This window comes from Cervus canadensis, chromosome 8, assembly GCF_019320065.1.
Source record: "Cervus canadensis isolate Bull #8, Minnesota chromosome 8, ASM1932006v1, whole genome shotgun sequence".
NCBI classification, from domain to species: domain Eukaryota; kingdom Metazoa; phylum Chordata; class Mammalia; order Artiodactyla; family Cervidae; genus Cervus; species Cervus canadensis.
Window position 1 is genome coordinate 58,150,988 of NC_057393.1, and position 70,942 is coordinate 58,221,929.

Consider the following 70,942-nt stretch of genomic DNA (forward strand, 5'->3'; position numbering starts at 1 on the left):
AGAGTGCTGAGGGCACTCCGTCTGGCAATCCGGGCTCTTTGGCTGGGAGTCTTCCACTAGGCATGAGCTGGAGACAAGGAGGAAATGACAGTAAAGCCAGGAGCAGTTGCTTGCTACAGACAGATTACACTGGCCCAAAAGATCTGTATCAATGTTTACCCAAACCTAGGGGCCCAAGTGTTTCCATAGCCCATCACCCATCTGAGGGTGCCCCTACCTGCACTGTGGGCCCAGAGCCCAACCTGAGGGTTGTGGTGAGGATTCATCCCTTTGGCATACACTTACCAAGAGCACCTGGACCTTACTGGGGCTACAGTGGCCATCAGCCCTTGTCCTTACCGCACAGGCTCCCAGGCCAGAAAGCAGCTGACAAGCTCAACACCAGAGCAAAGGGAGATGAGAGTCAGAACAACAATTCTTGAACAGTCTAGAAACAGGAGTGCAGACTGGAGGCTAGCACCTAAGGAAAGGAAGGGCATCAAGAAAGTCTGCCCTGGAGATCCTGATGGGGCCTGAGTCTGCTCCCCTTAAGCCAAGGAAACCACAGCCTTCTGCATCTAATTCAAGTGGTTTCTCAGTGACCTCACCTCTCCTCTTTTCTCTACAGGGAAGGTGCATCAACTTCACCTTAGTGAATCCCCACTGTGCGCAAATGCTCTGCGGATCAAACATCTGCCTTCAACCCAGCCAGGAGTGCTTCCCCCTCAATGTCAACTGCTCAGATCATCAATATCCCCCACCCATATGCCCTCAGCCACCCTCCAGGATGCTACCGCTAATCCCTCCCACTGCCCGGAAGCTTTGCAGAAGTAGTATGTCACTCCCACCTCCATAACCCAACATCTAAGCACCAAAACCCAACATTGTTAAGAGCCCTTTGTGTACTGTAGCGGACATATATATTGTGTTTTGGTTTACAGTCAAAAGGAGTTGGAATTTGTTGCTGATCAGCAAGACAGTTTATTTGGTGAGCAACTTCTCATACGACTCCACTGTATGAGAAGTATCTATCTATATTGGTCCTGCCAGGACAAAGCACCCTAGTATCCTGTGAATGTAGACATGATCAGTCCAATTCCCCACAGTCAGTTCTTCATCTGTTACCAAGGGCTAGAATGTATGCAGTTTTAGTCAAATTCTGCTCTTTGAAAATAGCCCAAAATATCTTCGAAGTATGAATACAATCCTGCCTCCACCACTCACTGGCTGCTACTTAATCTTTTGGCCAAGTTACATAATCTCCCTGTGCTTTGAATCCTTCATTGAAAAGATGGAGATAATGGTATCTCCTCTACAGGATGCCTTGAGGATGACAGTAACTACTGCAATGTAGTCAGCACAGGGCCAAGTCCCTGGTAAAGATTCAGGTGCTCAGTAGTTAATGTCATCCCTTTGTGCCCTGAGAGACAAGAGGATGATGAATTCAGAGATGTAAGAAGTGTCTAGTGAAGTCAGGAGAGTCAGAGATAGAGGACTACCTGACTGGCCTTTTTAGCTCTGGACAACAGGGTATGGGATTGACACACATGATCATTCTCTAAGGAGGCTGCTGACCATACATGGGTTCACATTCCAGGTCCATCACCCACATAGCCTCCCAAATATGCCATCAGAAAATGTCTTGGCACCTACTAACTCCTGCAGAAATGCTAGTGCCCTTCCTATACCCTTAATATTTCTCATAAAGGAAACCCTTGATTCCTACCTTCCCAGTCTTTCAAATCTACTCCTCTGCTGGTAGAGCCAGACCTCACAATCTTTCAGATTCATTTCCCTACAGACTTTGAATACCTAACCAAGTTTTCCTTTGACACTAATGTGCTTCAGGACTATTCATAGGCAAGAGTCTATTGTGAAAATCCCAGAACACAACATGAGACTAAAGCATCAGCCTGAACCAGGGTCTGAGCAGGAAAGAGGAGATATCTTACTCAAATGTTCACATATCCATAGAGCAAATCAGGGATCACGGAGATCAGGAAAACATGACATGACACAAGGAAATGAATAAAGCTCTGATAACTGACCCTAAAGAAATGGAGATCTGTAAACTGTCTAATAATCCCACAACTAACATCATACTCCATGGTGAAAAGCTGAAAGCATTTCCTCTAAAATCAGCAGCAAGACCAAGATGCCCATTCTAACCACTTTTATTTACCATATTATTGGAAATCCTAGCCACAGCAGTCAGACAAGAAAAAGAAATAAAAGGAATTCAAGTTGGAAAGGAAGAAAAACTGTCACTGTTGGCAGATGATTCTATACTGTACATAGAGATCCTAAAGATGCCACCAAACACTACTAGAGTCCATCATCAATGAAGTCAGTAAAGTTGCAGGATATAAAAATACTGAATGTTGCATTTCTACATACTAACAGCAAACTACAAGAGAAATTAAGGAAATAACTCCATTATAATTGCATAAAAAAGAATAAAATACCTAGAAATACACCTGTTTATGGAGGTGAAAGACCTGTACTCAGAAAAGTATAAGACTCTGATGAAAGAAACTGAAGGTAATACAAATAGATAGAAAGATGCATTGCATTCATGAATTGGAGGAATTGCATGTATGCATGCTAAGTCGCTTCAGTCATATCCAACTCTTTGCAACCCTATGGACCCTAGGTAGCCTGGCAAGCTCCTCTGTCCATTGGATTCTCTAGGCAAGAATACTGGAGTGAGTTGCCATGCCCTCCTCCAGAGAATCTTCCAGACCCAGGGATCGAACTGGCATCTCTCACATCTCTTGTATTGTCAAGCAGGTTCTTTACACTAGCACCATCTGGGAAGCCCACTGGAGGAATTAATCCTATGAAAATTACCATACTGCCCAAGGAAATCTACAGACTCAGTGCAATAGTTATCAAATACCAATAGCATTTTTCAAAGAATGAGAAAAAGTAATTTAAAAACTCTTGGAAACATAAAAGATCCCAACTAGCCAAAACAAACTTGAGAAAGAATAGAGCTGAAAGGGTCATGTTCTCTGACTTCGGACTATACTACAAAGCTATAATAAAACTTGATAGCATTTTGCTAAGTGAAATTAAAAAAACAAAAAGATAAATATTGTGTGATCTCACTTGTGTGTGGGATCCTAAAAAAAATAAAACCTCATAAAAGAGATTATATTTGTGATTACTGTAAGTGAGAAGTTGGTAGGGGAGGAATTGAAAGAAGTTGTTTAAAAGGTGCAAACTTTCAGTTATAAGAAAATAGTACTTGGGATGTAATTTATAACATGATAACCACCGTTAACACTACTATATGGTATATTTGAAATTTGTTAAGACAATAGATTCTAAGAATTCTTTTCACAGGAAAAAATATTCTCTTTTTCTATTTTTTGTATCTAGATGAGATGATGTATGTTAACTAACGTTACTGTAGTAAGCATTTCACAATATATGTAAGTCAAACTACAATGCTGCATATTTTAATTGTTTATAATGTATACGTTAATTACATCTCAATAAAACTGGGAGAAAAAAGAATCTCAACTAATAAATACAAAATGAATAATAAAATTATAAATCACCATTTTACCTGCTGTATAGTGCAAGGAACTCTACTGAATACAATACTCTATACGGGAAAAGAATCTAAAAAAACAAGTGGATATATATACATGTATAGCCGATGCACTTTGTTGTGCATCTGAAACTAACACAACATTTTAAATCAACTATACTCCAATAAAATTTTTTTAAAAAGAAGTCACCATTTTGAAACCCTTAATGAAATAAATACTTATCAGGAGACACTTAAGCCATTAGCTGGAATGTTATTGGGGGATTTAACCATGAATTAAAACATTGTTGAGAGAAATTTAATTGTGGGAACAGACAGGAAAACTTTATCCCATTGACCAATCTCAGTATCAGTAAAAATACAACTATCAAGTATCATGTGTCTCCTGGTGTGATGCAAAAGGAATAAAATCAACAACAACAGTTAACCTGAATCTCACCAAGCTTCACACACTAACCATTAGCTTATAGGAAATTTATGATAGAATAAAAAGTTATTATGAGGCTATAGTGAAACAACCAAATTTAAAATATGGAAAAATTGTACAAAAATGACTCTGTTTTTTAACATAAGTAGAGTGAAATAAAAGGAGGTCAAACTGAAAAAAAAAAATGGGTGAGTATAGTAGTAAATAAGCAAATTTCTTCAGGATAGCAATAGTTTAAAAACTCTATATTAAAAATGCCATTCCAATAGTATCAAAAATATAGTATATATCAGGAAGGCACTTGACAAAAATGGTCAAAACATTCATAGAGAAATTTATAGGGAAGGTACTAAAAACAGCCCAAGTAAATGAAGACATTGCCTTCTTCACTGATAGGAGTCCAGACCGCAGATTCAAATCCCTCAAAATATTTGCAGTTATTGTAATAAAAGATTAGAGGGTTTGGGGGAGAAGGAAGACATGTTCTACTTCTAAAGTTTACTTGAGTGAATGGTTTTGTTATCTAAACAAGTCTCCCTGCCTTACACAGAGTGAAACCAAACAATACCAAAATGCCAGAGTTTAGAGCAGAGAAATGTTTATTGCAAGGAGACAGGTGACTCATGCCTTAAAAAACTCAAATTCCTCGAAAGCTTTCAGCAAAAACCCTTTGATAGAAAAGGTGAAGCAGGAGTGTGGTTAGTTGTTGCAAACTTCTTGGTGTCTGATCTTTTGTTCCTAAGGTCAGGTCACAGTTAGGTCACAAGACTATAAGCCTCACCAAAATAAATGTCATTCTCCATTCTGACAAGAAAGGGAAGGGGAGGCATTTAATTCTGCCTCCTTGCCTCCTTCTCACTTGTAACACTTAATGAATCCCATAAGCAAAGCGACATCATTACCCCTCATTTTACTTGTTAAAGGTCTCAAGACTCGATTTTTATCCTCTGAGGTCCAAGCCCTGGCTAAGAGGAGGGTTTCTGTGCCTGGGCTTGTTACCCTGCCCAGGATATTCATCTAGTACCCAGTCTGGATCTTCCCACCAGTGTCCAGGTCTGGCTGAGGAAGCAGATTCTCAGCTAGTGATGCCCTCAGAACCAGGTCTCTAGACCCTGATCAGCTGTCATCATTGAGGGAGCCAGGAACCCAGGACCCTGCTGGCCCTCAGGCTCATCAGGCCACCCAAAATGGGGGACTGCGACCCATGGATACTGTTGCCATCACTACTAGGTCATGGAGGTGGGATGCAGGAGGGGTCAGCCGCTGCTTCGAAGCCTGGGTCTGGTCAGTGGGCGTGATGAGGTCTCAGGAAGTCTGCAGCACACAGCTCTCAGCCTATTGCCAGACCTCCAGCTCACTTACTGGCCTGAGACCAGAGAGGCTGGAGGGCCCCGAGGAGAGGGCCACGATCCACTTTTCACCGAACTCTCTGTCTTAAAGGCCTCTGGGCAGCTGACTAAGGGTCTCATTCTAACCATCTCATACTAATGGTCAGACACTAATGGCTGTGAACCCAACCCCACTCCATTACAGTTTTTGCATGTTTTTCCATGGAGCAGAGACAAGCCATCCTCACTCAGCCCTTTCTGAATTTCTGATCCACAGAACTGTTAGCATAACAAAATAGTTTTTGTTTTGTCATTCAGCTTGGGGTGGTTTTTATACAAAATGGATAACTGGCATGTCCCTTATTTACAAGGGACTTTGACATCTTTGCAAGAATTTAATTTATTTCCCTTCTATATCATTCCATCTGCTGGGTCACATGAATGACCGCTGTAACATTCCCAGTTCCTAGACGACATCATGATGGTGATGTCTTTATCTAAGCCACCTCTGCTCTGCCCTCTTTCAGGACAAGGTAGGATAAAAAAGGCAGGATATCTCCAGGATTTTCACAGCTCCTAGAGAGGATTTAGGGTAAGGGACAAATAGAGGCCTCATCTTACTGCCCCTCCAAAGATCCCCTGACTCCCCCCTGGGATTGTCCACAGGCAGGACGCTGAGCAGAGCCGCAGGTCACAAAGTCACCATGCCAACCTTCCTGTCCCTCATAAGGGTCATCACAGGGAATTCTGCCCCCTGGGGCGGGGGAAGGGCCATCCCCCAAAGCCAGCCATCTTCACCTCTTCGCCCTCAGGGCAGGTACCAGACAAGGCTCACACGGCACTTTTGTGAAAGGGCTGGAGGGGCCAAAGGCCCTAGGAACGCAGAGAGGTGGTGGAGGCTACCATCTGAGGTGGCCTTGAGTTGCCAGCATCCAGTGAGGCCGTAGGGGCAGCCGAAATAAATGGAGAGCTGGAGGCCTGGCATGCCGGGGCCCACGCTCTTTCTGCTACTGGTGTTGCCACCTCCGCTGCTGAGCTTGGGGAGCTTCCAGCACAGTGGTCCAGGCTGGAAAGACCTCCACCACCTTGGTTTGGACTGGGGGAAGCTCTATCGCCACCTCATCCAGAACTCGGAAAGCTTCCAGCACCTCCAGGGCCCCCGCACCTGGCACCGGAAAGGCCGGTCAGGAGAAGACAAGAATTCCTGCCAGAGCTCATTTGATCTCTACTTCATCTTGGACATGTGAGTGGCCCTTCTGCCCTTGCCAATGCCACTGGGTGGTGCTGTCTCAGATGTCAATATGGGCAGGATTTGGCTTAAATGGATGCCAGCTTCTCTGAGGGGAAAGGGCAGAGTAGCCTTGATCAGACCCAAGCAACAGACCTCTGTGGCCTCCTTGTCCTGAATCAGAAGGAATGCCCTAGGCCTTTGTCTCCTGGGACTTTTTCTTTGGGACATTAAAAAGGCCACCATAGGCTTCTGGATGGCTCTCAGCTTGGCCTGGATCTGTGACCTTCATGCCCCTTAAACAGCTGGAGGGACAAGTGATTACTAAGAGCTGTCTTCTCAGCATGTGGGAGATCACTTAGGGTTTGGGGTGGTGTTTATGTTTTTGTTTTGTTTTTAACCAAATAACCTCTATTTTTCTGCGACCCAGAGAGATTGCTGTGTCATCTGTTAGGCATTCTTATAGTGTCAGTGCTTAGAAAGCTCTTTGCTTTGCTGGTTCTAAATGTTTTGCTTCTTTCTTTGAGCAATTTAGAGACCCACATTACAGTTTGTGTGCACTTTTTGAACAGTTTGGTCTGTCTGCATGTGTCCTTGGGAAAACTGGGCCTCTCATCAAGTACCTTCTGACCCTCAAGGAAGGAAATCACAGGGTGGATCCTCAGACTGGAAAGACTGCCTTGGTTCCATTTTCATCTCCTCTATGGGGCTGAGGATAAATTTTATTTATTTAGTATTAACAATGGTATGACTCCCAGTACCAAGGAAAGCACTTTATGGTCCCTAAAATCTTTTACTGTACATCTGTCATCCTCAAAGCAATCCTGGAATATAAAACAGGGAAAGTATTTACATATTCAGCCTTCTGGAAAGTGGTGCAAGCTCCCAGAGATTGGGTGAAGTATCCCAGAGGCTGGTGGGGGTGACAGGACTCAAACTTCTTGTGTTGCCCTCATTCCAGCATTCCAGGTTGTACTTCCTCTGATTCTTCTTATTCTCCATGGAGACTGATGATTGAGGGGATGGGTGACCCAGCTCACCAGCTTCTAAGCAAAGGCAGCAGAGATGAAAAGAGATGTTTTCTCCTCACAGTCCAGTGGAGGGACTGCTAAGACACCCTGGGGCACGTCTTGTCTGATTGCCCAGGGTGTGGTAGTAATTCCCCTTTGGGGCTTTGGGGTTGGAGATGGTTGGACATTGTAGGGGGATGACAGCCTCTTTGGGTCATCTTTCCAGAGAGTGGCAGTGAGTCCAAAGGGTCCTCTCAGCTGCCATTCTGTTTCAGCGCCCCTGACCACAGCCCTGCTCTCTGCAGTCAAGCCCAGTGTGGGCACAACAGAGCCCCCAGACGGATGGGGAAGGGCTCTGGACACAGGTGGGTCACATGAAATAATAATAATTAGACACTTAATAGGTTTCCAAGATGTGCTGAACACTAAAACGCCCAACAGCTTGTGGGACGATGTTCTATTTCTCTATCTTAAGTTATGAAACAGGTTGAGAGTACTAAATGGTTTACTCAATGTCAATCAAAGTTAGTTTGCTGCAAAGCATTAAGCAGTGAGGGGATGTTCCCCTTTCTTCTCTTCCAAGGAAGGTGTAAGGTAGGGGGACTAAAAGAAGCACCAGAGAAATGGCTGCTTAAACCAGGTTGTCCCCACTTTCCACCCCTCTCACCTGCCCCCTCCCCTTCCTTTTGCCTCCTTTAGCTTCTTAAATGCTGGAGGCAGCACAGGTCCCTCTGACCATAGCTGATGTAGCTACTTAATTCAGTGTGAAGGGTATGGGTCTTCTCAAGAGGCTGGGAAGGCAGGAGAGAAAGGGGAGCAACTTAAGTCCCCTCTTTGAAGCTGCTCCTCAGATCCTCCCCTTTACCGTCAGTCATGACACTTGCCTTTAAGGCTGGCCAGGACTGAATCCTACTGGATTTTGCAAATGGGGAGGGGGTGTGGGGGTGTCCAAGAAAGGGCCCTTAGTACCCACTTCTCAGTGTTAGGCCATCAGGGAGGAGTAGGCTCACAGCTTGGCCATGGAGGCCTGGGCAGCCTTCTCTGAAAGCACAGCATATTCCTTCAGCCCCAGGGGAAGAACACCACTCCTTGGAAATTGTGCTCGTTCATTCTAGCTGAAGAAAATAAGCTTGACAAGATTTTCCCAGAGTATGAGAACAGGCTTCCTCCTGTGGATGCTTCCTGATACTCTTGGGGAGAGGGGAATAATGACCACTGAGAAGGCAGCCCCAGCTTTGCAGTCAGGCAGATTCCACTGACTGCATGCAGCTTGGGCAAATCGTCTCCTCTCTCTGCCTCAGCATCCCCATCTGTACAATGGGATCTTCATACCTACCTCACCAGGTTGTGATGAGGATGAATGGGAGTTTATATGGTCTTCCTAGCATGTGTCAGATGAAGTCATGGAGGATGAGCATAAAATGTACTGCCTAGAAAGGCAGAGTCACACACCCTGGGAACTCTCCTGCACAGAAGGGGCCCCTGATCCAGCCCTGACTCCCTGACTCACTCTCTCCCATGCGCCCTTTGTAGGGGAGTGGGGTGCAAGTCAGACACCTCCTCAGACACTTCCCAGGTTCTCTGGATCTTTCATCCCTTGGTGAGCAACCCTTGGTGAGCACATATGGTTTATGTGCTTTGGTCAGCAGAGGACATTGAACCCTGTACCTAATAAACAGTAACTCCCATTCATCTCTCCCAACTGTAGTAACCTCAATCCTATTCTCTGTATCTGTGAATTTACCTAATCTAGGTACCTCACACAAATGGAATCATACACTAGTTGGCCTTATGTGTCTGACTTATTTCACCTAGCAAAATGCTTTTCAAAGTTCATCCCTGTTGCAGCATGTATCAAATTTTCATTCTTTTTATGGCTGAATAATATTCCATTTAATGTATATACCACATTTCCTTTATCCTTTCATCTGTTGATAAGCACTCTAGACAACATACTGAAAAGTAGAGACATTACTTTGTCAACAAAGCTCCGTCTAGTCAAGGCTGTGGTTTTTCCAGTGGTCATGTGTGGATGTGAGAGTTGGACTATAAAGAAAACTAAGTGCCAAAGAATTGATGCTTTTGAACAGTGATATTGGAGAAGACTCTTGAGAGTCCCTTGGACTGCAAGGAGATCCAACCAGTCCATCCTAAAGGAGATCAGTCCTAGGTGTTCATTGGTAGGACTGATGTTGAAGCTGAAACTCCAATACTTTGGCCACCTGATGCGAAGAGCTGACTCATTTAAAAAGACCCTGATGCTGGGGAAGATTGAGGGCAGGAGGAAAAGGGGACAACAGAGGATGAGATGATTGGATGGCATCACTGACTCAATGGACACGGGTTTGGGTGATCTCCGGGAGTTGATGATGGACAGAGAGGCCTGGCGTGCTACAGTTCATGGGGTCTCAAAGAGTCAGACATGACTGAGCAACTGAATTGAACTGAACTGAACTGAAGCACTTGGATTGTTTCCATTTTGGAGTTATTGTGAATAGTGCTGCAAACATTTGTGTACATGTATCTGTTTGAGTCCCTGTTTTCACTTCTTTGAGGCATATAACTAGGAGTGGAATTACTGAATCATTCTATGCTTTTGATTCTGTGTTTAACTATGTTAACTATGCCACACTATTTACCACAGTGGCTGCACTATTTTATATTCACACAAGCAGTGTACAAAAGTTTCGGTTTCTCTACATTCTCTCTGAGACATTACTTTCCAAGTTTTTGTTTGTTTGTTTTATTTTGTTCTGGTTTTGATAATAGCCATTGCTGTGGTTTTGGATTACATTTCCCTACTGTCTAGTGATGTTGGAATCTTTTTATGTCCGTTTGTATATCTTCTTTGTAGAAATGTACATTTAAGTCCATTACCCATTTTGTAATTGGGTTGTTTGGCTTTGGTTGTTGAATTGTAGGAGTTCTTATGCATTCTGGATACCAGTTTCTCATCAGATATATGATTTGCAACTGTTCTTTCATTCTGTAGGTTATCTTTTCATTTTTTATGGTGTCTTTTGCACACAAGTTTTTACTTTTGATAAAGTTTGATTTATCTGCTTTTTTTCTTTAGTTGCCTGTGTTTTTGGTGTCATATCTAAAAGCCATTACAAAATCCAATATCGTGAAGCTTTTCGCCTATGTTTTCTTATAAGTTTATTAGTTTTAGCCTTTACTTTTAGGTCTCTGATACATTTTGAATTAACTTTTGTATATACCATGTAGGTATAAGGTAAGAATCTAACTGCATTCTTTTGCATGTAGAATTCTGTTTTCCTAACATCATTTGTTTAAAATACTGTCATTTCTCATTTTGGATGGTCTTGGTATCCTTGTAAAAAAAAAAATCAATTAAACAAATATAAGAAGGTTTATTTCTGGGCTCTCCATTTTATTCCATTTTTCTGTATGTCTGTCCTTATACCAGAGTCACACTGTTTTGATTATTGTAGTTTTGTAATAAATTTTGAAACCAGCAAATGTGAATCTACCAACTTTGTTCTTATTCAAGGTTTTGCTTATAGCTATTAGAGTTTCCTGCGATCCCATAAGAACTTTGGGGTGGATTGTTCAATTTCTACAAAAAAAAAAAATGTTGTTGAGACTTTGATATACACTGCATTGAATTTGTAGATACCCTTAGCCAGTATTGCCAATTTAACAATATTAAGGCTGTTAATTGATTTCTATTAATTATTAATCTACTTCTATTATGTGTGATTTTTATATGTCAATTTTGTATCCTATACTTTGCTGAATTGCTTTATTAAATCAAATGTTTTTGTGAAATCTTCAGGGGTTTTTACATATAAGATTAGGTTATCCAAGTACAGAGGTGCTATATCTTTTTTTTCCAATTTGGATGCCTTTATTTCTCTTTCTTGCCTAGTTGCTCTGCCTATAACTTCCAATTTTATGTTAACAGAAGTGATGAAAGTGGTCATCCTTGTACTACTTTTGATCTTTGGGGAAAAGCTTTTGGTCTTTCACCATTGTTGTGTTAGCTGTAGGTTTTTCATATATTAGCCTTTATCATGTTTTTCAGAGAATTTTTCTCTGTTCCCAATTTGAGGGTTTTTACGAAGGGATTTTAGATTTTATCAAGTGATTCTTCTTCCTCAGTTGAAATGATTATGTAGTTTTCCAATACACTAATTTTATTAATTACATTGTTTAATTTTTGTATGTTGAACCTTCTTTATATTATAGAAATAAATCCCACCTTTTCAGATGCTGCTAGATTTTTTAATTGAAGATTTTTGTATTTATATCCATATGAAATATTAGTCTGTACTCTTCTTGTATTGTTTGTCTAGCATTGGTATCAGGGTAATGCAAGCCTCATAAAATAAGTTTGAAAGTGTTCCTTAATCTTCTATTTTTTAACAGATTTTAAGAAAGATTACTGTTAATTCTTCTTTAAATGATTAGTGGAATTAACCTGTGATACCATCTGGTCCTGGACTTTTCTCTGTTGGGAGATTATTGGTGACTGAATCAAGCTTTTGTTTACTCATGATTCAGTTTTGGTAGTTAAGTGTGTTTCTTGGAACTCACTCAATTCATCTAGGTTATCTATTTTGTTGGTTTACAAATTTCAGTGCTCTCTTAAATCTTTTTTATTTGTATAAAATCAGTAGTAGTGCCCCACTTCATTTTCTTATTTCAGTAATTTGAGTCACCCCTCTTTAAGTCAGTGGATATAAAGGTATGTAGATTTTGCTGATCTTTTCAAAATACAAACTTTTTAATTTCACTGGTATTTATTTTTCTATTCTATGTTTTATCTATCTCTGTTATAACCTTTTTTATTTCCTCCCTTCTGCTAGTTTGGGTTAGTTTTCATTTCTTTTTCTAGTTCCATAAGCTATAAAGTTAGTTTATAGATTTGAGATTTTTCTTCGTTTTTAATGAACCTGTTTACAGCTACAAATTTCCCTCTCTACTTTCACTGTATGTTTTGGTATGTCATGGTTCCTTTTTCATTTGTCTCCTATTTTCTAATTTCTCTTGTGACCCATTTGCTGATTAAAAGGGTATCATTTAAATAATTTCCACATATTTGTGAATTTCCAGATTACTTTATGCTATTGACTTAACTTGCTGCAACTAGAGAAAGCCCTCACACAGCAGCAAAGACCTAGCACAGCCAAAAATTAAATAAATAAATGAATATTTTTAAAAAGAATTTTAAAGAAATGTCTTATAATCCATCCTGGAGGACAATCTGTATTCTACTGTTTAGGAGAAGAGTGTTCTGTACATATCTGTTAGGTACAATTGGCTTGTGATGATGTTCACATCCTTTATTCCCTTATTTGTCTATTTTCTTATAGTTTGATGGTTCTATTACTGAAAGTGAGGTATTGAAGTCTCTGACTATTATTGTAGACCTGTTTGTATCTCCCTTACATCTGTTTGCTTCTTAAATTTTGCTTATCTGATATTTGGTGCATATCCATTTGTAATTTTTTTGTCTTCTCAGTGAAGTAACTCTCCCTTAATTATATAACGTCTTTCTTGTCTTTCATAACAATTATTTATGTAAAGTCTAATTGTCATCCCAGCTCTCTTTGGATTTATCTTTGCTTGAAGTATCTCTTATCATCCTTTCATTTTTTAACCTCCTGGTGTCTTAACAGCAAAAGCGAGTCTCTTGTAGTCGTCATATGGTTGCATCTTTTTTTATCCATTATGGCAATTTGTACGCTTTGATTGGAGAGTTTAATCCATGCATATTTAAAGTAATTACTGATAGGGAAGGACTTTTGTTATTTGTTTTCTGTATGTCTTTTAGCTTTTTTTCTCCCTAATTTTCTTCATTTCTGCCTTCGTTTGTGTTCAGTTGATTTTTTTTAAAGTAACAGGTTTTGGTTCCCTTTTTACTTCTTTTGTGTGAAAATATGTTCAGTACCTATTAGAGATTTTTTTTTATGGCCACATGGGCATTAATGGTTACAAATCAATATTTTCATATACAATATATACATATAATTTTTCTGATTTTCTTTATTTCTTCCTTTTTAAAAATCCTTATTTTCCTTCAAATATAGTTGACATATATCAAGTATATTTAGATAGCACCTTTATCAAATCACATGATTATTACTTCTTTTTTGTGGTGAGAATAATTAAGATCTAGTCACTTAGAAAATTTAATGATTATAATAAAATATTTTTGTATGTTCACTAAACTGTGCATTAGCTACCTGAGATTCATTTGTCAACTAGTTGCAAGTTTATACCCTTAAACAGCACTGCTTACTCCCCCAAGACCCTGGTAACCACCACTTTACCCTGTTTAGATGAGTTTGGCTATTTTAGATTCCACATATAAGTGATAACATACAATATTTGTCTTTCTCTGTCTGACTTATCTTACTTAGCAAAAGATCCATCACTATTGACACAAATGGCAGGATAGCCTTCTTTCTTATGGCTGAATTATATTCCATTGTATATATGTACAGCGTGTTCTTTATCTACTCATCTGTTCATGGGCACTTAGGTTGTTTCTGTTATCTTAGCTATTGTGAATAATGCTGCAATAAGCACGGAATTGTGTATGTCCCTTCAATATTCTGTTTTCATTCCCCATTCACTTCCCCACCCAGCAGTGGGATTGCTGGGTGGTGTGGTGATTCTATTTTAAATTTTCCCAGGAACCTCCATATTGTTTTCCATAGTGGCTAAAGCAATTTATATTCCCATCAACACTGTAACAGTTTCCCTTTGCTGTGCATTGTCACCAATGCTTGTTATCTCTTGTCTTCTTGATGATAGCCATTCTAACAGGTGAGAGATGTATCTCATAGTGGTTTTTGATTTGCATTCCTTTGATAATTAGTGACACAGAGCATCTTTTCATGTACTTGCTGTCCATTTGGATGTCTCCTTTGAAAAAAGTATCTATTTCTCTACCCACTTTTTAATCAGACTGTTTGGGTATTTTTATTTGAGTTGTATATGCCCTTTATATATTTTAGGTATTAACCCTTTATCCAATATGTGATTGTAAATATTTTGTCCCAGTCTATTGGTTGCCTTTTCATTTTTTTGTTGTTGTCACTTTTGCTTTGCAGAAGTTTTATGCTTGATGTTGATTTTTGCTTTTGTTGTTTGTGATTTTGTTGTTATACCCCCAAAAGTTATTGGTAAGATTAATTTCAAAGAGTTTCTCTCTATATTTCCTTCTAGGAGTTTCATGGTATCAGGTCTTATGACTTGAAGTTAGTTTTGGGGAGTCGTGTAACATACAGGTTCATTTCCATTTTTCTGCATGTGCTTTATTTTTTCAATACCATTTGTTGAAGATATTATCTTTTCCCCATGGGTGCTCTTAGCTCCCTTGTTCAAATATTTGTTAACTATATGTGGCATTAATTCTGGGTTATCTATTCTGTTCCATTTGTCTGTGTGTCTATTTTTATGCTATTACTATATGGTTTTAATCACTATAGCTTTGGAATCAGGAAGTAGAGTTTGAAGTCAGGAAGTACAATGCCTCCAGATTTGTTCTTCTTTCTCAGGAATGCTTTGGTTATTCGGAGTTTTTTGTGGCTTCACACAAATTTTAGGACTATTTTTTTCTATTGCTATGAATGCATTGGAATTTTGACAGGAATTGCATTGAAGCTATATGGCTTTTGGTAATATGAGCATTTTTACAATATTTTTTTTTCCAATGCAGGAACATGGGGTGTCTTTTCAATTATTTGTGACATAGTTTTTATTGCACAGATTCTCACTTCTTTAGTTAAATTTATTCCTAGGTGTTTTCTTATTTTTTATGTTATTCCCAATAGGATAGTTTCCTTTATTTATCTTTCAACGTTTCATTACTGGAACTGCAACTGATTTCTGTATGTTGATTTTTATATCTTGAAAATTCACTGAATTCATTGTTTAGTTCCAACAGGTCTTTGGTTGAGTATTTGGAATTCTTTATATACACAATCAAATAATTTGCAAATAATGACAAGCATACTTCTTCCTTTCCAATTTGAATGCCTTTTGTTTCTTTGTTGTGCCAATTAGCTCCAACAGAAGAGTGATAAAAGTGGAAATCCTTGGCTCAGGCCTGATCTTAGAAACAGAGCTTTCAACTTTCCACCGTTGAGTATAATGTTAACTGTGGGTTTATTGTGTACGGCCTTAATTATTTTGTGATATGTTCCTTCTATACTCAAATCTGTTTGAGGTTTTTTTATCATGAAATATTGTTGTAATATGTCAAATGCTTTTCCTGAATCTATTGAATTGATCTTGTGATTGTTAGCTTTCATCTGTTGATGTTGTGTATCCCATTTTTTAATTTGCATATGTTGAACCATGCTCACATTCCAAGGATAAATCTCATCTGGACGTGGTGTATAATTCTTCTAATGTGTTCTCTTTCTGTGATTTGAGTACATAAAGTAAAAAAGTTTTACTTTCTAATTGAAGTATAGTTGACTTAAACAATATTATGTTAGTTTCAAGTGTTACCATTAGTTAAGAAAGGATTTGTCTTGCAATTTAGTATGGACGCTTCTGATAGAAAGTCTCTTTTGTGGGCCAGTTGTCAGAGTCTGGTGTTTGCTACTCAGTAATTTTTGGACATGGGCTTTCTTGGGGCTCAGTGGTAAGGAATCCACCCACCAATGCAGGAGAGCTGGGTTTGACCCCAGGAAGATGCCCTTGAGAAGGAAATGGCAACTCACTCCAGTATTCTTGCCTGGGAAATTCCACAGACAGAGGGCCCTGGTGGGCTAGAGTCCATGAGGCTGTAAGTCAGACACATCTTAGAGACCAAACAACAACAACAATTATTGGACATAGCCATGTCACATGCATCTGCTCACTGCAATGTGTAGAGCATGGGTTTTAAGGCTAGAAATAGGTTCAGTTCCATACCAGCTATGGAAAATGTGGAAAATTCCACGACTTGTGAGAGCCTCAGCTTTCTTATCTGAAAAATGAAAATAACGCTGATATCATGGGGTTGTTCTGGAATTGGAGCTCATGTAACATGAAGTGCCTGGTACATACATCTCAATGAATGATAATCTTGATAATGTTTAAAGAATCTATTCTTAGTTTCATCACTATTTGCTGAGAGATTTAGTTGCAATCTAGAGGATGCAGAAGGAATGGTAGACAGGACCAACTAAGACACTTTTGTTGGAATATTGTGCCAAAGAGCCCTGACCCGCACCCAAACACACACTTTCAAGGGACAAGAGAGGAGCAGACACCTGGGAATGGTTTATGCTCAAGGGAAATTGAGGGACCAAAAGAGTCATATCAAAATCACTGGAGGCTTTTCCAAATAATGCATCCTACATCACTTCCAATGTGATAGCTGCACAACCATCCTGGTTTGTTAGCAGAAGTTCCTCATCCCTTAAAAAGCTCCTGACTCCCAAGCAGGGGAGGTCTGATTGGTCACCCTTCCCACACTCAAAACTAATGAATTCACCACCAGGATGACCCACTGAGATTGCTGAGGGTGTGTGGCAGCCTTCAGCCACATGGAGTGGGGGGAAGGAGTTGCTAAAGGGTCTACTGGAAACTGAGGAGGCAGAAATTCTGCCTACACAATGGATGCACCTCATTCCTCTAACTCAAGTCTTCTTCATTTTCAGGTCAGGAAGTGTGAACAACAACTGGATGAACATTTATTCCTTTGTGGAGGATTTGGTCAAGAAGTTTGAAAAGTATGGCTTCTCCAAATTGCAGGGTATTTTCCCCTGCCAGGCAGAGTACACAGCTGTTTAGACTCAGTGGGAACGGGAGCCCCTAGAGTCAGGAGCACAGAGCCCAGGGGAATGTTCCGAAGCAGAAAAGACCAGGTCATGCAGATTCCATTGGGTCTCAGCAGTTTTCTTACCTCCTATTTGGAAGACAGGTCATAATTGTAGGGGACACAGTCTACCCTGAAGTTCCTCATAGATGAGGAAACAGGCAAACCTGTAACGTGATAACTGAACACCAGGTTAAATGGTGTCAAAAGCCAAAAGAAAAAGGCAAAAGTCTTAAAAGGCAAATTAAAGAGAAAACAAGACTTCTTAGGGAAAAAGTCAAGGGTGGTTTCCTAGAGGATGTGGAATTTTGAACTAGATCTTGAAGGATGGGGAAGAGAGAGTAACAGAAACTATTAACGAGACTTCTTGTGCAATGAGTGGTCTGTTCAGCTGGAGAGTAGGGTTAATGCAGAAGAAGGTTGGAAAATGAGGCTGCATAGGATGAATTTGGACCAAAGCCTTCAGGGCACATAATGCCAGGCCAAGGGACTTGGATTTCCTGCTGTAAAAAATAGGGGTCTACAGATGATTTTTGGGCAGGGATCTGACATGATCAAGGTTATGTACCAAAAAGGAAAGTCTGATATTGTGAGTAAAATGTGTTGAAACAAGACCCAGAAGCAGTAGGGAGCTTATCTAAGAACCTACTGTAGCAATTTACCTAAATGATGATAAGTGTCAATGGACCAAAAGACAGAGTCCAGGGAAAGGAAATGGAGGGATGTATGTGAATAGCTGCTAAAAAGGAGAATGATTTCTCTGAGATGAGTGGGACTAAAGCAGAGAAGGATGTAAAGGAGGGAAGAGAGGAGTAAAGGTACAAAGAATTTTATAGAAGAAGAGAAACCAGTTAGGAGGCCCTCATGAAAGACTGCATAGGTATTTGATGTATGCAGTGTGCATGTGTATGTGTGTGTGTGTGTGTGTTTAAGAGAGAGAGAAACACTTTAGAGGGGTGAGGGGTATAAGGTTGGATTAGGATGCCATCCTGGCACATTCTTCCAAGAAGGCAGCATGTCTCCACAGGCTTCCTTCACTAGGATACCTACAATCCTTCATTAAAGTTAGAGAAACTTCCAGGTTTGGGAAATGAACCCAAAAGCAGAAGCGCTGGTGTGGGGAAAAGAGAAATTGGCATGCACCTTCTTCCTGGCTGCACACTGGCTTCATTTTGAGTCTGGGTCATGTACAGCTTCTCATGAGCACGTGCTTCCTCCCTAGCCCTAACCTGCGGATGTCCTTCATCACCTTCTCCACAGAGGGTCACACCGTCATGAAGCTTACTTCAGACAGGTAAGTGCCGCTTTAATCTCCTAAGGCAGGCCTGGTGAATGAGGTCCAGGGAGACTCCTAGGAGCTGAGGGTTTCCACTGGGTGCAGACTGGGCCAGCCTGGGCTCCGCTGAGTGCTCACTCTGATCCCAGTCCCAGCTCCCTGGTTCCTACCAAGCCCTGACTGTGCTGGCACTGGCCTGTGCTGCTAGACCATCTCCACTTCCCCAAACCCTGCTCTCCACCTGTCCTGTCCTCTCAGCCTTCTTCACTTTTCTTAGAACTGGCTCACTGTGAGGACTCCTGGGATCTGGTGAAGCAGATGCGTGGGCCCTTTGTGAACACTGGCCTGTGTTGGGCACCTCCCCAGTGTGTCAGTCTTTGCTCTGGGCCATGGGGGAGGAAGAGAGGCAGAGTCAGAATCAGGAGACAGGGATGGGCATGTTGAAGGAATGGAGTTCACTGGATGGGAGCTTGGTCCCTTGGTGGATCTGAGACAAGGGAGGCCATGAGTGTGGTTCCAAATACCAGGCTGGGCTGGGTGTAGGAAGAAAGCATGACACCAGCATCCTAGGTGTGCCCAAAGGCCTGGAGGTGGAAGAGAGGGAGCTCATGAGTATCCAGGAGCTTAAGATGCTAATAATGCAAATGACTGAAACCCAGAGAGTGTGGTGGTGCCAGTGCATGGAGACAGCACTCCCTGGGCCTGGATCCCAGAAGAAACTGGGACTGGGTTTTCTGTTCAGTGCGCTGGGGGAGGCATGGTTTTGTGTGTCCCTGTGGTCTGCATTTTGCAGAGAGAGACTCTGAGTGAGCGTGAGGTGGAAGAAAGCAAGTGAGTGGGGAGCTGTCAGGCTGGTGGCAGAAAGAGAGCTGGGGGCCTCTGGTAGAGGAGCTGTCCGTGGGGGAGAGGAAGACTGCTGACTCCTCTAAGCAGGAGTTCAGAACTTGAACCAAGGGAGCTGTGAGGGAGTCTCCTGAGGGGCTCCCAGTCCTCTCTGGAGAGTGGAGATGAAAATGTCTCCCTCAAGGGAAAGTGTCAGAAGAGGAGTGAGAATGAGGGGAGGGGGAAAGTGGGGTAGAGTTGTAAGAAGTGAAGGACTTCATGAGGGGGTAAGCAGGCTCCTTGTGTGGAGCTGGGAATAAGGATGGGGTGGCAGGGCAGCCAAGAAAAAGGCCAGAGTGAAGTCTGGATAAGCTCAGTCCTGGGCTGGAAGCTGGGGAGGGCTGAGGGTTCCAGCACATTTGGGATGCTGTCAACAAAACAAATCTTCCCAAAAGTGACAGGAAGAGGATAGAGTTTTGTGGGTTTTTGTGTTGTTGTTTTTTGTTTTTTTTTTTGCATGGGTGGACAGGGCCTTGTCTGGCCTCCACTGGCCCTGGTCACAGGCAGGCCTCCTCAGTTCCCATGCTGGGTCAAGTAGGGCAGGATCAGGGGCTCTCGGTTCTCAGTTCATGGCAGAATCCCTTCCGCCTGAGGCAAGAGCAAGCCGTCAGGCACCACACTCTCTAAGACTTGCGGAAAAGACTCTGTAAGACTTACGAAAAAGCTTGAACCTAAGCCTCACCCCCTGGCATGTCCCAGTCCCATTCCCCACTATCTGCTGTAACAGAGGCCAACAGAGATCCCTGTGGCAGCCTGGGGTCACTGCTCTTCAGCCCACATGGACACTCCTCAGGCCTCTTCCCCATTTACCGTCTATTTCTTCCAGAGCACGTGAAGCCCAGGAGCCCTAGGCTCTAATGGAGCAGCTTGACCACTTCCTTTAGCACTGATCCAATGAAGGAAGTGGTTTGGAAGGACCAAGATCTACTACAGGGGGCCTGTGAGAGAGGATGAGGGGGCAGGGCAGAGTTATCAGCAGAGTGATTTCTCCAAACTCAGCCTTGCTTGTTGGAGGATAATGTGCCCTCACCAGGGACCCCTTAGGTGCCAGCAGCACCGCCAGTCATATTGGGGGTGCCGGATTCACAGATGCGCATCCTTGGGTGCTCCCCTCTCACCACGGACTCACCACTTCCTGAGTCCCCTGAGGTCTGCCTGCTGAGACAGGGATGAGCACATTGAAAGCCAGGTCCTACTTATGGGACTGAAGAGCAGTGTCCTCCACGCTCACTGGGGTGGTGGACAGAGAAGGGTTAGTCCTGTCAGTGTAAAGGCATGGACAGAAGGGTCACGACAGGGCCACTTGTGTTCTCTGGTCCAGGCAGGTCTCCACAGAGCAGAATGGCACCAGCGCAGCTGGTCTATTTTGTAACAGTCAACCTTCATTCCTCCTCAACACCCTTTACTGACTTTTTTCAGAAATGAAGTTCATGATGGTCTTATCAGACTTCAGAATATAGTGCCTACAGGAGACACATACATGCAGGAAGGATTTAAAAAGGTACAGATCCTACAGCCCTGAGAATTTATTCTGCTTTGTCACATTCTTAAAGAATGATTGGGTCTTCGCACTTCTCACTTCTCACCTCCCCCACTTTCCTTCAATTTGTTGCAGGCAATTGAGCAAATTGAACAAGCTCACTCAGGAGGTAAGTTGCCTGTTGATGTCACTGTGTTCAGCTGGGACAGAGCCAGGCCCGACCTCAGCGAGGGCTGGTGCAGACCCTCCTCGGCCAGCTCCTAGCTGACTCTCGGAGCGAGTTCCTTGCCCACTCTGTGCTGCAGGTTCCTCCTCCCCGCCGTGAGGATGAAAAGCTCCCCCAGGGATGTTCCTGAGAACCACATGGGATCACCTATTACATTCCTGGTTCTTACTAGATATTAAGTGCTTGACCTACAGTTGAACTGCATGAAAAAGAAAAGAGAAATTCCAGGGACAATGAGTTCAGTTTAGGGAGCAGAGACCTTGGGGTCCCCTACCTGCCCACACTCTGTCCACCACAGCTCTGGCTCTGCCCCCTTTCCCTTCAGCCTCTCCCCTCTGATTGACTCTCATCCTGTGACCATGTTTCCAACAGTGGGAAGGGCTGTGCTCGGCCCAGAACCATCTGCATGTAGATGGTAGGGTTGCAGCCCTCATCAGGAAAGATGTATGGGCTGCTGGGAAAAGGCAGGGAGCTGGGCAGGGCCTGCTGCCCAAGCATCTGACAGTCAGTCTGGCTGTTCCTCCCTGTGCTCAGCTGAGAGGCTTGTCCTTACCAGGGATGTAGCTGCAGTTGCCATTCAGGATAAAGGCTGTGCCACCTGCCCCTAGTGAGGTTCCACTAGGAAGCACTCTGAACCAGTCTCAGGCTCCTCATCTGCCAAGTGGGTCCAGGGCTAAGGCCCCTTCTCTTTTGAGGTGCTCTGGGTGGCAGGTTCTGGTGTCAGGGTGGCCCCTCCCAGGAGGAGGAGGTGTGGGAGCAGCACTGTGGGCCTGGCGGCCTGAGGCAGGTCACTCTAGGTGCCTTGCTCACAAGGCAACTCCCTATTTTTTCTGCAGAAAGCAAGGTTCATTCCATGATTATCTGTCTGACTGATGGAACTCTGGAGGAACTGCCACTAAAAGAAACTATAAAAGAAGTGAGTCCAGACCATCGTTACCAGTTTTGGGTTCCATTTGTTTGATGAGTTATACTCAACACTCTTTTTCTCGTAGGCTGACAAGGCTCGGAAAATGGGAGCGACAGTATACTGCGTGGGGGTAAAAAACTTTCAGGAAAATCAGGTAATTCTGAACGGGGAACCACGTGCCACTCTTGAGCCCAGCTGGGGAAAGCTTTCAGAGACAGCGGTCCCAGCATCACCCAGCGGGTGTCCCTCTACCCCAGCCCAAGTGTTTGCACAACAGGCAGTCATGGCATATGAACAGCAAGTGTTGTGTAAACCTACACACCAGAGGGACGGGTGGAGGAGTTTTCCACTTCCTGCGGGTGGGCTGCTGATAGATGCCAGAGAGTGGCCCTTGGAATCCCACATGGCAGCAGGCAAGAGTCCATTTCCTGGGATAGGATCTATTGTGTTTTCAACCTCTGGCTGTGTGCCAACCATCTCCTCTCCACTGTAGTTAATGGAAATTGCAGACAGCCCATATCACGTGTTTGCAGTGGACCACGGATTCAAGGCTCTTAAAAACATCGTTGATCCAGTGAGTGAGGGCTGGACTTGAGAAGCGGGAAGAGGTGGGTTCTCAACAAGTTCCTGCCATTCACATCCCCTGCTCCTGTCCCTCATCTCCCTATTTTAGCTCGAAAGTAAGTCCTGTATTGAAATTACTTCTGTGGAGCCTTCCGATATCTGTGTAGGAGGTAAGAGCTGGAGCTTGCTTTTGTAAATACAGTGGTGTGTGTTTGTGTGAGTTGTTAGTATGTCCAGGGTGCACTGTGGGTGTGCTGTGAGCACGTGGTTTCAACATATATGGTTTGTGTGTATAGTGTGAGTTGTATGTGTGAGTGTGGTGTCTGAGTGTGTGGGGTGATTGCACAGAAATTTGGGGGCATATGACTACACGGGGCCTATAAGAGAATGTGTATGTGAGGTGTATATGTGGGGGGTTATGTGTGTCTGTGTGTTTGTACAACTACTTCTTCCAGCTATTGGGATTCCTTGGTGGCTCAGCTAGTAAAGAATCCGCCTGCAATGTGGGGTACCTGGGTTCAATCCCTAGGTTGGGAAGATCCCCTGTAGAAGGGAACGGCTACCCACTCCAGTATTCTGGCCTGGAGAATTCCATGGACTCTATAGTCCATGGGGTCACAAAGAGTCGGACGTGACTAAGCGACTTTTGCTTTCACTTTCTAGCTTTATTAGGATATAATTGGCAAACAGCTCTGTATGTTTAATGTATGCCACAAAGTGACCTGACACAAAAATATTGCTAACTGATTAAAAGCATACATATTTTTTTTAGCTCAAAACCTGAAATTTAATTAAGAAATAAGAAAAACTTTATTTTAAAAACCCTCAGCCAAACACGAACAGAAGCCAACATCATAAAAAAGGACAATGCATGAAGACTAATTAGAGTTCACCCCTGAAATACCAACCTGATTCAATATATAAAATATCAAGGTGATTTTCCTCATCAGAAAAATGAAGAAAAATGTGATTATTTCAGTGGATGAAGAAAAGAATTGGACATAGTTCACGGCCAATGTCATACTAGTAACAGATCCTGACAAGGACATCCAACAGATATTCACAGCTATGATTACACCCTATGGTTCGGTGGGGACGGCCTCTCCCTGAGATCTGGAACCTGATGAGGATGCCCTCCCTCCCCTGGGACGGTCCCTGCATCAGATTGGGGAGGATCCTGTGTAGCGCATTGCTGATAGAAGCTCTCTCTCTGAACTGAGCTCTGTGTGTGCCAGCTCAAGCATCCACATCACTGGGATTTGTAGAGCTGAGATGGGTAGATAAGCACATGCTCCCAATAACAGCATCTAGTTGGATGCAACTGGATGCATAGCCAGGAAACTGGTCCTGGCTGTGGTGCTCTGAATTGCAAGACTACAGTGCAATAGGCTGTGGGTTCAGACAGAACAGCGTTCATATCTGATCCCTGCTGCTCAAGGACATGAAACTGAGGCAAATTGCTGAATATCTACCAACTCCAATTTCATCTCCAAGAAGGAGAAATAACAATATGCTCTATCAGATCTGCAGTGGGACATAGAAGCAATGGAGTTCACAATGACTGCACAGGCTCTAGAAGCTGGTGGCCCTTACCTGCTGGTACTAAGACTTCCATCACTGACTCCTGACTCTGCCTCCACCCTCACACCGAGACCAGACTGGGGAGGAAAGTGGTTAAAGAACACCCCAGGATAAAAGCATCTCTAGCTAAGCCCTGTAGGTGGAAGCTCTCCGACTTTTCCTGTCTCTGACCCTGTGACCTGTGCAAGGTGTGGACATGGAGACAGACCCCACACATGTGCAGAATCTTTTCTTGCACATCCCAGCTTGCAAGCAACTTGAGAGCTTCCATTCTCTGATCATGTCCCCAGGACACACATGGGCCTGCAGACCTCAGGGGAGGATGCCTGTTGTCATTCCTGCCCCGTGGTGGCCTAGCTGGCGTGACAGGTGCCTGCTGCACACCCTCTGCCAGTGAGGCCCAGCGGTGCTGCTCTGACCTTTACAATCGCTGTCATCTTGTCAAAAGCTGCCACACAGCATGACTGTCACTGGGAGGGAAAGCTCAAGGCAGAAACCTGGACCCCAAATGAAGCAGCAGCTGTCATTCTGAATAAGTCAGTGAGCAGAGTGAGGGAAAACCAGGAGGGTGTGAGCATGAGGCACGCAGCTGCTTCAGCACCTTGGGCTACCTCTAGGAATAGGCAGAAGCTTCTGCTGGCCTCCCTGTCTCCAGGCCTTTGCTCCAGCCCCTCCTCTACATCGGACCCGAAGGGCAGAGAAGGCTACTTCTGTAACCTTCTGGAGGCTGAGGCCCCCAGGCCAGACAACTGGGCCTTCCAATGTCCAGCCTCTACTTTAAGTCTGCCCATCTGCTGCAGAGTCTGGGGGTGGGGGTATTGGATTTCCTGCAAAACTTTGGCCAGCTTTACAGTGTCCAGCCCACCCAGCCCTTGCACTCTCAGAGCGCCTCAATCCAGTGCTCAGTTGGACCCCCAGGCTTCTCATAGCCCTTGGTCTCTCATAGTCACTCATCATTCAGTAAGAACCGTAACTTCTACTTGGCTGTGTCCACAGCATTATTTTTTTTTATCATCCACTTCATTGTTTTTATTCCAACCCTTTATTACAGAAGATTTCAAACATATAGCAAAAATGGAAATGAACGTATAATGGGCATTCCTCTCTCCACTGGGTTTGCAATTAATATCTAACCATATATCCCTGATCACATATTCATCTAACTCCTCTCTCTCCCTTATCTCTCTCTCTTCATCAATCCATCTTATTTCTTGATGCATTTCAAAATAACTTATACTGATCAGATTACCACACCCCCAAACCCTTTATTCTGCATATTTTTACGTCCGGAACACTTTTCATTGAGTTTTGTTTTGTTTTTTCTCTTCAAATACAGCAGACTTAAGTGTATCATTTGATGAGTTCTGAAAAATGTGCACATGAAGGCTCAGAACATCAGAGTTGTCCCCAGAATGTTGCCTCAACTCTCCTCCCAGGCAATCCCTGCCCCCACCCCCTAGAGGCAGCTACCCTCTGATTTCTTCCACCACAGGCTATTTTGCTGCTTTAGAACTCCTCTCCAGTGACTCACAAAGGATGAGTGAGAGGTTTGGCCTGGGGCACTGGGCACTATGGTTTGGGGATTCATCCCTCCTGTGTGTTGCTGGGTTTATTCAGGCTTGACCCATAAATAAAGCCCAAATAACCTCAGGCAGGAACGTTTATTCGGGCTTTATTTATGGCTGGAGGTGGCACCTGGTCCCTCATTTTCTTGTATGTGACCAGACCAGACTGAGTGTCTGCAAGAAGCCCAGCAGGTGGGGCCCAGTGGAGGTCACAATAGGACACAGCGCAGAGCAGGGCTTCCCTCTGAGGTCTGGGGTCCAGCTCTGCATCGTGGCTGGAGACCCTCTGTGAGGGTGGGTAGGGCAGGCTGTGTCGGGCAGGGGTGAAGGCAGGGCGCATTGTGCAGAACAGTGTGGGATTCCCCTGCAACCAGCCTGGGAAGAGGCTGTCCTCCACCATGATAAGGTCCCCCCTTGTCCCACCCCATGGTCTCCCCAATTAACAACCACAGAGTTCAACTTTGATAGTAAATTCCTATCTAAATATACTTTACAGGGATATTTTACATCAATAGGATCATGCAGTGTACATAGTATTCTCCAACCTTCTACATAATATGCCATTGCATGGATGGACCAATTTATTTCACTGGTCTTGGGGAGACAATATTCAGATTGTTCCTAATAGGTTGATGTTAGAAGTCATACTGTAGGACCATCCTGACGCTTACCTCTCTGTGTGCTTGGGAAAGGAATTCCCTGCAATCAAGACCAAAGTACAGTTGCTGCCTTAAGGGGAAGCCCAGCTCATGGTTGGCAACATCCAGTTTCTCTCAAAGTGGCTGGGCCACACCACATGTGGTGTTCTCCTGCCTCCTCTCCCCAGGGTCAGTCACTTCCACCTTACACGCCCTTGTTAGTCCCAAGCAGCTTAGATGTCTTTATGCTCAGCTCCACCAGCCTTCTCAGAGACAAGCCTGCCTCATCAGCTCCTCTCTCTAGAGCTCCAAGACGACTTGATGTACAACTTTTCTTTCAAAGAGAAAGTTCTATTCCAGAAAGACTCAATCTCCCTTCCAGGGCCTGAGGGCTTGTAGGCAGTGGACCTGTGTGAGATGTGCAGCAAATACAGCCCTGTAAGCCTTCCTGTGACTTTATTTTCTTCCTGTGGTTGATACTGTTGGAGGAATTGGGGTATGAGGAGAGGAATTTGGAAAGCAAGAGGGACAGTTTTCTGGGCAAAGCAAAAGTCCTTTACCCGGAAGTCTCTCTTGCTGAAATATTGAAACCACCACCCTGCCTTCCACTTTGGAGACTTGCCAGAGTTCAGCAGCCCCCCTTTGAGAGCAGCACTGCCTGGGAGAGAGGGGCTCCACTGCAGAGGTGAGGCAGCACCTGAGCAGAGCTGGAGGCTGCAGGAGACCCCAGGAGGAAGGAAGGCACCAAGGCAGAGGGCAGCATGCACTGCTCCTGAGGAAGCCAGTGTGGTCTGCGCAATGGGCTGTCATCCGACCCTGACCTCCGCTGCTGCCCTGCCTCCAGTCACCCACATGAAGGAGGCTGGGCCCAATCTTCACCATGAGGCTGGGACCACCAGGTCCTCTACTGGGGCTTTCTGGTTTCAGCTCAGAGCCCTGTGAGCTGAAGACTCAGGTCAGAAAGGGCATGTCCCCAGAGAGCAGAGTAACGGATGTTTGGAATTAAGACAGGAGCAGAGGTGATGTAAGTGTGTCCTGAATTGGGCACTTGAGGTCAGATCCCTGTACCTGCCTTGGGCAGGAAGAAGTGACCTGCCCTTTCTAAGTCACAGTTTCTCTCTGTGTAAAATTGAGTAGTAAATCTTGCCTAGCTCATACCTAAGTTCATGGGGCTTTTGGGAGATTTAAGGGAGAAAGTGCAAAGATTGGTGTGAGGTAGGTGCTCATTAGTGGGAAACAACATTTGGATGAACACAGGAGTTATAAGCTTTGGCATGGCACTGATTTGCTCATTTCTGATTCCTTTTGGCCTTTTGTTTATGGCAGAAAATATTCTACTGGCTTTTATTTTTTTTTGCCTCATCTAGAGCCTGATTTCCCCATGTTCAATAGCTAAAGTTTCTCTTCTCTGCCTATATCTTTACTTAAAATATGTTTTATTAGTTTATGGTTCTGCTTTGCAAGGAAACCATTCTTTGCAATAAATAATCCTGGAATATGAATTATGAAATATACTTCCATGAGATTAAGGCCTAGCCACCTTGCTCAGGCTGGACTAAGTTGCGCTGGTAAAGGCATGTTTGCAGGACACTGTTCCAGCTGCTTCTTCCTGGACAAATACAGATTCCTATGTCATGGTGGGCAGGGCTCTTAGGAAGTGTGAACAGTGAGGGAGCAACCTGGCAGATTTGGGTTCAGAAGCAGCATTGGTTTGTTGGCTACTGGGTGTGGGAGGGGATGTCACTAAGGGACCTCAAGGTTGCCCTGAATGAGCCAGAAAGTCACTGATTTCTTAGCACAAGGCAATCAGTTCACCTTCCCTGTGCTTTATCAAGGCTTCAGTGCTCTCTCCGTGTTTCCATGTTGCTCAAGCTCTTCCAAGGACAGGTCAATGCATCAGGTACCCTCCTAGACCAGGCAAGGACCAAAAGAAAGAGGTGTGGACCAAGGCCAAGCCAAGGATGATGGTGTTAGGGGCAAGTACTTGGCCACTGGAGAGTTTCTCTTTCTGAGAGGGCAGTGGCCTCTGGCCCAGTCAGTGGTTGACATGCAGAAATACAAACCCACTCATGCCAAGTGTTCCCATTTTCCAAGAATACTAGGAATCTGGATTAGTAGAGAAAATGTTCAGATTTTAAACATGGACTCCCATTTTCTTGAAAATACTTGAAAGCCTACAAAAACATGTCAGCAGGACAGCTTCAGCCCACAGCCCAAGAATCTAATTTTCTCAAAACAGAGAATTTACAAACTTCACCTTGATCTGATAGGGACTACAGGAAGACTTGAAAGAGGGGGAATCAGGACTGTCAGGTCCAAAGCTGTGCTGACATTTCTGAGGAATATTCCTCAAGCTAATTGATCTTGGGCAATTAATGATCTTAACTAGGAGAACAGGGGTGGAGGCTACTGACCTTGGGCTTGTAGCTGGAAGACCTGCATTTATCCCCAGGAGCCAGGCCCACTGGCTGCCTTCTCTGGATCCATTAGTATTTCAGTTGCCAGGAAGCACCACTGGGGACCTAGCAGCCTGGCTAGGGCTATGGCCCAGAACTACACCTTAGCAAATCAAAGCCTCCCACCCTAACAGAAGGAAATGCTTGGTGAATCCCTGGGGGCATTGTGTGAGGCACATGAAGCGGCAGGAAGAGGGAGGGGAAGAGCAGCATTGCAGACTTCAGAACCACAGCTAAGGCAGGATTTCACCCTCCATGGGTGATTCTCCTGTGCAGGGCCCTCACCGCCTTTCTTGGCCCTGCTTTACCCAGGTCCTGGCCCTGTTCCTGGGGTATCCAGCCTGCCACTGGCATAGAGAATCACAGTGAGGAGGAACAGATCCCTGAGTGTGAAAAAGGCCCTCAAGCACTTAGTCTTGCGTGCTCAGCTCAGACAAGGGTCAGGAATGTCTTCAGCTGCATTATCTTGTTTCCGGGTCATTAACAGGAAGGCCTGTTAAGGAACACCTCCTGCACCTCTTAGGGAAGACCTTGGGACTTCAAAGTCAGAAACCTATGGCTGGGTTTGCCCCATGGAGGGTAGCAGACAGGGTGCCTTCAATGAGCTTGAAGAATCAAAGGCGGCAGTGAGAGGCCCACAAGTGCTCAAGGCCCAGGCATCTCAGTTTTACCCTTTATGATGCCAGGTGAGACCCAGTGTGTGCCCATATATTGGTTCAGACATAGCTGTTTGCTTATTGGAATCTCTGGGAATTCAGTTATAGTTTGGCCTATCATAACTGTAAGATCAGAAGGAAGTCAGCACTCTCCTAATAACAGACCTTTGGGTGTCGCCCTTGCAGATGAATATGAATTGATGATTTCTGGAAAAGGTTTTAATAATGCAAAGAGTGAGGATGACGTTATTTGTAGATTTAAATTCAAAGACAAGCAAATTGGTAAGTAGCCCCCTCGGTGCCACCAAGTGACACGCTTCCCACACCACACTGCATTACCTTAGCCAGCTAAGCCATCAAAGCCTTTGCTGACCATTCACTGCAGACTGTGAATGATGATTCACTGTGAAGATGGGGGCAACACAGACAATGGAAGGAGCGACCTGGCTGGTAAGACTGACCACCTTGCACTTCATCTCAGTCTGGAAGACATCAACTCCAGCACATCAAGACCATCTTGGCTCAGAGCTTACCCTTGCAGAGGCTGGGCTTGGGATGCTGGGTCTGCCCTTACTGCTGCATTCCCCCAACACTTTCCTTGGCCCTCACTACCCTTGAGAGACAAGTACTTGAATCTCACAACTCTTCTGGTGGGAAGAGATGGCACCCCAGGGCCCTGGATCTGTGCCAGTTGCACTGAGCTCTCCCAGGAGGGTAGAGTCACATGGTATTGAGAGCAGATGCCAATCGCCAGGCCTGGACCCTGGAATTCTGGCTCAGCCCCACTTTACATGTGTGATCTTGACCTAATAAGTGTTCTGTTCTCAGTCTCTATTATCTGTATAGAGATATATATAGAATATTTATAAAATGGGGCCATTTGTATGGTAGGTGCACAACTAAGCCCTATCATGTACATAAGCTACTATTTGGAAATATTCAGGCACTAGGTGTTCCTCCAGGATGGGTGAGTGGCCTGAGGAAGTACACAGATGGGGCAGGAGATATGGCCTCATCACTGAAGTGGGTCTGATCCCCAGAGAGTGCCTGGGGACAGTTAGACTTCCTCTTCCTCCTCAGGTCTCCAAGTTATCCCACTGATACATTGATTTGATACATTATGTTCAATGACTCTTCATTCCAGGGCCATCTGGTAAACCCAGAGCAAGTCCTCTCCCTCAGCACTTCTGGGCCATCTCTTCTTCCACGGGTGCATGGGTCGGGCAGGGTTCTTCCATTGCTAACTGCTCACACCACAAAATGTGTAGATGGTCTCAGGGAGTTAGATTTCCCATGGTTTGTAGTTTCTTGGGAGTGATTAGGACTCAGTAAATTATTTGCATGGAGAACTATTTATTGAGCACATTGGCTAATGTGCTCACTGCCTTACATGCACTATCCCAATTAATTCTCAAAAGACACCTATTGTTATTCCTTTGTATTGATCTGAAACCAGAGTCAGGGTCAATTCAAGAGCATGCCCAAGGTCACAAGCTGGTTCTTGTAGTTGCCTCCTCTGGGCCTTCCACCTCACTCTCAGTGACCTTTCTTGAGGAAGGTGGGACACAACCTATCTTTGAGGAAATGTGTTCAGATGTTCCTCTGTGGTCCATGGCTGTATCGCTTTCCTTTCTAGACATCACCTCTCTGGGATGGACCAGGACCAGGTTCTCCCACAGGACAGCCCATCCTACAGTCCTGGGCTCCTCCACTGACCACCTCACTGCATATAGTCGAGGCTGATAAGAAGTGGCTCCACCATGCTGTTTACTGCCAGGAGCCCTGATGCACTGATGAGGATTGATTTGCTTCCTTTTAATTATGTTTGCCTCTGATTAAAACATAAAACAAAAGTTTAGAAAATATAAAGAAACATAAAAAAGAAAAAAATTAACCAAGTTTTCTATAAGTTTTACATTGCTTGTCACTAGTATGTAAAGTTTTTATGTTTCAAAAAGTTCTCTAAATGTGGCAAGTATTTAGTTAACCAGTTAATATTGGGTTGAAACCTGCTTTACAATCAGCCATGCTTTTCTGGGCCTTCAGTATGTGGAGTGCCTGCCATAACCCCCCTCTCCCTGTTCAGGATCGTGAACAGCCTATGGAAAACAAATTGCCCACAGTAATCCCAACCATCCTGTCCTTCAGATGCAAATCCTTTCCCCTAACCATACTGGGCAGTTAGCTTTTATTTTCAATCCCAATGAAGGACTCACACTGTCTGAAGTTCATAGCTAATCTGACAGTTGAGTTAGGTCCAAAAAGTTTTCCACATGGAAATGAACCATTCTTTAGGGAAGAGCCCTGACCTGTGGCAAAAAAAAAAAAAAGATAAAGACAATAAAAATACACTGGAAATTGCTAATTATAACAATGCTACATGGTAGAAAACAGGAAAATATGAAAAAGTAAAGAATAAAACACTACCCCTGATCCCAACATAGAGAAGTGCCTGTAACATCTCAAATACAGCTTAATAAATCTAATTTTTCTGAATAACAGAAGAAAAACTGAAGTGGAATTGGAGAAAGTATTGAGAGTCACACAGATGCTTCTTCATGAGACATGCTCTTCACGAGACACGCTCTTCATGAGACATGCTTCTTCATCAGTTCATTGAAAAAAATGTCCCTAAGTTAAAAGGAGGCTATAAAAACATTAACAAATTAGGAATGTAAAGGGAAGCCTTCAGTTTGATTATAATTTCACTTATTTATTTTTGGCTGTGCTGAGCCTTTACAGCTGTCCATTCCTCTCCCTTCCTTACCCCTTTCCTTGTTTTTTGACATCATGGCACTTTTCACTCTGGCATTCATTTTGTCCATTGTTTGTTACTTTATTTTCTGACTCCCTCTCCAGTCCCACAAATGTCAGGCCCTTGAGAGCAAGACTTCTGCCTGCCTTGTTCCCATTAAACACCAGAGCCCAAGCCCTGAACAGTGCCTGGTGCATGGTAGGTGTCAGGAAAAGGCAGAGAAGAAAAGCTGCTTCTGCCAGAGAGCGGTAGCTCTACTTGCCAAGGGCAGGCAGAGGGGAGGGGTGGGTGGATGGATGGATAAGTCCACTGACATTCTTCTCATGTGATTGTGTTTCAGATGAAAAAGCCAACTCTGTGAAAGATACCAGTATGATATGCCCAGGAATAAAGATAGAGAATCCAGATGAGTAAGTGCCCAATATTGCCACCATGAGGTATAAAGACTTTGAGAATCCACCTCTAATGGGGCAACACAATAATGTTTCCAGGAGGAATGCATGCATCTTCCGCACCTGCCCTGGTTGACAGTCCCTTGAGGTGCTCAGTGATCTGCTGCAACCCAGGCTCTGCTGAGGAGAGCAGGATGCAGGAGATGATGTGCCCCGGGGATGGATGGTACCTTTGCTCTGGGCAGCCTTTTGGAGCTAAACTCCCATACTGTACTGACAGAGGAGTTGGAATGGTGACACCATACCACCATCCCTGGTCACTTAGCTCATGGCCACGAGGACATCTGACCTCATTCAGGGATCCTCACTGCCTCATCAGACTTCATTGCAGAAGATGACTTCGTAATACTTTGGGATGAACTCTCCTTACCCACGCTGTCTGCTCTCTGATATCCCTGAATGCCTGATATTCAAATCATTACAGTGAGGAGATTATGAGCTACAGTTTGAGCCAAGTATAAGAATGATGTCTGTCTGACCTGGTTGTCACTGTCTACCCTATCTGTGTTTTAGGACTTTCTCCCTTGAAATTAGCCTGAACAATGGTATCAGCTTCATCAACAATGATGTTAGCCTCACCAGCAAGGACTGTGCGAGTGCCAGGGTAAGGATCTGGCAGCTAAGGCTATCCTGACACCCTGCACCCTGGGGAGGCAAGTGAAGGGAACAACACCCCAGGCGGGTCCAGTAGATAGCCTGATGTACCTCAAGCATCATCTTGCAGGTAGCTCAGAGCCCTTAACCCTACATCGGTGTGCTGAACTCCCATCAGGCTTGGGCAGTGCCATAGGAGGGCTACTAAAAAGAGCACCTGGGGTATGCCTTATCGTCCAAGCCCTGCAAACCTTTGCTCTCTCTGTGAACCAAGTGTCATTGAAGGCACATGGAAGGGACCAATAAGCAGACTCCAGAAATGATGCTGAGGCTCTGCCCAGCCTGGACCTACCTTGCCACCTTCCCTGGGCTGGACCTTGTGGTGGGGACCTCAAGGCTCCATCCTGGATTCCAACGGGGGTGAGTGGGAGAGGTTGGGACACTGTGTAGTAGGAGACAGAGTCCAGGACTTCTGGGACCCCCAAGCCCTCCAAATCTGGGTTCCAGGCACATGGGTCTGGAGGGTGGAGCAGCTGTGGCCATACCCAGCCAGCTTTGCCTGAGGTTGCAGAGCCAGGAAGTAGGGGGAGGCTATGGACAGGTGCTCAGGGTGCCTGGCCTCTGCTCTCACACCCCTACCTCTCTCCCATCTGTGTGTCACAGCTTTCTGTGATCCTCACAAAACCCCAGTGCTCTCAACCAAGGCAGGCAGTAAGGGCTGTGCCATCACTCCTTGGGGGACTGGGTTTCTTTGACAGGTCTCTGGGGAGTGCCTCTGAACAGGGCCAGCAGTGGGCTCTGTGGCCCGGGGCTCCACTGGGTACCAGCCGTGATCTCCTAGCATCTGTTTCCTCAAGTGGGGTAAACAAGCAGAAAGGGGTAAGGGAGGACAGGGTGAACTGGTGTGGAATCCAAGTGGTAGGCGCCTGGTCCGTGCCAGGACTCTGCCATGTGGTTTTTTTCCGTAGGCAAGGGGGCCAGCTGAAGCAACATCTACCCCACCAGCTCCCTCACCAACTGCCCAGCCACCTCCAGAGACACCACCCAAACCGCCCGCACCCCCCGCACAAGTCATCCCCTATGTCAACCCTCTCTACTTCTTTGCACTCATCCCAGCCCTGCTCCTACTGTCTCTGATGTTCTGGTGCATCTGGTGGCTCTGCCACAGGAGGGTGAGTGACCCCTGCCTACACAGCCCGTGTCCAGCCCTCACCAACCCCTGAGGGGCCACGCATGGGCCTGCTTCAGATCCTGCCTGTGGGCAGGTTCCCATCAGCTCCGGGGCCCTCATGCCAGCAAAAAAGGCACAGATTCTGTCCTCCCCTCCTGGGCTTAGACAGTCGGGGCTCCTAGGGGGCTACCTGCCTCATGCTTCCACTTTCACATAGAGGTGGCCTATGGGTTGTCTGGCCCCTGAAAAGAAGAGACCCCAGATCCCCTGAGAACCACACTGTCCTACAGCAGAAAAACTCAGGTAGATCAAAGCCCCAGAAGTCTGCTGTTGAGGGAAGAAGAGGGGTCTGCGTGGACACTGATGGCCCAGAGGGAGAAGGATGCTAGCCTGGAGGATGCTAACCTCAGAGGCGGCTGTGCCTTTGAAAACAGCATGGATCCCTGCCCATCTCTGGTGCCTTCTGTACTCCTTCATAAGTCACACAGTCAGCAGGATGTGCAGGACCCTATGCTGGGCACAGAGGAGCAGGAATGAAGTGCCTGCCACCTTTGCCCATAAGAGCTCATTGTCTAGTGTCTGGTCTGGTGTAGGTACCTGGGGGGCATTGAAGGTCAATGTCACCTTCAGAGGGTGTGGCAGGTGCCCTGATAATGAAAAGAATAGAGACTGGCCCTGGGAAGGGAGGGGAGGTAGAGGGACTGGCCAGTTTGGTTTGCAAGGGCACAGGACAGCGCTGGGTGAAGAAGAGGGGAAAAGCAGAGCTGAGGAAGGGCAAGCAAAGTCGCATAGAAACCAGCAGGTCAGATTTCTGCAAAGGGCAAGAAGTGAGGAGAGAAAGTATGGGGAGGAGGGAGGTGGACCGTCATCCCTGAGGGCTGGGAGGCAGGGAGGGCTGCAGGGGGATGGGAGAAGAGGGGAGGTGGGAGGGGTGTGGGGAGAGTTCTCTTGTCTTCATATGATGTCAGGGCTGCTGATGAAAACTCCCATGTACAGCCTCTACCAGGGACCAGGAACCTTAGTCTGTCTGTCTCCCACTTAACCATACATGGAGGTCTCGATTCCCCTTTGATAACAGAGGAGCCTGAGGCCCAGGGAGGGGGAGCCTGTTGGTTATAGACTTACAGACAGTACACAGCAAGGTTGACACCCCAAAACCCATTTTCTGCCTCCCTACTGCTATTGAGCAGCATCCCCTTCTATCTGCATGGCTGAGCCAGAGCCCTCCATATGCCTTTTAACCCATGATTTTAACCACAGTAACTGTCCCTTGTTGTCAGTACCAAGTAAGCAGGAAAAGATGGATGGAGGTGAGAAGTCATTAAGGAGGGAGCTGTGACACCCAGGTTGGGGTGTGAAACTTGAAGGAAGCCAATTCATGCTGCAAAGATCTTACCCCAGAACGCATCAGTTCAGTAGAGATAAGCTTTATGGGCACTAAACTTTGACGACTTCAATTTTGATCACTTCCATTTTAGACCGTCAAGGAGCCACCACCAGTGCTGAATCCAGAAAGGGTAAGTGATGTGTTTGGTCCTGATGTTGAGAGCACGCCCACTGCACACAATGCCCTACACAGAGAGGCCCCCAGATGTATATGGGGAGATGTCCTCCCCCACCCCTCCAGCTCTATCTGGGCATAGAGAACTGGTGGAAAGAGAAGGTGACAGAGGGAAGGCAGGGACGCTGATGAAGACGTATACTCACAAAATGTTACCCAGAGAACACCATTCCCCAACCCCCAACATGCTCTGATCCAGGGCCTTTAGCACTGGATCAGCATATGGGGTAGCCTGTCTCAGGAACAGCTATGATCCTTCCTGGAATCAATGGGCTTTTTGTCAGTTCCCAAAGGACTGTTTGTAGGATGGTCCTTCCAGGACTCAGGTGAGTTTTTGGAAAAGGATCCTCAGGTTTCAGGGACCTGGACCCCCTCCCTGAGCTCTGATGCATGTTGGGACTCCGTTTCCTTGTTCTTCATCCCTGGCTCATTTCAGGGTGACAGCCTTGGTGGGGTTGGCCTTTGGGGGACTGAGGAGGGAGGAGGGAGTCTTATCTGGCATTGAACTGTGAGAAAGGTGAGTCAAGGTAAGCACAGGTGCCAAAGTCAGGTGGGGAGGCTATGGCTGACCCACCAGAGTGGGGACCCAAACTAGGGCCCATAAGAGGTAGTTAGAGCAGGAGCACCGTGTCCCAAGACGGGGGGACCTGGGTCTGATATATAGCGGCAAACAGGGTCTCTGCAGGCCTGGCATCGACACTGGCTGCAGTGAGGCCTGGGGGGGGCTGGATCTGCCAGAGGCGGGTGAATGCAGCCTTGTCACCTGCTACTGCGGAATCCCTGACAGCCTCCATCACATGGCACAGCCTCGCACCCAGCCTCTCCTCCAGGGGCACCCTCTGTGAACAAAGGAATCAGGATAGAGTTTGCTGATGTTTGGAGAAGAGCCATCTATAAAACAAATGGAGTTGGTGTGTTTTCACATGGAGGCCACTCTCTTCCTATGCCGGGTGCTGCTCATTTGTCCTTGATTCTCCAACAAACATTTGCTGAGTGGCCAGTACTTGACAGGTGCCAGGGCAACAGATGTCATGTGTCTGCACCCAGGAGCTGCCAGACAAGAACATGGTGTTTTCTCTTCCTAGGAGCCAGAGGAGACATGCCAAATGCCATGCCCCACAGTGATTGTTCCTTGTGGATGCCAAGGAGGGGGAATGAAACGAATGGAGGTGAGAAGGGCCCTCGGGGAGGAGTAATGACTCCAAGCTGGGGAGCAGCAGATGAAGAGGGCTGTTTAATGCACAAGTCTGTATCCATTAGGCATGGCTTGAGTAGAAACGAGCTGTGGGCACTAGACTATGTTCACTTGGTACTAGAGAAAAGCCACAAGCGTCCCAAACCTAGTTGCTCAGGGGAAGCCAAAAAGTACAAGGGCTCACGTTCCCATCACTACCAGAGTTTCTCTCTTAGGATGGGCCCAAGTTCTGGATATTTTTGGATGCCCTCAAAGGGCAGTTCAGTGTTGTTTTAGGGAATTGGTGGGGATGGAGCCCTGACAGGCAGTTTCAAGTAAGAGGAGACACTATCCCTCTAGGGGCAGCATCTAGGCCTGTAGCTTTCTCACAAACACATCTGCTTTTCAGGGAAAACTGGATAGCTTGTGTGAATTTGTTCAGCGCTGCAATCAGATGTCAGTAATGTGGTGTCCAACCAGAGACATGGTAAGCAGGGCACAGGGATGCTCCCCATGGGCTGGGGTCTTGGTTTTGCCCTTCATCATTGCCCCCTGAGACTGTGGGTCAGAGAACCCTGTCCTGTCTGGGTATCTGCCAGGAGGAACACCCAAGAAGTGGAGACCTGGCGCTCATGAACCTCCAGATGATTCTCCTCATGGCACACATGCATTTCCTCTGTGTCCTCATCTCAAGGATGTCAGAACCTTTCTTCTCAGAACTATGCCCAGAACTTCCAATCCTAGGAAAAAAGGTCTGGAGAGGCCTATTTGTCTCCCATCAATCATCCCTCTCCACAGCTCCCTCACCCCTGTGGAACTGCTAGCTGCACCCCACCCATGAGATCTTCCTGAACTGGTCACTCAAGTGCTAGCAATGTGGGACATGGTGACACCCCCTCCCCAATGTTGTCTGGCCAGCACTGACTGCATTTAGCAGGTAGCAAAGACGACCTCCTGGGTCATTGCCTGTGACAGTGGGGAGAAGCCAAATTGTTCCACTTGTCATCCTTGGAATGTAATAATGATGCTGGATAATTCCACTGTGCTCTTTCTGTGGGTCAGTTGCTCAACTAAAAACTTTACGTGTTTTCATTGCTTTAATCCTCCCAATAACTGTACAGGTAGATACTACTATTATCCCACAGGGAGGCTGAGTGACTTGACTAAGGTCACAAAGCTGGGAGGAGCAGAGTTAGACTTGAGTTCTGAGCCCGGCTCTACCCTTCTCACTGCTCTGTCCCCCATCTGGGGTCAGCATCACGATCTCACGGTGCTTACCCACAAACGACCAGAGGTTGCCCTACTCGGCTCCCTGGGGCCCGAGGAGGGCAATGGTTTGCCTGGAAATCATTTGCCTGGCCATTCCAAACTCAGAGCCTTTCTACAGACCAGACCAGGGGCCTGGAGGACATTGCAGACCTCAAGTCTTTAATGAGGGCTGCATTGGTCACCTTCCCTGAGTCAAACACTGGCTCTTGGTGACTGAGCACTTGGGCATTTGGAAGCAGTAGACAGGCCAGAAAGCCTCTGGACACTGCTATTGACACATCTGAGGCATTGCTCACACCCAGCAAAGACATCATCTGGGGACAGAGGTGCCAGAGTCCTATGACTCTCGGTCCCAGGTTTGCTTGCCTGGAAGCCCCACTCTCTACCTGATTCTCCTGGAACCTCTCCCCAGAAACACAGCCTCATTATGGTCACAAGAGCCCCAGGCCAGCATTATGCCTTGAACAGTAGAGACAACCACCCAGAGATGCAGAGTCAGGAGCAAGAAGGACAGAGCAAGACAGAGACAAGACAGCAGATGTGGAAAACACCAGAAGTAGCCTTCCTGCCCAGAGAGCAGGTCTCTGAAATGGTCAGAGTCCCAGGGCTGCTCTTTGAAGCTTATGTTGGGATGGCAGAGTGATGGATTAGGGAGCTCATATCCACCCAGGGCTCTGTTAGGCCCCTGCAACACCAGCTCTCAAGTCTTCCCATTAGTCTCTCTGTGTTCACAGTGATCTGTGTGCTTCCTGGAGGCAAAATGGAGGCCTGAGAGATCAGGGAATTTGCCAAGGTCACCCAGAGAGTAAGTGGCAGCAGCCAGAGCTGGCTGAAATCAACTCTGCTCAGAGAGGGGTTCGGTGCCTGGTGGATGTGAGCCCTCCCATTCCTCTGCCCCCTCCCATCTGACCTTATCCCTCCCAACCATAGTCCCAGGGCCCTGAGTGGTTAGGATATCTGTGAATACTTCCAGCATTCCGGTGGGTGCAGGAGTCCTGAGTCCTTTCTTGAAGCCTTCTGTGTCCTGGTCCCAGGCCTTAAAGTAAATCATGGTCTAAGTGACGGGGTGTCAACTGGGAGCCTACCGTCTCTGCAGGCCAGTGTCAGCTCCCAATCCCCACCCTGAATGTATAATATGTCCCTATTCATATTATGCAGGAGTGGCCTTGTGTTTTTCCTACCTGAACCACAGGTCCCCTCAGTGAGAGGAGTTCTGGAGCTGGAGGAAAGGGCATGCCTCAGTGGGATCATGTCAAGACTGCACTTGGGGGGTCTCAGCCTGCCCTAGCTCACCACAAGCAGGGGGATTAGGAGCATCAACCAGATGTCCTTCCAAGGACAGACATAAGGCTTTCGTCCTCTCACTGTTGACCACCCCATGTGCCCTGTAACCCCTCCCAGGAGCTCTGCTCAGACAGAACCTTGCCCAGGCCCTCTTCACCAGGCTGTGCTGAAAAACAAGCCTCAGGGTAGTCAGTTCCCAGCAGCACAAATGTACAGCCTCTCTCCCCTGCATCCAGTTCCTGAGCCATAGGGAGGTTGTTTCCAAACTCCTCAACCTGGACTGGAAATGCAGTCAGGCCTATGTATGTGAACATGCTCAGAAAGAGAACAGTGGAGTCTGGGGATGACCTTGTAGGAGCTACCGCCTTCTAAAACCTCAGCCAGCTGCTTGTTTCAGTGAATTAGATGTATCTGCACTTCAGCAAAATACAATGCAGAAAATTCTCCAAGGTTCAGTTTAAAAAAAAAAAAAAACTCAGCATTTTTGTAATAGAAACAATCATTCTTGTTTATTGTAACCTTCTGTGAAAGGACCATGTTTCTCTGCCCCTACTGCCTTCTAATCCCCAGAGGAAATCTGATAATGGTCCCTCCCAGACCATCTCTCCTACACACATAATGGAATGATGCAGCAAGGCTCAGTTTACTTTCTTAGTCTTCAGTCAAACCCACATTGGAGGTCCTGCTTCTCTTTGTTCCCTGACTTTCCCAGGTCAGCCCATTCAGTTCATGGAAATCAGTTCTGCTAGATACATCAGGAAAATCGAGTGAAAATAGGAAACCTTCCACTTCGCACTGAATGTGATGCTGGCAGTGACATAACTGTCTACAGACAGTATGACTCACTCAAGACCTTTTACACAAGGATCTCATTCATTCCCACAACAGCAACCATTTATACAGAGTAGGGATTGCCAGACAGCGAGTACTTCACACAAGCTCAGTCTTTTCATCCTCCCAACACTCTACCAGGGAGGAAGCTGACCCCCTGTATACCTGCCCAGCTGCATAACCATGAAGCCAATATCCACAACCCAAGGCCCAGACCTCACCCGTGCTGGGCTGCCTCTCTGTCCTGCCAGGTGATCACTGCTCTGCACTTTGAAGCTGAAGAAACTAAGGTTCTGATGCTTTGTGATGGGTTCAACATGACAGGGTTATGTAAGGGTGCAGCAGGGCTGTTAATGACCCTAGAGAGACTCACTTTCAAATCCAGGCCACAGCTCATGTAACCTGCTGTCACAGTGACTGGGAAAGAACTGGAAAGGACTTCCTTCCTCAGTGCAGGTGTGTTAGATATGCAAACAATTATGAATATTAATTTCTTATTTTCACACTATATTGCTTGCAGACCTCCTCTAAATATGAACACATGAATATATACTGGGAAACAGTTGTCCTGGGAATGATTAGAGCTACAGAGAGGCTGTAGGATGCATTCATGGCCAAGGAGTTCCTGAGTTCCTATGTTTTGATGCCATTCACAGAGGGAACATCAAGACGTGTGATAAAGCTGGGGCAGCACTTCTGCCCTCCAATGAGTCCCAACTTGAAAGTTGTTCAAGACCGTGACCTTTATGAAAGTCTCAGATCATAACTTTGGGACAGTGATGGCAGCCTGCTTCCCCATGCTCAACAACCCTCATCCCCTGCCAACTCCTCTCTCTCACACACACGCAGACTCTCTCACACACTGACATGCACACGTGCATGCACACACACACATAGACCCATAGACTCTCTCTCACACACACACATGCACACACACACACTTCCCTCTGTAATAAACAGGAAATCCAGAAATGGAGCCAAAGCGCCAAAGCACTGGAGATTAAGCTTCAATCAACCATTTGCCAATTGTTTTAAGAAACATTCCTTCACTGTGGAGCGGCTGAGTTAATATAGGAAGTAATTGGTCACTGGCTTAGATCTCTTCATTAATAGAAAACCAGAGGAGAAGGAGATTCCCCTCAGCCCCCAGTCACCTCCCTTACCCCCTTATGATCACACAACAGACTCGGGTGCTCTGCCATGACCTGGGGGCCTCCACCACTGTCTAGAGCCCCTCGCTCCTCTCTCTCAACCCATATGCACATCCCTGCCCCCTGCAGCCCCCAGTGACAGGCTGTGGCTGGGGAGAGAAGCCAGGCCTCAGCACAGGTGCCCTGCTGTCTTGCTTTGAGAAAGTCAAAGGGATCCCACGGGCAGAAGATACTAGGTCTGGAATAATCTGTTCATGTTCTAGAGTAAATAGACAGAAATATGGGAGCTTAGAAATAAAGACAGAAGATACCAATCTCTTCAGAGTAGCAATAAAAGAACATACCCACACATGTGTGTGACAACGTGTACTGACCTATAATGTACAGAAACCACAGAACTTTACTCTTTCACTATGAAAGAAGACTTGAAAATGCAAAAACCTAGACCACGATGCCAGCTTTTCCCCAAAGAATGTACGGGCTTAATGCTGCTTTAGTGAAAATTGTAATGAATATCTTTAGAGAATTTGACCTAAATCATTCTAAAGTGATTGTAAAATTCACCTGAATAAATGAACAGTTTAGTTCAGGAATTTGGGATGCAATCCTGGGGCAGGAAGGGTCAGAATCCTGCTGTTGATGGAAACCCTACCCATGGGCTTGAGAGAAGAGGGAACCAGCCACAGTGCCTCTGGCACTCCCAGACTGGCTTAAGGGGAAAACAGAGGCAGTCTCAGAAGATAGTAGTCTGGATATGGGAAATGGAGAGGCCAGGGAGGACAACCCTGAAGCAGAAGAGCAGGGAGAGTGAAGCTGGAACACAGGAACACTTGATGTGCATTCTGGCAGTGCTGGTAATAGGCCAGGAGCCTGTGGATTTGATGGCCTGATGCGCCAGGCTGAGTACTGGGGCTGGTTTTCCAGACAGTGAGGAAGCACAACTGAAGGTGTGAGTTGAGGAAGAGCAAACTTGAGGAGGATGATTCCTTGAGGGCCTGCATTGATGGGAAGTGGCAGAAGGGCAGTGGAACCATGTGACCGGGGAAAGGAGGTGCTGAGTCAGCCTAGGAAAGGAGCTGAGGGCTTAGGTGCAGAGGAACGTGAGAAACGTGGGTAGCTGGAGACATGTGTGGCTCAAGACAGGGTTTGGGCACAGTGGGTCCCAAGGCTGGGCCTCATAGGTGCTCAAGGTAACATTTTACATTGAATGGCAGGCCCACCGAAGCCTGAAGTCTGTACAGCATATGGAGCACCTATAGGGACCGACAGGCCCAGACAGGCCCAGCAGGGGAATCAGGGGACTCTGGGCAGCAGGAGAAGGGTGGACTTGAACCAGAGAAGGAGCTTGGCAGGCTCCAGGGAAATTGCAGCCTTCTGCTCCCAATTCCAGTGGCTGCTAGTGGTCTTCTCTCTCTCTTGTCTCCTGCAGGGAAAATGCGTCAATTTTGCCCTGATGAGGCCCCACTGTGCACCATTGCATTGCAGCCCTAAGGTCTGCGTTCAACCCAGCCGGGAGTGCTTTACCATCAACAACTGCTGCTCACGGTACCAACACGCCCCAACCATGTGCTCCAGGCCTCCCTCCAGAATGCAGCCGTTCATCTCTACCCCTACTCGGACAGTCAACAGAGCCACTTTGTCACTCCAGCCCCCATAGCCCAAGCTCTAAAGCACCAAAACCCCAAGATTATTAAGAGCCCTTTGCTTGCTGAATTAGACATATATATTGAGTCTTGGTTTACGGTCAAAATGCGTTGGAATCTGTTGCTAATCAGAGTTTACCTGGTGAGCACTGCTCCACTGTGTGAGAAGTATCTATACTTGTCCTGTGAGGACATAGCACCCTGATGTCCTGTGGATGTAGACATGATGAGTCCCAGTCCCCAAAACCTGATCATCTATCACCAAGGTCTGGGATGGGGTTTTAATCAAATTCTGCTCTTTGAAAAAAGCCCAAAAGATCTTTAAAATATGGATACCATCTTGTGTCTCATTTCCTAATCTGGCACAGAGAGAAGTACTTGAATTTCTCATCTTCTTCACTCTATGCTCCTGGTTTCCATTTTGTGGTTGCTTATGTTCCAATCATGTCTCAGAAAGAGATGAGGCCCTCTACATTTCACCAGCTGGAAGTGCACCTTTTCTTCCCTATAACCAACAGGTCTCTCATTTCAGTTCAGTTCAGTCTCTCAGCCATGTCCGACTCTTTGTGACCCCATGGACTGCAGCATGCCAGGCTTCCCTGTCCATCACCAATGCTCCCGGAGCATTCTCAAACTCAAGTCCATCGAGCCGGTGATGCCATCCAACCATCTCATCCCCTGTCCCTAAGTCTGAGGTCCCTGAATAATGAAAGTCACTCAGTCGTATCCAACTCTTTGTGACCCCCTGGCCTATACAGTCCATGGAATTCTCCATGCCAGAATACTGGAGTGGGTATCCGTTCCCTTCTCCAGGGGAATCTTCCCAATCCAGGGATCAAACCCAGGTCTCCCGCACTGCAGGCAGATTCTTTATCAGCTGAGCTACAAGGAAAGCCCTAGGCCCAGGGAAATTTTAGAGGACATGTGTTTGAGTGTGAAGTCTCTCCATTTCCCTAGAGAAGTTCAACTCCCCTATTCACCATCTGCCAAGCATAGAAGTAACTGTGCTCCCAACAGAGATGTTTTAGCATTCAGTATCCTCCCCATCTCCCAGGGTGTCTGCATGATGTTCCAGGGCCATGCACACAGCCCACAGGAGTACGGGAGCACTTCAGGAGAAGTACCCTAGAGGTACCACAATCAATTTTCTCTAATCCGTATTGATAGGGCGTTAAATACTTTCCACCCTCACTCCCATCTCCTTGACTGTTATATTTGTGCCTTTCCGTTGAATATCTGTATGACAACTATAGGTAAAAATATGTCAGGTTTGTGTTTTTAATCTGTATTGATTGAAGTGGAGGGATAGTAATCACCATAATTTTCTCTGTGTTCAAAAAAAGAAAATGTACTCACGATACCAAGTGCGTGAAATTTTTTTAATTAGGCAGAAAGGAAATTTAAATAATGTGAAATCCTATAGAGAGATTTTATCTCTTCCTTAGAAGTGGAATATTTTGGATTGTTTGTAAGTGGTGAGAGCATTGTCCTGGCCTGAGAGTGTCACAGACACATTTCTGAAACTGGCTCTGTGCTCCTATATTATATCTATGTGTTTGTGTATAACTGTAATATAATACATGCCCATCTCTGAGACTCTGTGACTCTACACAGAGAAATGTATCTGTAATTTAATAAAAAGCCCAGTGTGACCCTGGCTGAAATCAGCATGTCTGTTTATTAGTGGATGTTGAGAGCCTTCTCATTTTTAGCCCATCACTCTTGCCTCACCCCTGAACTGAAGAAGGAGGTGCTCATAACTTTGGATCATTAGATCAGGGGAGATCTGGGAGGAGCATGAGCCCACACCTTACCACCCACACCCACCAACCCTGGCCACACTTCCTTCTGTGCATGGTAATAAGAGGTAGCAGGAAACGGGAGTTTCCTTGGCATCTCCCCCTGGGCCCTCTCTGTCCCCCTACCTTCCCTCATTCTATCTCATCGGATCTTTTTGGTTTCGCACGAACCAGAGGTGCCTCACCCTAGTGAACAAGAAAGGAGGTGCAACCCTTAGCTGATACCTGACTTGTAGGTGGGCAGCCTCTTGTCCCAGGTGCCCCTCCTGCCTGAGTCCTGGGATCAAGCAGGAAGTTTTTAGAAAAGTGGCCTCATATCTGAGCTGTCTCAAGCTGAGACCTGTACCCAGAGAAATATACTGGGCAATGCTTCTCCCTTATTTTAGACTAGGACAACAAAAATGCACACTTTCTCTTTTTTTAATTAGGTTTCATTTTACTTTATTTATTTTGGCCACACCACATGGCATGTGGTATCTTAGTTCCCCTACCAAGGATTAAACTCATATCCCCTGCATTAGAAGCACAAAGTCTCAATCACTGGACCACCAGTAAAGTCCAAATATGCACATTTTCTGAATGCCTCTTGGTTTCATGTAAAGCAACCCCTGTAGACTCAGATGGACCTCCAAGCTTGGACCAAAGCCTTGAGCTTCTGGAAGCTGCGAGCCTCGCCAGACCCGACCAGGGCCAGCCGCAGACCTCCTCCACAAACACACGAGTAGAAGCGCCAAGCACCCGTGAGGGAGCATGCATACCTGGCAAAGCTGTGGCTTTAACAGCAGTCCTCCCATCCTCTTTTCTACGCAGCAGAGCTCCTAGGGCGCCCAGGATGCAGACAGAGGAGGTTGGGATATTGGAAAGGAACCCTGCTTCTCTAGCGCTGCCAGGGGCTCCCCGCTGCGCTGTGCTGGGCCATCTACGCACATGTCCACTCAGCTGTCTCTCTGTGTGTGCTTTCCTTTTCACATTCTTAGCCAGGCTTTTCAATTTGCCTGGTTGCTTTCAGTGGGCAAAAAAGTGGCCAAAGTAAACCTCTTTTCCATCCTGTGTCAAGACTGAAGCTCCTGGGACATCCTTGGAGGTCCCATGGTTCAAACTTCGCCTGCCAAACGCAAGGGTTCAGGTTACATCTCTGGTTGGAGAGCTAAGATCCCATATGTCTTCCAGCCAAAGAAACAAAACAGAAAACAGAAAAAATACTGCAACAAGTTCAATAAGGACTTTAAAAGATGGTTCACAATTAAAAAAAAAAAATCTAAAGGGAAAAAAAGAGAAAAAAAAGACTGAAGCTCCTGAAGGACTTGCCTGGCAGTTCAGTGGTTTCCCACTGCAGGGTACATGAGTTTGATCTGTGATCGGAGAACAGGTCTTGACTTGGGCAGTGGAGGTAGGGAAGGGAGTCCCTTGTGTTCAAGAAACAGCGGTAGGGGTGCAGTCTGGATTCAGTTAACAGCAAAGCCATTGTTCATTTGTTTGGGCTGCCATAATAAAGTACCACAGACTGAGTGGCTTAAACAACTGAAATCTATTTTATTGCAGTTCTAGAAGCTAGAAGATCAAGATGAAGCAAACTCTGGCTCAAAGAGCAGATAGACAGACACAGGAAGTGGTCATCATGTAGGCAGGAGGCCTATAAAGGGAAGAGGGGTAGGGTGCTAGAAGTGGCCCCCCTGGGTAGGGCAGAGCTGGGGGCTGACGCAGAAACAGGCTGGACCTAAACCAGCAGCAGCCTAATCTGGGGACAGAAGGCCCAGGGGGCTAATAGGCATTGCCTGCCCCCCAGGGGCCTTCCTGTCCTATAGCGTTGAGGCCAGGATGACGGGAAGCTGGTGTGATGTGGTAAATTGTTCCAGGAGATGGCGCTCAGAGATTATGTTTGTTTACTAGCCCAATTTAAAACTCAGTTTCAAAACCTGTTAATAGAGTCATGGAAAAAACACAATAGCTACTTTTGTTTCTCCTGGGATCTTTCACCTTGGCATTTCATACCCATTATGCGGCCCCTTCTATCACATTGTCAATGGTGAGAGCTGTTTCCTCTTTCTGAAGACTGGAGATATTTCTTTAAAACCTGGAGAAATGGAGGGGGGCAGATGTAGGGGAGAACATGCCCTAAGCCCTAGCAGGCCCTTGTCCCACCCACCCGCCTCCCACCAAATGTGCAGCTTTCTGTGATGAACAGCAGACTCACAGCTATGGTTACATCTGTGCCAGTGCCAGTCCCAGCCCCTCTGCCAGAGCCCAGGTTGCCCTAATGTAAGGGCCCCACGTGCTGTCAGGGACCCACAGAAGAGCCTGGCCATTCCATTCCGCCATCCTCCACCCTTCTCCCCATGGTAACCCTCTACTCCTCGTTCACTGCAGGCTTGGGCACCTGGCTGACATTCCCTGGCATCCCAAAACCCATCCTGGGAAACTTCAATATCTACAGGGTGACCCATCCAACACAAGGACCTCTTGATCCTCAACCTCTTGGCCTCTAACTCCCTGCACTGTGAGCCGTGTCTGTTCCTCATACCCATCCCATATCCTGTCACCATTTCCATCTCTCCCCTGTCTGTCTGCAACCCCATCTCCCCTCCTCCTCATGTCCCTGGTCTCCTGTGCTCCCTCCCCCTCCCCACAACTGTATCCACACAACTGCAGGCTTCTGGAATCTGGGCCCAATCGTTCATTCTCCTCCGTGCACCGTCCATACTGCCTCAGTGTGCTCAGGCTAAGCGGAAACCCATTCCATGGCCTGCAAGTCTCCTCTGCATTCCCAGCCTCTGCTGCTACTTCTCCTGGTGACTCTGAAGCCTGTTCTCTACCTAAACAGACCACACCCTCCCAGTGTCCCTCCCTCGTTCTAGCGGGCAGTTAGCCCCATGCACTTACACCCAATCTGGACATGAGCACCACACCAGGGGCATCCCTTACCTCCATTTTGCCTGTCTGCTACCCCACTCTTAGCCCCTTTCTGGGGTTAACTGCAGCCATTCATCAGTGAAGCATCGCTTCCTCAGAGCAGCCTCCCAACACAGGGGCCCAGACAAGACCTGATCCCTTGCTCTGCCGTCTGTTTCCACAGCATCCTCTGCCTTCCTCTCTGTCACTCACCTGCAGCTTACAGGACTCTGTGGACAATCTGTGCTCCCCTTGAGCCAGGGCTGCAAGCTCAGCACTGCCGCTCTCGGCTGAGTACTGAAACACAGCAGCAACCATTGCTGTTTGTGCCACAAGTGAAACGTGAGGTTAGAAATCTTGGGACCCCCCAGAAGGAGCATTCAGGTTGACCTGCCCACGGAGGTGAGTTGCACTCATCTTCTCCTGCAAGAACTCCAAAATTGCAACTCACTGCTGAACAACCATTCACAGGAAAATGTTGGATCCTACTAAAAAAAGATATCCCATGTCCAAGAGCAAAGGAGAAGCTCCAATAAGACAGTAAGAGGGCCAAAACTGTGTTTAGACTCAAACCCCATACCCACCAGAGACGCTCGGAGGGCTCAAACAAAACCTTGTGCGCACCAGGACCCAGAGGCCCCACAGAGACTGAGCCAGACCTGTCTTTGAGTGTGTGAGTGTCTCCTGTGGAGGCACAGGTCAGCAGTGACCTGCTGTGGGGACAGGGGCTCTGGCTGCAGCAAAGCTGGGTCACCCGACGTGTGGCATCATTATGGTGAGGTCACCATTAGCCCCAGACGACCCACAGACTGCAGGACAATTATACCAAAGAAATTCTCGCACTGTTAAGAAAGTTCTAGGACCCACAACAGATTTCCCAACCTGGGGATTGGGCAAAGGGACTGAGAGCCCCAGGGAATTTGACTTTGGAGGCCAGTGGGAGACTGAGCCAGATTTGCCTGTGAGTGTCCGGGAGTCTCTGGTGGAGGCTTGACAGTTTGGCCTTAGGCAAAACAACAGGGAGGGAACACAGTCCCATCCATTAACAGAAAATTGTATTAAAGATTTACTGAGCATGGCCCCACCCATCAGAACAAGACCCAGTTTCCCCCAGTCAGTCTCTCCCATCAGGAAGCTTCCATAAACCTCTTATCCTTATTCATCAGAGGGCAGACAGAATGAAAACCACAATCACAGAAAACTAACCAAATTGATCACATTGACCACAGCCTTGTCTAACTCAATGAAACTATGAGCCATGCCGCGTAGGGCCACCCAAGACAGACAGGTCATAGTAAAGTTTTGACAAAACGTGGTCTGCTGGAGAAGGGAATGGCAAACCACTTCAGTGTTCTTGCCGTGAGAACACCATGAACAGTATAAAAAGGCAAAAAGATAGTACATTGAAGAACTCCCCAGGTCAGTAGGTGTCCAATATGCTACTGGAAAAGAGTGAGAAATACCTCCAGAAAGAAGAGACAGAGCCAAAGCAAAAACAATGCACAGTTGTGGATGTGACTGGTGATGGAACTAAAGTCCGATGCTGTAAAGAGCAATATTGCATAGGAATCTGGAATGTTAGGCCCATGAATCAAGGTAAATTGCAAGTGGTCAACAGAAGATGGCAAGAGTGAACATCGACATTTTAGGAATCAGTGAACTAAGATGGAGTAGAATCGCTGAATTTAACTCAGATGACTTATATCTACTACAGTGGGCAAGAATCCCTTAGAAGAAATGGAGTAGCCCTCATAGTGAACAAGAGTCCAAAATGCAGTACTTAGGTGCAATCTCAAAACTGACAGAATGATTTCTGTTCATTTCCAAGGCAGACCATTCAATATCACAGTAATCCAAGTGTATGTCCCAACCACTAATGCCGAAGAAGCTGAAGCTGAATGGTTCTATGAGGACCTACAAGAACTTCTAGAAATAACACCCAAAAAAGATGTCCTTTTCACCATAGGGAACTGGAATGCAAAAGTAGGAAGTCAAGAGATACCTGGAGTAACAGAAAAGTTTGGCCTTGGACTGCAAAATGAAGCAGGGCAAAGGCTAACAGAATTTTGCCAGGAGAACGCACTGGTCATAGCAAACACCCTCTTCCAACAACACAGGAGACAGCTCTACACATGAACACCAGATGATCAACACTGAAATCAGACTGATTACATTCTTTGCAGTCAAAGATGAAGAAGCTCTATACAGTTAGCAAAAAGAAGACCAGGAGATGACTGTGGCTCAGATCATGAACTCCTTATTGCCAAATTCAGACTTAAATTGAAGAAAGTAAGGAAAACCACTAGACCATTCAGGTATGACCTAAATCAAATCATTTACGTTTATACAGTGGAAGTGAGAAATAGATTCAAAGGATTAGATCTGATAGAGTGCCTGAAGAACTATGGACAGAGTTTCAATCCATTGTACAACAGGCAGTGATCAAGACCATCCCCCAAAAAAAGAAATGCAAAAATGCAAAATGGTTGTCTCAGGAAGCCTTGCAAATAGCTGAAAAAAGAAGAGAAGCAAAAGGCAAAGGAGAAAGGAAAGATATACCCATCTGAATGCAGAGATCCAAAGAATAGCAAGGAGAGATAAGAAGGCCTTCCTCAGTGATCAGTGCAAAGACATAGAGGAAAACAATGGAATGGAAAAGACTGGAGATCTCTTCAAGAAAATTAAAGATACCAAAGGAACATTTCATGCAAAGATGACACAATAAAGGACAGAAAGAGTATGGACCTAACAGAAGCGGAAGATATTAAGAAGAGATAGTAAGAATACACAGAAGAACTATACAAAAAATATCTTCATGATGCTGATAATCACAATGGTGTGATCACTCGCCTAGAGTCAGACATCCTGGAGTCCGAAGTCAGGTGGGCCTTAGGAAGCATCACTATGAACAATGCTGGTGGAAGTGATGGAATTCCAGCTGAGCTATTTCAAGTCCTAAAAGATGAAGCTGTGAAAGTGCTACACTCAATATGCCAGCAAATTTGGAAAACTCAGCAGTGGCCACAGGACTGAAAAAGGTCAGTTTTCATTCCAATCCCAAAGAAAGGCAATGCCAAAGAATACTCAAACTACCACACAATTGTGCTCATCTCACATGCTAGCAAAGTAATGCTTAAAATTCTTCAAGTGAGTCTTCAACAGTATGTGAACTATGAATTTCCATATGTTTAAGCTGGACTTAGAAAAGGCAGAGGAACCAGAGATCAAATTGCCAACGTCCATAGGATCATAGAAAAAGCAAAAGAGTTCCAGAAAAACATTTACTTCTCCTTTATTGACTACACCAAAGCCTTTGACTGTGTGAATCACAACAAACTGTGGAAAATTCTGAAAGAGATGGGAACACCAGAGCACTTTACCTACCTCCTGAGAAATCTGTATACTGGTTCAAGAAGCAACAGTTATAACCAGACATGGAACAATGGACTGGTACCAAATTGAGAAAGGAGTATGTCAAGGCTGTATATTGTCACCCTGCTTATTTAATTTATATGCAGAGTACATTATGCAAAATGCCGGACTGGATGAAGCACAAGCTGGAATCAAGATTGCCTAAAGAAATATCAATAACCTCAGATATGCAGATGACACCACCCTTACATAGAAAGCAAAGAGGAACTAAAGAGCTTCTTGATGAAAGTGAAAGAGGAGCATGAAAAAGCTGGCTTAAAACTCAACATTCAAAAAACTAAGATCACGGCATCTGGTCCCATCACTTCATGGCAAATAGATAGGGAAACAATGGAAACAGTGAGACACTTCATTTTCTTGGGCTCCAAAATCGCTGTGGATGGTGACTGCAGCCTTGAAATTAAAAGATGCTTGCTCCTTGGAAGAAAAGCTGTGACCAACCTAGATAGCATATTAAAAAGCAGAGACATCACTTTGCTGACAAAGTACTACCTAGTCAAAGCTATGGTTTTTCCAGTAGTCATGTATGGATGTGAGAGTTGGACTATAAAGAAAGTTGAGTGCTGAAGAATTGATGGTTTTGAACTGTGGTGTTGGAGAAGACTCTTGAGAGTCCCTTGGACTGCAAGGAGATCCAACCAGTCCATCCTAAAGGAAATCAGTCCTGAATATTCATTGGAAGGACGGATGCTAAAGCTGATACTCTGATACTTTGGCCACCTGATGCAAAGAACTGACTCATTGGAAAAGACCCCGATGTTGGGAAAGATTGAAGGCAGGAGGAGAAGGGGACAACAGAGGATGAGATGGTTGGATGGCATCACTGACTTAATGGACATGAGTTTGAGCAAGCTCCAGGAGTTCGTGATGAACAGGGAAGCCTGGCATGCTGCAGTCCATGTGGTCTCAAGGAGTCAGACACGACTGAGCAACTGAACTGAAGAATAGAACCTAACATCCGACAAGAACTCTAGCTTGACCTGGCTATATACTGAGCCCCTCCCCAACACCATATCACCTTCTGCCAGCTTCATTGCCATGTGTGTTCTTTACAGTGCCTGTCTGAGCAGTGGGAAGGGCAGGTCACAAATTCACCCATAAGGACCCCACACTGAGTGCTCGGATGCTCACCCCAGGGTGCAACTAGCTGGACCCAACTCTGCCGGATACCCAGGCCAGGGCTCACTCAGTAGGGCTCAGGGAGCCCTGTAATTTCAGCCACCCTCTTTCTGCCTGACTCTGTGACATCACATGGCCATCCTCAGCCAGGTAATCCAGGGAAGAGGATCACTCCCCAAGGCAGAGGCACACAGCCCAGGCCAGCAAGCTGCCCACGACTACCCAAGAGTGAGCAAAGACTATTCAGGAGGAAGAAATAGGCACATGGGCTATGAACACAAGAGGATGAGTGAGCAGTTCCAGAACAGACATGAGAAAGACACAAGATGTAAGAGGCCCCCGGTGACATGATGTCAGTAGGTGATTCTGAGATGGGTATGTTGAGCCAAGGGGACCCAAAAGAGCAGGTGGAGACCTTGGAGCTCTTGTCTCTGACATGAGACGTACCCAGGTGAGCCCAAAGGGCAGCTGAGCCTCAGAATAACTGACATGAAGGGGAAAGAACAGAGACCCAGGGAGGAATCCTGAAGGATAGTTTGCTTGCAGGAAAGAGATGAAAAAGAATGGTCAGGGGTGCTGGGCATCCCAGAAGCCAAGCCCAGAACTTCAAAAAGAAGGTGAGGTCTTGACTGCAGAAGCAAATCAGGGCGGAGCCTGAGAAGAGGGCACAAGTGCTGGTGGGGATAGGTCACGGAGGGCAGGTCTTTGGCAACCTCACTGTGTTACTGTGAACTAAGGGCCCTCAGAGGGCAGGGCCCTGTCTGACATTCTCTCTGCACCAAGTTCTGCAGCCTGTCTTTGTCTAAGAGTCCAGCATTTCTTTCTGAGCTTGGCCCAGGGTCACCACACTGATGACCTAGCTAGAGTCATCATCATAACTGACTTTGGCCAGACTCCCCTGGAGGGTACCCAGTCCCCAGAACCTGACCCTCATGAGGTGACGTGGGCACAGCCTCCATGAGCAGCTGAGGTCCTGAGAAAGCCTCACCAGGAAGGACAGCACGGTTTTGGCCCCAATGGCTCCCAAGGAGGGTGCAGGGTTTGGGGCCCAGGGAAGGCCCTTTCTCAATCCATGTGACCTGAGGTGGACCGCAATCTTCCTCTCACAATGGCATCTCGCAGCCCTGTGTGATGACCCACCCCCAGTTCTCACAGCCATCCTGGGCAATAGCTGCTTGCTCCAGCCCGGCTGTCTACCCAATATTCTGTAACTTGGCCCAACTCCCACACCACCCACTCCAACCCACACTTCAGGAAGGAACAGCTGGGGACATGGTGTGAATAGAGAAACAAGCGCTGGAGCCAAGGTCAGGAAACCAAACAGAGGGGTCAGTTCTTACCTGTTACCCTTAAGAATAAAATTCATATTTTACAAGCAAAATATAAACATAAAATTTTTCTCTGTCCTTTGGTCTCCTCTCACCCCCAACCATGCGTTGTATTAGTAAGTCTGCATTATGCATCGACCAAGACTACCAGTCCACAGAAACAATTACTCAACCATGAAATGCAACATTCTCCTAACACCAGCCAGACAACTTTTTAACAGATAACATTCCTTCTTGATCTTGTAAGGGGTCACAGGCACTTAGATCTGGATTGTGTAAAGTGCCCATAGCATGTCATTTAATGTACAGCCTTCTGCCTCAAAAAACTTTTATAACTATGCCTTGGTTTCTAATGGGCAGAACTTTCTGAGTTGCTCTTCTCTGGTCACAATCTTCAAATTTGGCTCAAATAAAATTTTCCAATTCTTTCTTAGGTCAGATGATTCATTTTCTATCAACACTATGGAATATTTCACTGAACATGAGTCACACCACAGTGGGGTTCCTTTTCTCTGGGGTTCTAGGAGCAGTGGGGGTTCTGGAAGGCCTGGGGAACCTCCCAAGGATGGAGGGGCTACTGAGTAGTCACTGAGGCAACATCTTTACCCTGAAGGAGGGGTTAAGAGGTGGAAAGTGGAGGCATTCTAGGCAGGGGCCCCAGGGAAAGTAAACTCCAGAAAGGAAAATATTCATCTCTTTCCGGGAGGTTCCTTCCTCCCTTGGCAGCCAATTCATACTCCAGGGCAAAGGACACAGCAAGCAAGTCAAAGGGGCCTGGTGGATCCTGTGGCTTCTCCCCCCAAGAAGTGTGATTCACACAAATTATCTTAACTTGGGAGTTTCCATTTCTTACTATACTACATGGAACACCTACCTGCTTCTTAGGGTTGTGGCAAAGCTTAAAAGGGAAAGAGTTCACAGAGTGATTAAAGAGGTATCTAGGCATTGAGACACCCCAATATGTGGAAGATGCTATTACATTATGACTTTTGCAGAGCTCTTCATTGCATTGTTTATTGTGGAGATGCCTTGCAATAAATAGGCCCCTTTTTTATATAAATCAGGTCTAGCAAAAAGTGAATAAACAGCCGTATTTACTAAGTGTGGCTTTCAAAGGTTGGAATTCAGAATTTCCAGTCTGTGTAACAGCCACAGCTCAAACATTTGGCAGCAAGTAATGGATTTCCAAGGGCAGGTCTGGGCTGGTGCTAGGTGGGGCCTGAAAGCCACAAGAGGAACCCAGAGTTGGCCTAGCCCAGGGGGTGGGGTCAGAGGAGGGTTGGTCCTGGGTGGGGCCTGGGGCCTGCCTGCTGGTGCTACCACACCCCACCCCAAGCTGCCTGCTCTTCTGAGTGCAGTGGGGTGAGTGTGCAGAGTCTCTGAGTGGAGGGAGGGCTGACCAGCGTATCTTCGTCTCCCTGGGGAAAGGTGCCGGCGAGGTGGACGACATGGCCTGGTGGAAAGCTTGGGTAAGTGCAGAGCAAGCAAAGAGGGAGGGTTCCCACACAGTGTTGGTCTAGAGAGAAGTCAGCTCAGGCAACATCTGCTGCCTGCCCGGCCAGGCACTGGACTGGGCTGCCCACTGGGGAGGAAGACAAGGCGATACTGCCCCAGCGCTATGGATGCTCACGGCTGGAAACAATGGAAACAGATTGTTTCTGTTTCTGGGAGACGGACAGATGAAGGAACCTCAAAATGCACCTGGGGAAGCTGCAGGGCTGAGAGAACCCAGATGGAGGGGTCAGGCTGCTGGAGGCGAGGGGGAATCATGGTTAAGTAATCTGTGTGTCTGTGTGTATGTGTGGTGTATGTACAATTTCACAGAGAACCAGGTAAATGTTGCCTTTGAGAGGGAACAGTATGTACAAAGGCTCAGAAGAGTGGGAAGCTTGGTTTTGAAGAGAAATAGGTCTGACAGTCCTGGATGGGAGGGTAGTGGATCAGGGGAGATGTACCTAGAGAAGCAGGACAGGGCTGGGTCCTACAGAGCCACCCATGGCAGGCAAAGGAGCTTGGGCTCTCCCTTAAGAGCAATGGGGAGCCATTAAAGGAACTTGAGCTAGAGAGCATCCTGAGTGAATAAGCTGGTGTTGGAGGACTCATCAATGTCCACCCCTCAGGGGATGGCAGGACAGCCTGGCCCACAGAGGTTTTGTACAGCTGAAATCTGAGTGAAATTTACAGTGACAGATGGCTGAGTCAGGAGGGACGACACATTTTGCCCCTAAGTCTCCTGTGTCTAGGTGAATGCACAGATTCTCAGGAGTGTTTCCTCTGGGTTTGAGTCCAAGGCTGTCTCAGCTAAGGAGATGAGAACACAAAAGGGGAGGAAGATGAGGAGCAGGTGACATCCCCCACTCAGTGAGGGGGTGGGGGGATGTGCTCTGTACACCTTCCTTCAATTCATCCCCAGGCAGCCCTGGGGCAGAAAGGCTGCTCTTTCCACTTGACGGAGGAGGAAACTGAGGCTCAGTGACATCTAGTGACTTGCTCAATCCCACAGCTAGCAGGCGGGGGTCTAGTGTGAACTGGGGTCTCTCTCTGTCCCCGCTCCCAGGCTCTCTGTGAGTCTCAGTGGGCAATCTGGGCTTACCCCAATTCAGGAAATCTCTTTGTCACAAATGTCACTTCCCAGGAGCTCTCAGATTCAGACATGCTAGGCTGGGACAGGAGGGACACAGAGGAGGCCAGAGGCAAGGTAGGGTGACTGTCTGGCCCTAGCGAGGCAGCCAGGACAGCTCGAGGTCCAGGGTGGCCTCCAGCTTCATCCTGGCTGATGGGAAACAAGCCTTTGAGGAGGCAGATGTGTCAGGGAGAACCTAGTGCTGGGCACTTTCCAAAGCCCAGGGTGGCCTGATTCTGGGCCTTGCTCCCAAAATCAGGGGCAGGGTAAAGGCCCATCCTTGTGGCCCACCCAGGCAGGCAGGCAAAAGCCTCCTTGTAGGGACCTGGCCAACCTGGCAGAATGACAGTGACACTTCCTGAGTACGTACTGTGCCCTGGACATTCTTGTGTCAATCTCTCACTTGGGCCTCAAGACATCTCTGCCATAGGAATACCCATATCCTTATTGACAGATAAGGAAACGGAGGCACAGGGAGGAAAAGATGGCGTCCAAGGTCGCCACACTAGGAAATGTTGGAGTCTGGGTCAGACTCTGAGCAGTCTGACATCAGAGCTCAAACTCTCTGTGGCTTGGCAACCCACAAGCCAAGGGCATCAAGATCATAGGTAGACCCCAGGTGAGACTGGCTGAGCTTCCAGTGAGGGACAGGTGATCTCTGAGCCTCTAATGAGACCAGGACTGGACCCGAGGGATGTGAAAGATCAGCTCGAGGGAACCTGACTGTGCCTCTCTTATGGAGATGACGTTTCGTCTCTCAAGTTTTCCCCGGCAGCCTTGTGACTGGAGAAGGCAAGGGTGTGGCAATTCACCTGAGACCTTCACAGATACATAGCAGATGGAGAGTCACAAGCCAGACTGAGTCATCTTTTCAGTGAAAATATTCTGTATGGACTGGCCCACTCTGTACAAGACCCAGGAAGGACCTAGGCAGATCTTTCCTCCAACATGGTGGGGGATGGGGTGGTCTTAAATAGAATATCAGGAGCTCCAACACCCCATGCTCACAACCAGGGGTCTGATTCCTAGGAAATTGTCTGTTTCACCTGTAAAACCTTTGTATGGAAAGTGAGGCTGAGGCTTCTCACTGCAGTGAAATCACAGGCCCTGGAAAGCTATTTACAAACACTGCCTCTGGAGCCCAACCTCAGACCCGCTGAAGCCAACACTCCTTGGTGACTAGTATATGTGGCCTAGTGTGTCCCTGCTCCACAGCCCCTGAGTGCCAGCCTGGGGCAAGAGGCAGGAGGAAAGCTCCTCCTGGGTGGCCCCCAGAGCTTAGCACTGAGATCTGAGATGACCCAACACTCACAAACAACCTGCATTCCTGTGGGCAAGGTTTCCTTCAGGGAAGAGTTCTGGGAAACCTCAATGTCTGGAAAAGGTTGAGTCATTGATAGCAGGGGGGCGGCAGACAGCTGAGGTTCTGAGTCAGGCTGTGGGTTAAGTCCAGCATCACCATTTACTAGCTATATAGCCTTGCCAAGTTCTCCAAGCCCAGTCTGTAAAATGGGGCATTCATAACTACCTAATGCAACTGGCAGAGACGTCAAGAATAGCATTGCATCTAAAGTACCTAAAGCCTCTAAAACACAAAGCCTGGCACATAGGACCTGCTCAAATCTTTAACAGTAGTAACAGATGCTTGTGGCTCCACAAACAAGGGTTGTGATCTATGTGTGCACCCAGCTGGGCAATATCTGGGACCACACAGGTTCTCTGGATCAAATTGCCACAAGGAATTACTTCTAATAATTTCTTCTATGAAACTTGGTGCTAAAGAAACAAAGTAGGAAAATCTGTCACTAGATACTTGAAATTCAAGCAAAGGATATAGAAAGACTTCTTATCTTTTGCTCAAAAGAAATAATCTTTACAGATATACCATGGATGGGAAGCTGCTCTGCATTTTCAGGGACTAGCTAGAGCCAGGAAGGAAGGAAAAACAGGAGGAAAAAGGAAGGGAGGAAGGATGGATGGATGTGGTGACTGGATGGGTGGATGGATGAGTGGAATGATGTGGTAGTGGGACATCTGGGTAGCTAATGAATGAGTGGACTGGTGGCTGGATAAGTGGAAGAGTAGATGAGTGGATGAGGGGTGGATAGGAGGAGTAGTTGAACAGGCGAGTGGGAGACCAAATGCAATGGGACTAAATTCCCTTCCATTTGAAGGGTCTCTGAGTCTCCTTCAAACTCAGTCCCCATCTCCAATCTCCCTCCACTCCTTTATTGCCCATCTCCCAAAACACACACTTAAGAGGGATCATTCATTTGCACCTGAGAAATTCTGCAGTGCACAAGTCTCAGGAACCCTCAGGCAAGACTTGGATTAGAAACTTGGAAATAAAGGGCCTAGGGACTTTGGTTATCTGGTTTATTTCACAGCTTTCAGAACATCATGCTGTTTTTTCTAAAGCTTACTCTCTGCCCCTGAAGAGCCTGAGGACTTGGAACGGCCCAGGGCTGTCAGAATGCTCAACTGGGTACCCTTGCCCTCTACTATCTTATAAGTGCCCACTTCTCAAGAAGAGGGCAGATTGAGCTCAAACTGTTCCTGGCTTCCCAGCCTCATCTGCACACTTTCCAGGCAGCATGTTGAGTTCCATGAAGACTTTTCTTACTTGATCACTGTCCTTGCAGCTTTGAGCAGGGTTGTCCCTTCCTGTTGCCTGCCAGTGGCTCTAGAGGGACCTGAGGGTGGCTGGGCCTGCTGCCTGCCTCAGATGGCATTGCCTAAGGGAGACACAGCCTGATTCAGAGCCCACGCCCCAGCACAGGGGCAGGGATGGGAGCGGTTTTGTGGCTCTGGCTGGCGCCAGCCTGTTAAAACAAGAGGCCTTTCTGCAAACAAGGGGCCTTTCTGCAGAGGAGAAAAGACAATCCCACAGAGCCCCCAGGGAAACCAGCAGTCCCTCACAGTCAGGCCACAGTCTCTGGGGTACCTTCCCTACATAGTCAATGCCTTGGAGTGACCAGTCCCTGGGTCATTTGGCCTCACAGATCTCTCCAGTGATGAGATTCCATCATTGTGCCCTGTCACCCCAGTAAAACCATCGCTGGACTCTGAAGGATGCTCCCTCTTCAGCATCCCCCCCACCCAAGCCCCTGCTAATTCTTTTTCAGGGCAAGCTCCCTACCCTAACTCTATCCTCCCAAATTTTTTGTTGTTTTTATTTTTATTTTCCTGAAAGTCCATTGATCATCACAAAAACCCAGGAAGTGCAAGTAAGGAGGAAACAAATGTCTAACTGAGGATCTAAGGACCCAGAGCTAGAGAGGAAACATGGCGCTGGACTGGGGTGTGTAGAAGGGGTTGGAGGCATGGTCCCCATGGAGCAACTGGCCATGGGAGAGCTGAAGGCTGGAGTCCAGTCTCCAGACCCTCTTCTTGCTGTCCCACAATCAGCACCGTGGCTCTGGAAGTGGCCACAGTGCCAGCTACCTGTGAGGTCTTTCCCTACACTATCTGAGCCTACAGGCCCCAACTCCCCAGGCCTGGCACTAGGGCTGAGAGCTGGGATTCCATCTCTCAGGGTGGCGCTGACCCAGTCCTCCTCAGAAGGCCCTCCTTCCAGGCCTCCCCTTGACCAAGGCGCTAACAGGCACGTGAGGCCTCTGCAGCCCTGACATGAAGGGGCCGTATGGCAACTTGATGCCAAGTAGACAAAGATGCCCCTTCCTCAGCACAATCTGCCAGAAGCTAACATATCCAGAAGCTGCAGCCTCCATTCACCCCGGGAGGACAGGCAGGACCAGGATGGATGGAGGCTCAGCCACTGGTCGGCAGGGGCCGAGCCCACCCCACTGAGGCAGCTGCAAGGTACACTGCTTTCCCCCACTTCTGCTCTGAGCAGGCCTGGATTCTCTTGCAGGTTGAACAAGAGGGCGTCTCAGTGAAGGGCAGCCCCCACTTCAACCCAGATCCTGATGCAGAGACCCTCTACAAAGCCATGAAGGGGATTGGTGAGTGGCCTTGATACGGGAACTCAGTGACTCTCTGGGGATCTGCCCATTCTGCTCAAGACCCCTCTGCTCACACCCTTGGGAGTCAGGGTCTCCCCATCATCTACTGGTACCCAGAGAATCACACAGGGCCCACATTTCCCAGCACAGGTCTACACAGGCCCGAAGCCTGGAGGTGGGAGGGCGGTTGTGAGTAATGGGTGTGGGAAGCAGGAGGCCACCTGCCATGTGTTACTGCACGCCCTTGTGTAGGGACCTCCTCTCACTCAGCCTGAGCTTTAGCACTTGTAGAATAGCCCCAGGAAATCTGGGCCCTGTGTGTCACTGTGAATTTCAGATGGGACAATATTGGGAATTGTGGGGCCTGACCTAGGCCCAGGGGGCTCCAGCCATGCAGACTCTGCAGCATTCCCCCCCACCCGGCTTAGGCTGGCCATGGGGCCGGCTCCATCCTGCCTCCAGTGTCTTTTTTCCTGATGGCTGGCCGGAGGCCGGCTGGGATTAGGATAACCCGGCCCAGACAGCCCTCATGTTGTCACCCTAGGCGGGATTTACCCTTTCACTGGCTCCAACTGGTGAACTGGGGCATTAACAAAAACTGCCATTCCCAGACAAACTGAGAAGGAATTTTCTGTCCTCTGCTTCCTGTGAAATCTTTATTATTATCCCCATTTCCCAAAGAAAAATGCAGTGGCTTGGAGAGGTGAAGCTTCCTGTCCACCCAGCCACTGGTCCGGGAATCAGATCTGGTTTTCTGGATCCTCTGTCCCCACCATCCCCCGCAGTCACCAGCGCAAGGGAGGTCAGGGCAGGAAGTGAGCTCCAAAGGCCCTGGGCGATGTCCAGAGCAGATCAAATGACCAGAGGGGCCTCAGAGTCCATCCCTGGAAGGCTGAGCCTGGGCTGCACCCACATTGTGTGGGCCAGGGGTGGACAGGTAGATTTTCTGTCTGTCTTGTCCACACCATGAAAATCATCAGGTTTGGGAGCTTTCCAGGTGGTGCGTCCCCACTGCTTGGCCCCCATGCAGCTGCCCTCCCTCCTCCCCAGCCCTCATCAGCCCCTGGGAGAAACGGGGGTGCTCATGCCATGCCCCCTGCAGGGACCAACGAGCAGGCCATCATCGATGTGCTCACGAAGAGGAGCAACGCACAGAGGCAGCAGATCGCCAAGTCCTTCAAGGCCCAGTTTGGCAAGGTAAAGGCGGGGCAGGTGTGCTCAGGTGGGCTGTGGAGACTGCTGCTGCCAGAGTCAGCCTGGAAGGCAGCACCATGATGGACAAGTTCCGGCTGGTCTAGAGCCCAGCTCACTGGTGACACGGGCATTTGGGACATATGCTAAAAATATGGTGCATTTTATCTCTGAAAATCAGATTTACCTCATCATCCTGTGTTTTACCTAGAAAACTTACTTACAGATGGCTCCCCACAGCCCTGGCTTAGGCCAGCCTTCTGCCCCCCACCCCACGTTTCCCAGCCTCTCTCTCTCTTGCTCCTTTACATTTGCTCCAGGGTCCCATCCCTGAGCTATTTCTCTGCCTCTACACTTTGCTTGTCCAATTTCCTGAGCCTGGAAGGCCCTTTTCTCTCCCACATGCCAGGGATGCAGGGCAGACTCGGCCCTGTGCCGTGCGACAGGGCTGTCTCCTCACATTGGAGCTGCCATTTGTGTACAATTTCCCTCTTGCCATGGGGGAAATCCAAGGGCAGGGAGCACACAATCTGGCTTTGTCCCTCCTCCCACTGCCCCCAGGACAAAGCCAGACATTGGTGTGCCAGCTAAAGAGAGTAATTAATGCATGCAGTCGTGGTAGCTGGAAGCCTCCATCAGCACCCATCGATAATGTGGACATTTAACCCAGAAAGACGAGTGGCAAAACCCAAACACTGCATATAAGAAACCAATATGCTCTTCTAAAAAATAATTTCTCTCTCTTAACCTTCACAACTATGCATTATTCTCTGCATTTGATGTTAGAGGAGACTGATGTTCTGAGAGGTAGAGGATGTTGTCCAAGTCTCCAGAGCCTGTAAGGAACAAGGTTGGGTTTGAAATCTAGATCTGAAAAGGCCCTTGGTCCTTTAGCTGTGAGGAGGTCAGCTGTGTGTGGCCTTGTGGTTTCTTGCAAACACAAGTGCCCTTAGAAGGAGACATGCATAAAATAGATTCCTTAATTCATTTCACTCATTCGTTGAGTGTCTATGGGCTAAATGACAGGGACTCAATAGCGAGTAATGACAAACTTGTATTTCGGGATTGTGGTGTGTCCTACACTGCACTGAAAACGGGCTTGACATCTCTCTGCCAATCCCCTAACCAATGGCATGAAGCAGGTACACCATGGTGTCTATTCCACAGGAAAGGATAATGATACTCAGAGAGACTGAGTTGCTGGCCCAAGAAACCCCAGCCAGCACCAGGACATGGCAGAGCCTACTTGGGAATCTAGCCAGAGCCCCCGGGCCCCACCACCATCCTTGCCAGCACTCCAGTGGGTGCTGCACACAGAATATCACCGTTCCCTCTTCCTGCCTTAGGATCTCATCGAGACCTTGAAGTCGGAGCTGAGTGGCAAGTTCGAGAGGCTCATCATAGCCCTCATGTACCCTCCATACAGATATGAAGCCAAGGAGCTATACGATGCCATGAAGGTAACCAAGCAAGTGCAGTAGGGGAGGAGCAGAATCACTTACAAGGACTGAATGGGGGGATGATGCCCAGGACTCCTTTCCCCAGAGAGCCTGGCATGGGGAGCTCCAAGCTCTCCTTGAGCCACTGTTTGGAATGAGCTCAGCGAGCTGGCAGCTTGCTGCTCATGAGACCATAGAACGCATTTTAGGACTTAGTAGAACATAGGTTCTTCTGTCTCAGAGCAGAAAGAATTTGGTGAGAGGCAAAGTGACAGTTAAGAAGTGATTTATTAGAATAGAAAGCTTGTGAGGTTAAGTGGGCTACAGTTTTATAATCAAAGGAAAAGTGGGGAGGGGGAGAAGACCACCTTCTTCCTCATTCTTGACAAGATGCCAAACTTCAATCATCATTTCCTCCTCCACGATGGGTAGGGGATTTTCTTGTCCTTAAATAGTCAAATCGGGACTGTCATGAAACAGTGGAAGTGAGCAAAAAGGCTGTAACGTATACTAAAATACGGTAAATCATCTTAGTTTTCAATATAAGGTCTCCTTTTCCTTAATTTTTGTTTTTAGTGCAGGCAGAAGAGCCTGTCCTAGGAATCATTAACTTACTGAGCTCACTGGGCATGATATGGGTCTCATTCCACCATTGTTTTATTGTTTGGGGGAATGTCTCCTGCTTCTGTTGCATAGTTTTGTTGCTAAGCGAGGCTGCTTGGTTTTGTGGTTAAGCAAACCTGTTTTCCTGAGTGATCATTAACTTACAGGGGTCTCCCATACTTTTTTCTCTACTGACCATCCCCTAGTGCGATTAGCTATTTAATCACCTACTTTGTCTCTTAACTCTGTTCCTATCACTCAGACTGCCACCAAACATAGACTGGCCTCCTGCGTCACCTGGTCTTGATAAAACCAAAATCAGTCCTTCTCAGGACACCACTAGACCAAGTGTGCAGGAATTAGGAACCAGCCTCTGCTGTCTCGTGCCTGGTTCTCCAATTTCCCTTTACTTCCCATTGCTCCTTTTACATTTGAAGATGATTCAGGAGTCAGGACCAAGGAACAATAATCATCTCCATGGAAAGGTCACTTACTGTGTACATGGACCTGCTGGGCATTTTACGTCTATCACCTCCACCCCCGGATGGGGATGATTTATTATCCCTGTGTCCTGATGAGGATCCTTAGGCTCAGGGATGTCGAGCAACCTGTTTGGGAACACCCAGCTAGGGAGGGGCAAGCTGAGACACAGTTTTCCCATCACATCACTTGCCCGTAACAGCCACCACTAGAGACAAATGCAGGTGGTTTCCTCCAGTAACATCCTCGAGCAGAGGCCTCCCAGCAGAGCGATGACTAATTCTTCCTAGGGCTCTTCCTTGTGCCTCTTGACAAAAAAAGGGTGTGGACACAGCAGGAGGATACAAACGGTTCTCTCCAGTAAGCAGAGATTTTTATCCACAGGGCATAGGAACCAAAGAGGGTGTCATCATTGAAATTCTGGCTTCTCGGACCAAGAACCAGCTGCAGGAGATAATGAAGGCATATGAGGAGGGTAAGGGGCCTGTCACGAAGAGATGTGGGCCCTGAGTTAAAGGCTAGCTTGGGAATGGCCATGAGCTTTGGCAGCGTAGCAGGGAATAAGAGACAAGAAGTGTACAGGGCCACGTTGGAAAGGACTCTTTCTGGGCTTTTCCACACATGGGTGCTGAGCACCCACTGTGTGCCAAGTCCCATGCCTGATAGTGAGGTCAGATATGGCTCAGGCTTAGACGCTAAGCTCCCTAAATTCACAGGCTTCTTGCTGGAGGGAAGGGCATGCAGACACTAAACTCTGCCCCTTGAGAGTGTGGCGGTGCTGCGGGCCACATAATTTTTCAGCAGTGGGTGGTGGGGCTGGTACCTTCCTGACTGGGCATAGGCTGACCCCAGGGACCATGCAGGGCCCCATTTCAGCAGTGGGGGATGTGGAGCCCAAGCTAACTATCATGGAGTCCATGGTATGCAAGGCAAAGCCCCTCTTCCTCAAGGTCTGCCTGATGAGGAATCTGTCTGAAGGTTCTGGCTTTGATGAGCCCCATGATGAAATGGAGCTTTATCAGGCTCTCTGGACTGGCCCATTTCTGTGTTTTAAGCCTGGCTGGCAACCCATGTCACTTCCTTGCTCTGAACGACAACCAGTGGGGAGCCTCTGCTACTCAAACACTTGCACAGTGCAGACACTGTCTGTACCAAAGACTCATCCTTCCTAGAAGGCTTTAGTCAGGAGGAGTACGGGAAACGGGGCTGAGAGGGGAAGAGCAGGTCTAAGTTTCATGGTCCTGATCCCCTGCAGACTATGGGTCCAACCTGGAAGAAGACATCAAAGCAGATACCAGTGGCTACCTGGAGAGGATTCTGGTGTGCCTCCTGCAGGTATCACAGCCCTGGATCCTGGGAACCCCTTGTCTGGGGGACCCCAACCACTTCCCACTCCCAGAGAGTGGCTCTTGGGCAGAGCTGCCGGGGTTGGGTGAGGTAGGGGCAAGGGTGTGGTACAACTACTGGGGCCTGGGTTCACTGGGTTCATCCCAGCATGATTGGGAGGTCCTCAGTGCAGAACCCCTGCACCTCTCCAGGAAGTAGGAGAAGAGGGCCCATCACTGGGCAGGTCCTGACCACCAGGCCCCATGCCAGGCATGGTGCTTACTTTTGCTCAATGAATTCCCCATCCCCCTCAGGGTATTTCTTACAACTCTCATTTTACAGATGAGAGAGCCAAGGCCCAGAGAGGATAACTGTCCACCTGCCTGCCCAGCTGTCCCCTCTGCCCAGGCTGCCCTGCTTAGCCAGCCTATCTTACAGAGTTACCTCTCCTGTTTCTAGGGCAGCAGAGATGACTTGAGTGGTTATGTGGACCCAGGACTGGCCCTGCAAGATGCACAGGTGAGGCTACCCCTCAGCAGCTTTGCCTTCCTGGCCACCTGGCACCACCTTCTGCCATCTAGACTCCAGGCGGGGCAGTGGGGGAGGAGGGGGTTCTCTGATGATGCTAGGCTGAGACCCGACTCAGCTCTCTGCAGGCCTTTATCCTCTGATGTCTACAGAGGGAAGTGAGAGTGTAGGGGAGGAAGGAAGCTGATTTGAGTGGGATCCACTGAAACTCTGCCCTGGCAGGACCAGCCTATGAATCTGGGGATGCTGGGCCTCCAAGGCCCAGATGTGTGCTTTCAGGTCTCTATAGATCTGCCTGCTGGCAGAGCGCTTATAACTGCCTAGAGGCAGGGTGAAGCCCAGGGCAAGGCGGGGCAGTTCCTAGAGCAGCCCGAAGAAGAGAACTGAACCATGGGAATAGCAGGCTCCCCGTCAAAAAGATGATCAAGCAAAGGAGAATGCCGACCTGGCAGGGTGGACTGGGGGTGGTCCTTCACCCCTTGCTCACCTTCACTGGTTGTCATGGGTGTCCCAATGCCAGGATCTGTACGCAGCCGGGGAGAAGATCTGTGGGACGGATGAGATGAAGTTCATCACTATCCTGTGTACACGCAGCGCCACACACCTGATGAGAGGTACCGGGGAGGCAGGGCTGAGAGCTGAGGACCCCGGGACCCTTTTCCCAGCAACCAAGTGGAAGTCAGGGGTGGTGAATTGATGTATAGTCTCTGATGTAAGATGTTGGGGGGTGTCAGGCTGAGATGCACATGTCGGCTAAGAGAAGACTCTCTCCACAGTGTTTGAGGAATATGAGAAAATTGCCAACAAGAGCATTGAGGACAGCATCAAGAGTGAGACCCATGGGTCGCTGGAGGAGGCGATGCTTACAGTAGGTAAGAGATGGAGCTCCATGCTCAGGTACACATGTGTCTCCCAGCCCTGGAGCTCAGTGGAGGGGCAGCATCAAAGGGCGAAGGGCCCAGAGCTCAATAGCAAGTGCTGGGTCCCTGTGCTCACCATCAATCAAGGTAAACCTCCACATCAGCCCCCACTCTCAGCATGTACCATCCACCCAGGACACTGGAGCTACTGGGGAAAACCCGGAGTCCTCAATGTGTTCTGTTCTGCCCAAGATCATTCCCTGTGCTGCCCATGTAGTTCCCAGCCCTGTGTATGTCGTTGTGTATGAGTATGTGTGTGAAGGTGTCTGAGTATGTGAATGTATGTGTATGCACACATTTGCAGGATTGTGCAAGAGCCAGGGGCTATGCTCACCCACAGCAGCCACACAGAGAACATTCTGGCTTTGATTGTGAAGGTCCGAAAAAGCCAACTAGCAGGACCTCAGCCAGGGGTCTGTTCCCTGCCTCAGTTGCTGACTGAAGAACTGATGATGTGTAGTTGGAGTCCAAACTGAGTGATGGGTCATCTAATGCTAGGGGAACGCTGAGAACCTTCCCCCACGCATGAGGTCAGATTCATATAGGAGGACCCATTCCAGAGGGCAGCCTGGGGTCCAGAGTGACAGGCAGAAGAGTCACTGCAGAATAAAGAACTGAGGCCCAGAGCAGAGGGACGTCCCTCCTCCCTCCCATAATAGAGCCAAGGGCACCTTCACACCAGCTTGTCCCCATTGGTTGCCAAGTAGCCTGGGAGCTTCACAGTATGTCCTGGTCCCTAAAAGTTGATTGGGACATCTGACACTCCCCAGCCTCCTTTGATTGCTGTGATAAATCTAATCTATGCCAGAGCATCTAAACATGACCTCTACTCCAGTCTCAGCTTCCACAGGCAGCCCCTGCCTCTAAACAACTAAATAAAATCTACAGGCAAGGAGAAGCAAGACCCTGCAGTGCCCTTCTGGGCTGGGCACTTCCTGTTCATTTCTCCTTGAAGACTCACATCACTGTCTTCACATGTGAGGACAGTGCAAGGCAGGGAGATCAAGTCCCTAACACACAGTGCCATCAGGCAGGGTTCAAACTCATGCCTAGCTCCCTCAGAGCCCTCCTCTTTCTGCTGCCTTGAGTCAAAATGCCAACCTCCCCACCCAGACAGTCTCTAAAGCAGCATCCATGAAAGACAGTGTGGGGCCAGGGGCTCTGGAGCCAAGCCCCATCTGTCACAGGGGAATTCAATCTGCAGGGGTCCTCTGACCAGTGACCCTCAGAGGCCAGTGGTCACCATAATGGTGGCTGCTCCTTGGAGCTGTGTGGATGGACTCTTAGTGAAGCTGTCGCTGGAATGTAAGAGCCCAAGGACTCCCTTGGTGGAGCTGTGGTCCGATGGGCCAGACCAACCCTGTGGGCCCCAGTGCATTTCACATCCTGCCCTTTTGTCTGCCTGCTCTGGGCCTTGGCACCTGCGCCCAGTGCCCTGGGCTTCCTTCCCTGCCCCACCCCTCCTGACACAGAGTCGTTCAGGACTAGGCAGAGCACCAATAAATAGGCCAAGATTTGCACAACCCTTAAGACCCAAAGTAAGACATAAATAAATAAACATGTACACAATGCTGCCTACAGCCTCTGGTTGCTAACACAACTTTCCTGTTTGCCAGTGAAATGCACCCGGAACCTCCACAGCTACTTTGCAGAGCGCCTTTACTACGCCATGAAGGTAACTGTTTTGTTTTCTCTGGGCCTGACCCTCAGTCCTACATGGCACCAGTTGCAAAGCCAAGGAGCTCAGAGCTACCACCCAATTCTTCCACACTTGGGTCTTCTCTGATCCCAACCTCTTGTGGATCAGGCTGGTTTTAGTTCTCATGGGCAAATCAAGGCTAGAGAAGGGAAGCCACATCTCCTGAAGGCTGGATTTGAGCAGGTACGCTCCCGGGTGCTCATGGCACTGAACTTTTACCACAGTCCTTTGACACTTCATGATGCAATCTGCCCTCCCATCTGCCCCCCAGAGATGATGAAACCGTGGTCAAGGTCACATAGCTGATACATGGCAAAGCCTTGACTTGAACCCAAGTCAGTGCAATTGTCCTTTTAATTTATTTTATTTATTTATTATTGTCCAAGTGGCTTCCTTGAGAAAGCACAGGATTGCCAGGAGGTCAAGGCACCCTTTGAATGGACACATTCAGAGGGAAACTGCCACACACAGCAGTTCAACTTTCCTGCATGTGCCAGAGTGCCGATCTGGGTTTGCCTATTGTCCAAAAGGCTGCACTGGTCACTCAGACAGCAGTTCAAATGCTCATATTAGATGCAGGTTGTGGTATCTGGAACCACATTGGAAGACAGTCAAAATAATTCCTGAAGGTTAAGGTGAGGGCCCACCTTTTCTGATTGATGGTTGTTAACATTACCTGAAGCAAGAACCCCAAGCCCTCTGGTTGCATCTGTCCCGGGAAATGAAAAAGGGTGTGGGATCCCTGTGGCCATGTGGCTCCTTCTGACATAAGAGTATTCAAGGATGAAAGTGAGAGGGAGGGTCCTGTTTGTGAATTGTCCAGTTAAGCAGAGTTCATGATGTTACTGCCCTAGGAAGAGGTCTTATTCCTGGAGCAAAGAGAATTTTGTGTCCAGAATAAAATCAAACACACACTGCAGCCTGGGGCATTTGGCTACTAATAAGAAACAATATGAGCAGTGAGCAAGAGGAGATTAAGGGATCCCTCAGTGCATCCCTCTAGTGCTTCACTGTCGTTCCTGTTTCCCCATCCCCTACAAAAGCCCCCTGGACCCAACATAGATTTGTCATTATCATGAAGATGGACCAGGAAGGCAGGAAGTGATGGTTGATTGCTGTGTTTTATCCAGGGAGCAGGGACTCTCGATGGGACCCTGATAAGAAACATCGTTTCCAGGAGTGAGATTGACTTAAATCTTATCAAGAATCAGTTCAAAAAGATGTACGGCAAGACCCTCAGCAGCATGATCATGGTGAGTCATGAGCTCCCAATTCTAACACCAGTTTGAAACAGAGATCTTCTGGGAAACCTGACTGCTGAGACCAATGCCATCAGTCACATGTGTCCATCCCTTCCCAGGGAGTATCACACCCTTGCATTCATCACTGTGTGGTACATACAGGGATCAGCAAGGAGGTTGGTGTGACTAGTGGAGGTCCTTGTTCACCCAGAAAGTTAGCTTTGCCTTTGCCTTATGGTTACCCCTTTGAAAATGACACACCAAATCCTTGCAGAATGAACCATATCTGAAGAGTCAATGAGAGTAAACAGTAGGAATTGAGGAGTAGCATTCAAATACAGATTTAAGTAGTCCTGGCAGCAACATTTAAAGGAGATAAATCATATGAGCTTCAGTGGGTTGCCTAACATGATTCCCATTAGTGAACGTTCTAGAGTTCACTAGAGCAATTATCACACTGCTGTAACTTCAAGAGAAATAGCTCTTCTAGCTGTTAATGTCAATTGAGGCCTTGACAATTTCATTAATGAAAGTCAAGTCATGAGAAATATATCCCTAAGTCTTCACTGGCTACTAAGTCAAGTGTCTAGTTATTCTACAAATGCCTATTGTTCACTATACTTTTCAAGAAACACATAGCTTATGGGATGTTTAAAAGACATTTTGCCTTTCAGAAGTTTCAGAATGCAGCAACAGGTGGTCAGGGTGAAGGGTGTGTGTGGTGGCAGTAGGAACAGCTTGAAATGGAAAACAAGGAAAAATAGGGTGACAGTGTGAGGGGAGGTGGCATAGGAACCGGTACAAGTATGTGCCAGGACTCCCTCCAAGAAACACAACTCCTAATAATAAGAGCTCCTGATGGTGGTGACTCCAAGCCAGGTCAATGTCCTTCTAACCAAACTCCCTTCTAAATCTCATGTGCCTCC

At 47.3% G+C, this 70,942-nt stretch overlaps 2 protein-coding genes across 2 annotated transcripts in view; both read left to right on the forward strand.

Annotated features, from left to right (window-relative positions):
* The first annotated feature begins 6,276 nt into the window (after positions 1-6,276).
* On the forward strand, positions 6,277-37,278 carry ANTXRL (ANTXR like). Its single transcript, XM_043477294.1, has 12 exons — positions 6,277-6,536; positions 17,161-17,232; positions 18,541-18,612; positions 21,894-21,969; positions 22,175-22,243; positions 22,583-22,663; positions 22,763-22,823; positions 32,645-32,714; positions 33,270-33,360; positions 34,319-34,522; positions 36,000-36,038; positions 37,168-37,278. Exons 1-12 carry the CDS (start codon positions 6,277-6,279, stop codon positions 37,276-37,278), a joined length of 1,206 nt encoding a protein of 401 aa, XP_043333229.1.
* Positions 37,279-55,314: 18,036 nt separating this feature from the next.
* The window catches only part of LOC122446325 (annexin A8), a 16,557-nt gene continuing 929 nt past the window's right edge, over positions 55,315-70,942 (forward strand). Inside the window, exons 1-11 of the mRNA XM_043476381.1 lie at positions 55,315-55,470; positions 60,499-60,589; positions 61,692-61,786; positions 63,127-63,240; positions 64,687-64,777; positions 65,558-65,637; positions 66,088-66,147; positions 66,677-66,770; positions 66,933-67,028; positions 68,693-68,751; positions 69,906-70,028. Coding sequence (XP_043332316.1) covers positions 55,450-55,470; positions 60,499-60,589; positions 61,692-61,786; positions 63,127-63,240; positions 64,687-64,777; positions 65,558-65,637; positions 66,088-66,147; positions 66,677-66,770; positions 66,933-67,028; positions 68,693-68,751; positions 69,906-70,028 — 924 coding nt within the window. The 5' untranslated portion in view covers positions 55,315-55,449. The remainder of the gene's footprint in view (positions 55,471-60,498; positions 60,590-61,691; positions 61,787-63,126; positions 63,241-64,686; positions 64,778-65,557; positions 65,638-66,087; positions 66,148-66,676; positions 66,771-66,932; positions 67,029-68,692; positions 68,752-69,905; positions 70,029-70,942) is intronic.

Coding starts and splice junctions, on each gene's coding strand:
- ANTXRL (XM_043477294.1), top strand. CDS start 6,277: ATGCCGGGGCCCACGCTCTTTCTGCTACTGGTGTTGCCACCTCCGCTG. Junction 17,233..18,540: donor TTGGTCAAGAAGTTTGAAAA/GTATGGCTTCTC, acceptor CTTCCTCCCTAG/CCCTAACCTGCGGATGTCCT. Junction 36,039..37,167: donor CAGTGCTGAATCCAGAAAGG/GTAAGTGATGTG, acceptor TTCTCTTCCTAG/GAGCCAGAGGAGACATGCCA.